General features: G+C 38.7%; 3 protein-coding genes across 3 annotated transcripts; 1 reads left to right on the forward strand and 2 right to left on the reverse strand.

The window, feature by feature from the left end:
- Positions 1–385: 385 nt before the first annotated feature.
- Positions 386–37,152, reverse strand: LOC131796637 (lysosomal-trafficking regulator). The gene is made up of 57 exons (XM_059114229.2): positions 36,814–37,152; positions 36,142–36,239; positions 35,570–35,723; positions 34,561–34,654; positions 32,670–34,133; positions 31,852–32,011; positions 29,981–31,223; positions 29,293–29,511; positions 28,547–28,848; positions 28,251–28,335; positions 27,969–28,035; positions 27,190–27,299; positions 26,350–26,534; positions 25,510–26,088; positions 25,055–25,232; positions 24,481–24,670; positions 23,896–24,064; positions 23,205–23,343; positions 22,397–22,654; positions 21,799–21,972; positions 21,053–21,337; positions 20,141–20,348; positions 18,276–19,089; positions 17,603–17,810; positions 17,288–17,374; positions 16,956–17,041; positions 16,415–16,657; positions 15,798–15,890; positions 15,324–15,409; positions 15,108–15,243; positions 14,326–14,704; positions 13,977–14,039; positions 13,742–13,876; positions 13,370–13,534; positions 13,180–13,244; positions 12,649–12,837; positions 12,128–12,270; positions 11,112–11,214; positions 10,668–10,729; positions 10,462–10,523; positions 10,197–10,283; positions 9,557–9,622; positions 9,091–9,182; positions 8,720–8,878; positions 8,408–8,474; positions 7,840–7,987; positions 7,443–7,583; positions 7,047–7,150; positions 6,283–6,396; positions 5,569–5,872; positions 4,910–5,235; positions 4,709–4,807; positions 3,617–3,759; positions 2,837–2,931; positions 2,268–2,451; positions 2,020–2,091; positions 386–1,527 (listed from the first exon to the last, which is right to left on the reverse strand). The coding sequence occupies exons 1-57, from the start codon at positions 36,895–36,897 to the stop codon at positions 1,401–1,403; spliced, it is 11,892 nt and encodes a 3,963-aa protein (XP_058970212.2). The 5' UTR covers positions 36,898–37,152; the 3' UTR covers positions 386–1,400.
- Positions 37,153–46,889: 9,737 nt separating this feature from the next.
- On the forward strand, positions 46,890–48,366 carry LOC131796635 (uncharacterized). The gene is made up of 2 exons (XM_059114227.2): positions 46,890–47,249; positions 47,533–48,366. Exons 1-2 carry the CDS (start codon positions 46,890–46,892, stop codon positions 48,364–48,366), a joined length of 1,194 nt encoding a protein of 397 aa, XP_058970210.2.
- A 3,293-nt stretch (positions 48,367–51,659) lies between these two features.
- On the reverse strand, positions 51,660–68,369 carry LOC136282232 (uncharacterized). The gene is made up of 22 exons (XM_066169560.1): positions 68,320–68,369; positions 67,936–68,007; positions 67,493–67,564; positions 67,076–67,147; positions 66,854–66,925; positions 66,632–66,703; positions 65,993–66,064; positions 64,955–65,026; positions 64,538–64,609; positions 63,475–63,546; positions 62,417–62,488; positions 60,856–60,927; positions 59,399–59,473; positions 58,815–58,886; positions 57,544–57,615; positions 57,191–57,265; positions 56,762–56,830; positions 56,101–56,300; positions 55,445–55,570; positions 53,163–54,713; positions 52,453–52,849; positions 51,660–51,750 (listed from the first exon to the last, which is right to left on the reverse strand). Exons 1-22 carry the CDS (start codon positions 68,367–68,369, stop codon positions 51,660–51,662), a joined length of 3,570 nt encoding a protein of 1,189 aa, XP_066025657.1.
- Between the last annotated feature and the right edge of the window lie 3,720 nt (positions 68,370–72,089).

A 72,089-nucleotide genomic window follows, 5' to 3' on the forward strand; every position in this document is an offset into this window, starting at 1 on the left:
AGAAAAGTTTGAGTTATATCTAGTATTTGGTGTAAATCTTGATTCAGCTGGCCCCTGCGTTAAATCGGCGATTCCGATTGGCTCTCTTTTTCACCAACTTATAAACTTCAAGCATTCTAATAGCAGTGCGACAGTCTGATTGGTTGATAATCATTCTGCACTAAGAGCTATTATTGCATCGTTTGAAAAAAGTGTAGACGTCTTTTTTTTTAACCGAATAAGCATTCTACGAGGACAAGACTCGTTTAAATATATTGCACCTTTTTGACAAAGATCACCACCAAGACCACTTGTTATATGTTTATAAACTATCGAAACTAACACGTAAAATCATGGCTTGCATTGGCAAATGTAGGTGAATGAAAATGGTCAAATTTCTGCAAAATCTTGTCATAATTTCTTTATTTTGGGAATGAAAAATATTTCAATTCTGAAGTTAAATTACACATCTATGGTACACATACCTAACGTACAAAATACACAATTTCCATTCGCTTCAATTTAATTGGATGACTTTAAATTTATTATCAAAGAAATATTTTCTCGTCTCCTTTTTCAAGAACCACATTCAGTGAAGATTCTTTCCAAAAAACATTGTAAAAAACTTTAATTTCAAGGAGGACACATTACACCGACGTTTTGAGTGACATGCTTATTGCTATGAAAATCTACCTAAGTAATTTCAGTCCATTTTTTTATTCTTGCTTGCAGCTACCTCCCCGAGAAAAAGGTTACCATTTCCCAGTGGAATTATGATTAAAAAAGGTAGTAACCAAAATAATTTTGCTCTACATACTTATAAAGACATATATTTTATCAAGTATCTGTGCCATGATTCTCTCGTCATGGGGATTGACTACACGATATACAACTATGCCCGCTACAAAACGTTGCAATTTGAAGATATGTATCAAATATTTATACCCTTTCTTTTCTCATCAAATATAGACACTTCTTAATGAGAAAAGAAACGGTTTATATATTTAATTCATGTTTTCAAATTGCAATGTTTATATTTAAAGTGATATCTACAATGATAGATAATAGAAGTTAAAATGTACCAGTTAAAAAAAAAATTCGCTCCCGATCGCAAAGATTCCTTACGAATAAACGGCAAAATTTCTAGGTCTCGGCGGGCTGTGTATTTTGTCGTGTAACATCATATGACCCAAGAGTTGAACACGTTGGTTATTGCATATAAGAAATAAATTGTAGCTCAATGACAATAATTACTATTTGAGGGAAAATTTCTTGAATCCTGTCACTGACAAAATCAAGTTTTGTATCGTACTTCATCTTTAGCTCTTTAACTTAAGGCATAGGAAATCAAACTCTATCTTTCGAATATTATTTTGTAAAGACTGTATTTTAAGACTGAGCTGGGGAAATAAAGATGGCGTCTAAGTTCGAGGGAATACGGTTATCGTCGGATGCTTGGTATAAATTTTATCGCTCCGTTGCCATGCGATGAGTTTCCCGTCGGTGTTCAAAGCAAAAAGTTGTTGACTGTCTTCTGAAAAAGTCAGGCTGAAAGAAGATGAAAAAATAACATAATATAACACTTGAAAGAATTCACCTCGTCTTACCAATCTTGATAAATTAGGCATAACTCCATCAATAGATTTCTTTTCCCTATTCAGAGGAGTTCTCTAACATTGTCAAAATGGCATAAGATATCATGATGTATCCATGCACTAATCATTCTAATACAACTACAAAAACAAATCAACGATTAGATATTATGAAAATTGACATGCAAGATTACTAGCCAATCAGAGAGCGACATGCAGGTCACGTGGTCAATTCAATTCGATTCAATTCTCGAGACATCTTATTCTTTATTGTTGCTGACAGTTAAACACGCTTCATTCTGGTTGACAACTCTATGTGGATCTGAAATCTCCGTTGTAATCATGTGACCTGAATACTGCTCTTTGACCGGTTAGAAATCTTAATCAACAACCACTGAAACGGACAGATGTAAATCAAGAAATCTCAAAACAATAAAAACTACGCAACCTCGCCACTTGGTTGAGATACTGATCAAGTACAATGTCCTGTACGTGGCTTAGGTCCCAAGTGCTCCATAACCTGCCAGAGGCCAGATGAAGAACATTATTTTGAAAGCATAAAGTTAATTTTTGCCCAACTTTACATGGATGAGTTAACATCATGAAGCGGAAGGGGGGGGGGGGGAAATGGGGGAGGGGGGGGTTTTGAGGCTATGAAGAAAGGAAGGGACGGTATCCTCAGGGCAGCATGCTCACCTTATGGCTCCATTGCTTAGTCCAGTGGCGATGACATTAACAGATATTCCCTCAGGCGCAGCGGAAAATTCCAAGCAGTTGATCAAGTACTCACAAAAGGCTTGGCCAATGAACCTACCATTGACTGTCCATAGTTTAATTACGCTTCCTTCCTCTATAGTGCTCTCTTCAGACACGTACTTCACTATAATATAAACGAAAAAGCTGTATATTCTTTGCTCAATATTCTGCAAGAGTCTGTTCAACTATCTTTGAGCTATGGATGAGTTGTGAGGCAGGTTATATTGCGACATTTTGACTGCTACCATGTTTCTCCGTCACGCAATCCGCCCATATATAGGTTGCGTTACAACCGAGGTAACATTTGTCAGGGCACCTGATTACACGAACAGTTACAAAATATTTTCCACGTTAGGGAAACCTACCACAGTTAAGACACTCAGTTAAGGTTAGAACATTAGGGAAGGTCATCCTTTGATTACAAAAATGTAGTTCTCACTGATAATCTTAGAGAAACCGGGAAGAATTCTCATTTCAATTCTTGACAACGATCTATTTAAAAACCGTACTTGTATGTGAAACTGTTACTACATCTCCTGTAGTTTTACTGATAGCTACGGCTTCCACGGTGTTGGGGTGTTCCAAACATCTCACGTAACTTAACCTACAGAGAAGGACAAAAGAAACAATTACCAGTAGCTGATGAATTAATGCCTCGAAATATTAAAAAGTGACCTAAAGAAGAAAGCGAGGTTGTTGTATGCCTCTGCACGCCAGTAAGGTATCGATAGCTCGGTTGTCAGAGCATCCGAACACAAAATTAGAACTAGCTAGGATTAGTGTAACTTGCATAAAGGGCTAATAATGAAATTCTATTTTTTTTCTTGGTCATCAATACATCACACAAGCAGGTTAAGAAAAAGGAGATGAATGAATGGGGGAACAAAAAAAAAACAAAACAAAACAAAAACATACAGACACAAAACAACAACAGGAAAGAAAGAACAAATGATAAAAACATTAACTACACATGTACTGTTTCAACTTTAAATTCTAAAAAAATTGCCAAAAAAAACTACTACATCATCTACTTCTACATATGGTTTGTTGAAAGTGTCTCGTAGGTTTGTTTGACCAAACATAGAGCAAGTAAAGCAACACCAGACGAATCTTAGATTGCATTCGATACTCATTTAAAAATTTCCCTTGTCGTCCCGATCGCTTGAGTATTATTTGGGACAATTAGTGCCTTCCCTAAAAATTTGGAAAACAGGCTTTCGCATTATTTAAATTAATATCAATTCCGCCACTGGGACTTGAAAACTGTTACGTCCTAAGAAAAATCTTACCTATTCAAATCCCAAATGATGGCCGTCGTATCCCAACTACCACTGACAACAATACTGAAGGCTTGACACAACTTCATACATGTGATGTAATCCTTATGTCCGTGAAGACGAACTCTCGAACACAGTACTTCCATACCGGTTTCCTGCAATATTGGGTGACAACATTTGTATCTCGATTCGCAAACAAGAGATACCTTATAATAGGGCAGCAATTCGAGATTAAACTTTCAATTAATGACTCGCCCATCAACAGTAATTTCTTTCCTAAATACAGGAAGTATTTAAGGTAAGTATTTAAGGCTTAAATTTTTAAATTGGAGAAAAAGTGTTGGCAAAAAGGAAAAACTATCCATTTTAGGCGTCAACTCATCATTAACAAAAGCTACTGTCGTGCCGATATTATGCTGTTCACACTGACCTTAATCCTATTTCTACAAGTTGAACTCAGTTTTTACATGTACCAATGTAATTTGAAAGCATCAGTTACTGTTCTGAAACTGTTATGCGACGTATGCAACCTGCAGATAAAGGGGGCGAGTGTCTCTGAAGAAACTGTAGTGCTGCGTCGCTGAGAGGTATCACAAAAGAATTTGGTTTGAGGTGATTATGTACAAATTTGACAACGTAAAGACATTCCTTAATAGAAGTCTTTCCAGAGTTTCAGAAGGTAAAACGAGTTGCGATAGTAAACAGCGCTGAAGTGGTGGAAGAATAAAAAAAAAAAAAAAGAGAGAGGTTTCGATCGGGTAATAAACAGATCCGACCCAAACCTCTCCCTTGTTTACTCCCCAAGCTACCTTACTATTACATTACGCTACATACCTTTCGCTCTGACGAAGGGCTAACGCTCGAAACGTCAGCTTCAGAAACTCTTAACATTGCCCGATTTACATTATTTCCTAACACACCCCCCCTCCCCCAAGGACGCAGCACCTCAGTCTCCATATCAACGTTCCTCTTTATACCTTAGTGGTAGCTGCATATGTCGCGCAGATTCATATGGAGCGATGCAATAATACAACCCCCCCCTCCCCCCACCCCCCCCCCAAAAAAAAATTCAGTGTCAAGATAAATCTTAATGCAGTGACCTACCACAGCTGGGTTGTACTTGACAGGCAGCACTGATAACGTGCCAGTCGATGTAGCGATGAACAACAACTTACATCCGTCAGTCACAACGCAACACGTGATCTACACGAAAATAAAACCCGAATAAAATTCGGTATCAAGCGTTCAGTCGATCAATACATGCAGAATTCCATATAATTAAAACTCTTCTACCACAGGTTCTACCTTGTCTGGTGTGTGGTGTTCCATGAGACAGACAGGAGCGCTTTCAGGGGATGGGCACACGCGTACACCTCCATCCATGTACCCCCAACTCAAAACCGCGGACCAAATCAATCTTTCTTCACTCTCCCCTGGCTTTGCTTGGTGCACGGTCAACAAGGTTGAGTTGTGACCCAGGACAAAGACAGAGTCATTCTTGAGACAGACCAGAGATTGAACGGAGGTGTTCAACGGTTGCGTAAATCTCATTGCTGGGGCACCCATAGCCGGAGAACCCACATATTGTCCCCATTTTAGGCCCTCGACTGTGTCTACTGGCTGTCGAATTTCTGTAGAAATTACAAACGTGAAAAATATAGTCCGATTCTGTTTGTGGAATAACCAGAAGATAATTTTAGTGAAAAAAGACTAATCAGTTGTTTACGTTACTAAACACAATTTTAAGTTCAAGTTCAAAATATGTAAACAGAGAATCAACAAAATAACCGCCAAATAAAACATGATGGTAAAAATAAAGCAAAAAATATCAAACACAAAGTACGTTAGAGAAACTGCAAAAAGAGGATTCTTGTTTTTTGGTAGTATGGAACCAATCGATTGATTATTAATACAAGGAGGACCAGAGCAAGAAACAGTGGATAATGTAAGACCTGTAAACTTACCTGTTAGAGTGTCAACAGCGCTGCCCACAAGAGTGCCAGTATCAGATGACAGTGACGTGCTCAGCCGGTTTAACAAAAAAGCACCGTATAGTTCACCGTCCACAAACTTAAAAGTGTGACTTGAATGACTAACCAAAGAACTTCCCTCCCCGGATGACGAAGGCTGCGGTTGGCACTGCGGTCGTGGGCTGTGAGGAAATGTGAACAGTTGCTGGGGAGTCTGGCCGTATGTTTCTATCATAGTCTTGAGAGCTTTCTGACGAACAGGGTCTGTAATTGCATTCACATCTACACCATAGTATGTCTGAAAGGTTAAAAATGACACATGAGCCTAATAAGAGACCTGGCTTGTCAGAAAAGTTATTGAAAGTCGTGTAAAGCACTCTTACAGACAAAGTTCTATATTTTTGGTGCGACGAGATTTTAGAACAGTCTACCTAACAAATGAATAACTTGCTATTCTTTTACTTTTTTCCAACCGTCATAACTGGCTGGCCAAATCGAACCACTCGTAAAGCTAACTAATTTGATGGTTTAAAGTATCTGGCCAGATTAGCATCTTCTTGAGTGGTATCCGTTATTAAGGAGTGTGTTGTGCACCTGTTTTTAAATTGACTGGTTCTCTCGGACAGCCACATTATCGTCGAACGCCCTTAAAAATTCTAAAAGTTGTTACTATCGACAAATGTGATGGCACTGATTACTTCAACTTACAGCTGGGTGAAATACGTTGATGGCTTCTATAGCTTCTCGTCCTGTTTGTTTGTAACCAAGCACAAGGTCGATCCAGTGGTTGAGGTTTTGCGAAACATACTCCGATTCCAAGGCCTGTGGAACAATTCAATAATCAAATAAACATTATCACTCAGATATGAATTCTATAACAATTTATTTCATTGTAATTAGACTTTCAAAATTCTGCTTCATTTATTTACTTATTTATTTATTATATTACTTATGCGACATGTAGACAGGCTGGACCAGTTCAGCTTTAAAGCTGGTTCAAATGGGGGCCTATACGAACAAAAACTCTTTGCGAGAAGTGCGTGGGTTCTTGAACGTCCCCCGCTGATCAGTACAAAGAAGACACAGGAGACGGTTTATCTAAGGTTTATCACCCTAATCCAAGAAGAATGGAATTTCTAGCCATTTTCGGATGTCTTAACAAAGGAAGCACTTTCTCCTCAGTTATTGTAAAACCCTGAGTGTTGATCTGGTCTGGGGAACGAACCAACAGTTTTTGGACTGGTCCACCGTCTGGGGTCTGGGATCGATGTCTCGCAACTCCTTCAGCTTTTATCGTGTTGAAATAAGAACTAAACTGAAGCCATTTAACAAAGAAAATTGCCAAGAACGGCAAGTAGATTTCGACAAAACACAAAAAGAAGAGCAGATAAATTCTTTATATTTTGTTTTCTATATTTAATCATCAGGAGTAATAAGTTGTTAAAGGCTGCTATGAAACAAGATGGTCGTACCTGTCTGTGAATCAAAGTAAAGAGCCTGGTACTACCTTTAGCCCATAGGGGAACCTCTACATTCATAACCCGCTGACCATTTTGACGAAGGCCAAAGTCAAAACCTGAGAGAATCAATTCACCAAATTAACTTGGCTAATTCGTCCTTACTTCTCTTTAACTTAGTGGTAGAGATTCTGGCTGTTGATGGAAAGAAGGTTTTCGGAAGGAGGCTTGAACTCAAATCACGTGGCTAATTTGCTCAAAGAAAATAGTGTCTTTTCTCTGTTTTTTACTTTGTCTCAAATAAACTTCACTTATCTTCCAACACGGTTCTAGTCTAAATGAAGATTCTTCAAAAATTACAGTAGCAACGATTTCATTTTCAGACCTCAATCATTGACCCTAACGCCATACCTTCGCGGTTCTCAAGGAACTCTGGGAGGAAAAAGAACTCTGGAATGAGCTCTTTGACATCAGTTGCAGATTCAAATGACGATAAACGCCACGTTGTTGCCATAGAGTGAAACGTACGATCAGGAATATCAAAATTTCGATCTGCCACAGAATAAAGAATCTCCATTAAAGGAATAAACATATAAACACAAACAAAACAGTGAAAACGCCAAAACATCGAGTAATTTTGCAAACTACTAGACAAAAAGGGGACAAAAAGGAATCAAAATGGAAAGGGAGTGGGAACGGGAATGAGAATGGGAAATGAAATGGAATGGCGATGACGGAATTGATGAATAAAGAGAAAGAACGAGACGATTTCATTCAAGAGTACGGTTACCATTTTTGTTTGACTTACCTTGATATTGTAGAAACATTTTAGTAAACGGAGGCATTCGAACAAGAAAGTGCAAAACAGTGCCACTGTTAGAATAATGGCATCCATAATGATATGGGGCAGACATTGGATCTTCTTCCTCCATCCGTTCATACTCCTCTTGTAGCCACTAAGACACAAACAGTCAAACGTCACGCATTCCACGTCAAGCGTTCCGCATTGCGAATTCCACACGTAAAGACTAACAAACACTTTATCAGAAATATCTCATTCAGTCTTAACTCAAAGACTCTACTTTGTTCTTAACTACAACAGCATGAATTTAATAACTTTTTCCATGAGCGGCTGCCAATGATGTTATGGGTGATTGTGTCCGAAAATGGGGCCGTAAGGCGAAAACCAAACACGAGAGCCTGCGAAACAGACAGCGGTAACTGGCTTTGAACAAAACCCCTGCAACAGCTACGTGAAAATTAAACGTGTTAGCTTTACGTGCTTATGGAATATTTTCCTTGCACCTCTTTCGGTATTGCTGCCTCGACATCGATACAGTCTGACCGTGAAGTAAAAGAAAAAAAAAAACACTTACTCTAAAGTTTTCTCGATACTTCCGTTCCTTTGACTGATTTTGAACGGCAATTGGACGAGAGAGGTCACTAAAAATACAAATACCTTAGTTATATTGTTAGCACATATCCAGTATGCATCTTTTGCCAAATAGGTCCCTTGTAGAGGAATTTAGTTTTTTCAAATGAACAGGCAATCAAATCCACCCATTTGATATAGTGTTTTCACTGCTCAGCGTTAAAGTCGCCCAACATTTATCTGCATAACTCACTGTAATCGAAATATATAAATAAATATATATAGTTTAAGTAATAAGAAAACAACTTATCAATACCGGAAACTCGTGACGTCGTTCAGATCCAGGACCTTGCTTCCAAAGTTAGCCAGCACGAAAGGGAACACAGGATACTGCATGAGGTCATTGAACGAGCGACCTGCCATCTTGTTCAGCTCTGTAAGGTACTGAAAGTTGGTCATCTGTCCAATCCGCCACCTGGTTAGAACAAGTGCAACACTTTCAGACGATGGATTTTGACAAATCAAGAAGTCTTGACTGTACTCTGTTCTGCTATGAAGCATGCTCATGCAAGAAGCGGCTAGAGCACGAAAGAAGTGTAGGGGAAACACGAGAAGTAGTCACTGCTTCTTGAGAATCATGGAAAGCGTTCTGTTAGGTAAGGATAACATTCCTACTAACAGACGTACCTGTTTGTTAGAGCCATTAAATGCTCGTATTGCGGCGCTTCGTAACATGGCAGATGTCTCTGTTTAAACTGTTCCAGTACTATTTCGCGGTCCTAATAAAAACAGACTTTAATCAAAAGGTTTCCTTTCAGAAGAAAATATATTAAACGGGGATGAAAATGAAAGATCTTAAAGTCTTTAGCTCCAATAAAAAAAAGTTAATTCAGTTAACAATTTTAATTAAGCAGAACACATATATTTGCGCCAAACACGGTGTTAAAAAGTTATAAATGAAACCAAAAACGAAAAATAGGTTTTTGGTGAAAGTAAAAGGTGAAAGAAATTCGACATCCACTCAAAAGGTCTCTGGTCTGAACGAAACTAATGTTTCTGGTTTACATAAATTTTTTGTGTTCGCTTCACTGGCGTTTTCATGTCTGAGGATCATCAATGAAAAGCCAGTTAAAATGAAATTAACTCAAAGTACCTCTTTCGTGTCAAATGCCAATAAATACGTCCGGCCAGTGGTAAGGAAAATCTCCAAGCCATTGTCCTGTCATAAGTAAGAAAGAGTAGATATTACGTACCTTAAGCATTCAGGAAGGCAACGCCGAAGAAGAGGTCAAGCAAAAAATTAGTTTATCTATTTAGTTACAATTTCGCCAATGACTGGAGGTGTTTGCTGTCTTTTACGGTAAACTTCAGCACAACGTATGTGAGCAGTATTAAATTCCGTATAAAAACTTGAATAACTTGCCGTCGGTTTCAATTCTCGGGATACACTAATTTTGGTGATTTCACGATGTTGTTTTGTAGAGGACGGCTCGAAAGTGTACAACGTGTTAAAACTCTCGTGCTGAGCTACTGCTCTACCGATTGGATCCTTTGTTTTACCATGTCTTCGTTGCTAACGCCATCGTGGTTTTCTTAAGGTCTCTATGTTGTTTCGTTAGCGTTAGTTCGTACATCAAGGTGTATCTCTCGACATCTTTGTAAACTGCATCTCATAAGTTGAGCCATTGTGTACATTATTTTGTTTTCATAGCCAAATCTAGCGGATGTTCCATGGCTACAGGATAAATCTTTCATTCAAATGACAAAACTATCTTTCACTAACACGTGCCCACCTGAAGGCAATATCTCCTAGTTCGTATTTCTTGAATTTCTTCGTAGAGCCAGGATATGGAAATGGCATCCTTATTGCCTAACAAAATCTTAAAGAACAAAGAGAGAAGTGCAATATTCAATATTACTCCTTCAATTTCTGAAAGCTTCAGGTCGCTGTGGAAAATTTTAAATGTTTCTGCAATTGTTTAAATTTAAGCTCACATGGGTAGATGATTGCTTTACTAGACGCGCAACATATGATATCAAGAGAGAAAATAATCCTACTTGTGTAATGTCTGTGTCTATCTGCGTAGCCTCCTCACCCACAAAATACATGTGACTTTCACCTGCAAACAAAACATTGAAAGAAAAACTGATAAACCAGTCCCAAAAAAGACTGTCCTTTCACATCAATATAGTGTCAACTTTTTTTTACATTCTTGTGTCAGAAAATGGCATGGGACAACATGGGAAAAATGTTGGTTACTTACCAATAAGAAGAACTCCTTTGATTTTACTGTCCAGTGTTATGTTCTTACAATGATGAAGAAAACTGGTGAAGCAATTAAAACCCATAGAAACAAACACATATCAAAAGAAACCCAAAACTAAAACAAACAAACAGGCCTTAGTATGTCTTTAACAGCTTGGGAACGATTGAAACAGTTTCACAATGGACATTTTCAGTTCAAAGCATACGAAAAACTGACAAAAATAATTCATTGATGTGAATCACTTCTACGATTTCTTTAAGTGTTTCACAAATCAATAACCTGAGATTTTAGTCGTTAACAGTCTACAAGTGTGATCCACCATCAATCTCTGGTCATTCGTGAGTTGTTTGAATCCGTAGCGTCTCACTGTTTTCCCTGCACTTAGGAAAAGTTCAAAATTCGATAAGATATCTTCAACTTCCAAAGGAAGCCTCCACTCACCGAATGGTATCAGGAGTGTCAAAGATATAGTATACGTTTTTCTTCATTGAGGTCGTGGTGTCTTCAAACAGATATGACAACGGAGTGCTACCGCCCTTTGTCTCTATAAAATAAAAAGGGCGTGGCTAAGATTTTGACTAAGAAAGTGTTTTAAGAACGGCTCCTAGAGGTGAAATGCACTTATTCAGAGAGCGCCTCTATTCCATTTCTTCATCATCCACAGACATTTTGTGCTGCGGAGCATTCGGTTTTCGGCTATTTCGAAAACAAAGAAAAAGGTTAAGGGTTAAGCATGACGCTTATAGTAAACAGCGGACGGCGGAAATCTAACTTCTCTCCATCCGCTTTCAGCCGTCGGCAGTCAGGGCGGCGACACCGAGGAAGACGCTGCCTTACCGTGAATTTAAAGCGGAGCTCGTAAAGCGCGCAGCAAAGCTCCAAACTTATTAAAACTGTAAAAATAACAACCTGTCAAGCCGAGAAGATTTAGTCAGTCACGTCAGCGAATGTCCAGGTACAGTTCGTCCTATATTTTTTTTCGTTAGAAGTCCACAAATAATTGAGTGTATTTTCCACAGGCTATTGTTCAATGATCGCAACGTTTCGACTGTTACATTAGTAGTCTTCGTCAGACGACGACGCAAAATATAAATCGGAAAAGACAGGTAGAGCGATGATCGAGAGAATTAAAGTACATGAAAGAGGCAGACGGCTTGCTTGCACTCTGTGGTTTCAGAATAGGTCAATAAAACAGGACACGTTCTTATTTGTAACTAAGGTTAAATTTAATGATTATGACCCTTACACATACACCCGTAACGTTCAAGAAGTCATTCGCGTGAGAATTAATCCTAATGAACACCGATGGAGACAGAGTGATGAAAATTCTCAAAACGGGGATTCCCACAATCAAAAAGCACATCAAACGATCAGTAACAGAGCGGACCGACTAGTCGGAATAATAATAAGGGCGGAAATGTACCAATGAAAAACACCGATGAAAAAAACTTTCTCACTTTTGCCACAGTATTCCTTCATAAGATACTTCTCTTCTACGTCCAAATGAAACCGCTGAAGGCGACATCGCACACGGTCTGGGCCCTCTGTCGGGTCCAGTTTCCAAGATGAAGGAAAGTGCTCGACATCGTACCACACAGATCTTAAAGAAAGTAAAACGCGCATAGCACGAGAACACTATTTAAGGTCTTTTATGAAAATCAATTAATTCCTCAAGCATGTTATTCCAAGCGTGGTTATAGCTATCCACTTCAAGTTACTTAAAGATATTCTTAGATTAGACTATCAAAACAAAAACAAAGAGCAGCAAGCACTGCAGATTACAAAGAACAAATTTATCAGAAGAAGGGGTTTCAGCTGATAGAACACCGTACTCTGTCAACTAGCTTACAGTGAAATGTTCGGGGAGAATGTCACTACAAATCAAATCTTCGGAGCTTACGCTACAAACCAAAATTTCCACCGAACGATTATTGGGTATCATTGTTTTGCCACAAGAAGAAGAGTGATTTCTGCTTACCGTTCATGGATAAGTCGTTCAATGAGTTGGCGCCATCTTTTACGAATCTGGACCTCAGCAGAAAGCGCATCCCTTGCATGTTTGAGCAGGGCTTGGCGCTTTGTGTCCTGAATCTCGACCACAACTCTAGTAACATCTTGAGCAACCGTTGATATGGCTTCACTAAGCTCCTCTGTTCTCTTATCAAGTCTAGAAATAAATTCAAAGGGATATTTGCTATAATTCACGAATTTAAGGGATACTGTATCTAAACTGCTGGTTTGTTCCGGGTGCTTTACTTTGCCATAACTCCTAGAGGCCCGCTACTTTGATAAAATGTTTCCACGAGTGGTGATTGTTTCCCAGTGCTTGAATCCTTAATTTTGACCTACCTGTTCTTATCAAAAAAAGTTAAATTACATTAGGAAACCCCGAAAAGTGGATGAAAGAAGTGTCGCTTTGAACACAGTATTAAATGGGAAAATGAAAAACTAGTTATAAAAAGAGAATATAAAGAGTAACCATGTTGAGATGAATAGTGAGTTCTATTACCTTTTATAACCATCACTTCTCTGTTTTTGCCATTGCATCATACCTGTGGAATCCCAAGTCTGGAACTGAGATATAAAGCAACTCTTAGATAAAAATAACTTTTAAATTGAGTAAAACGCGTGGAGAGCCGGGAGGATGATCATCAGTTGGAGCACAGGACAGGCATTATTCGAATATTTCGCACACTAACCTCCTCGTCATTTGAAAGTTTGCTGTCGCCAACGTTCAAGCGCATAGACTGCAGGTTCAAAGACAACATCAGGTCTTTAAAGTTCTCAGCGTTCTTTCTCTGTTCCTGAGTGAGACCAGGATCATCGAGAATCTTCAAAACATATACTGCTGTGCGTTCACGGAGCTAGAAAGAGAAGATGCGCAGAAAAAGGAGGTGAAACAATTTCCAACTGAGTATCGAAAATGATCCAGGATTGCTTTGGTTTTGCTTTACTTGGCATTGTGTTTAATTTGGAAACTTAGCACCACCATCTCAACGAACTAAAATCAATCTAAACTTGGTCATTCGCGTTATCTCCGCTCCACGAAAGTTGCCTGTTTTCATCTTTACCTTTGATCCTCCACTGGTTCTCAGCACAGTCTCTATAATCTTTTTAGCACGTCGATGACGGACGAGATTGAGCGCGAAACACGACAAGTCCAAATCTTGACTTGGATTCAACATGAACACTAGAAGTTTGCCCAGCTGAAAGAAACAGGACAACGACGCACATGAAACTTTGCCTGTTGTTGTCGAAAAAGTTATAGATCTGTAAGTAAGTGTTTTCAGAAAACAATGGATTTACCTGTGCTTTCAAATGATCTTTAGAAACGATGAAGAGTTTATAAATTTCTCGCTTTCTTCCATCCTTGAGATAAAACACAACAAAACTGACCATGATCCTGATAATTATTCACAATTTTCTATTAGCTAGGCAAAATTGTAAGCCAAATAAATTATCATTAAATCCTTGCCATGAAAACTTGGGCCTCCTACTATTATACGAGCTATGAAAGTTGCTGGACGATCGCAAACAACGTAAAGTTATGTTAGCAAAAATGTCATTAAGACCCAGAATTTAAATAGTTTATAATTCCAAATATCTCGAGTAAGTTAAACTACGCCTAGTGGGACTGTTTGAGGTGCCTACATACCAAACAAGCATCAAAAATTTCCAAAAGTAAACTAAACACGAACTGCGCAAACTCCTTCTCAATGGCTGCTCCGGCAACTCGCACCATTCCTGGACGCAAAGCCTCATGGACGTCCATCTCGACAGAATCGAAATGAAAGGCAATGAAGTCCTCTGGGAGAAAGAAAGTCTTGCAGTACACTATAGAGTTCACGGCCAACTGGCACGTGATCTGAAAACGCCGCGTCTGTTCATTAGAATTTGCACTAGTTGGGGACTCTTTGAGCTGGCTCGGATCAAGGCACAATCTGAACTGGTCTCGATCCAAGTTGATCCAAGACGAGACCGGAGTGAATGCGGGAACTGGGTCGACGTTATTATCTAGTCCACGAAATGGTAATCTGAGGGCACATAAACGTTGAAAACTTAAAAAATAGCACTCTCTTTATGATAAGCGTTTGTGACTGTAATTGCAATATGGTGTCTGCAGTTAATATTACCAAAACCAGAACAAATGTGAAGGTCCTCTTTCGATAGAATTAAGCTTTTAACAACGTTAAAAAAAGCGTCCGTGAGAGAGTCTATTCGCATGCACTACCACTGTGATAAATAATAATATTATCAATATTAACATGAACAATAATAGTAATAATGATAATAACAATAATACAAATTATACACTTAAGCGCCCAAGGTAGCACTAACTATCTCCAGGCCAGACTAACTGTAATTTTTGTTTTGAGAATTAAAACTGAATAAAAATAGCTGTTGTTATTGTTGCTGCTTTTGTTTCAGTGTCATTACCTCAAGCCAGATGGTTTTATCTTCTTTCCTCCCACAGGTCCTTCCCCTTTACTGACTTCTTGGAAGAAATGCAAGGCCACTTGAATAGCGAACAAACGAAAATATCGAGCACAGTATGATGTAGAAGGATCGTGATCTATGTAAAAGAGAAAAATAGCATTCAAACTTCTGCACGGAAATCAACTGAAACACAAACATTTTAAAGATGAGACTCACCTCTCTTTTTGTGATCCTGTTCTTCCAGGTTCTCTAATGCAATCAGCATATCTTCAAACATTTGAAAATAAAGGTTGCCGTTGGTGCTGAGTTTAGAAGAAATGAAACTGTTAGGATTTACTTAATAAACAAAACCTCTTAACTCTAATTTTCCCTTTAAACCTGGTTTAAGAATATTGATAAAAAATGAGAAATTGTACCGACGTCTTCATGGGTCTATTATGCTTCAAATAAAATCATACACGCTAATTTGACGGAGGTTTATCTTAGTAATTCTCTCATTTTCGTTGCATGAACACAGCTACAGTTATTCGAAGGGTGGATAACGCGATTCACTGGATCAATTCCTATCAAGTGGATAGCGCAGTACAATTCTCTGCTCAATAGCATTTTATCGGTTGGATCCGTCGCTTGAGAAATTAGCCAAGGATTACAAAGCAAAAAATTTAATGATAGGTCATAATTATCTGTTACCTGCATGCTTTCCTAACAATACACACAACAAATTGCTGAAAGTCTTCCATTACTGCATCTAGGTCTGGAAGGTTACTCGGATTCTTGACAAACCTGAAGAGGGGACCGAGCAAATTTGCAGTATCAAGGTAATAAACGGCCTCACATTCAATAAAGTTATGAAGACTCGGTAAAGCTACCGACTTCATAATTGGAACTGGAAAGAAGTCAAGTCCTAAATGGGCATTCAACCGGATTCAGTTTTATCGTCTCACTCTTGTGATAAAGCTTAGCATCTTTACTTGATAACACATCTTATCTACTTAATTCCCTTAATAAATCTGTGTTATAGCTTTAGCCCTCCAAGTATTTTGACTTCTAAAGTTAGCGTTCCTTCCAAACAGTTTGTTATCGGCGGTCCATCACTGCCTATAACAGCTCTTACCGCCGTCTGTTTGGCGTGCGAGCAGGCTCTCGTGTTTGACTTTCACCTAAAGGTTCCCTTTCGGGACACAACTGCCTATTACACAATCGGCAGCCGCCATGGAAAGAAATATTGAAACCCCTGTGTGGCAATAAAAACATAAGGCGAATAAATAATTATAATGATCAAAACAGACCAGGTTACAATCTTCTACCTCTGTTTGTGTCGTAATGTGCAAAGTCCATAAATCACATTACACACGGTTTCCAACAACCCGTGATCGACAGCCTGAAGGCACAGGTCATCCACTTTGATGAACAGCTGGCACAAATGTTGGATCAGAAGATGAAATAAAGATGGCTTTAACACACTGTTCTCTAACAGGGCCATAAGAGGGACCACGCCCATGGGGTGGACAGAGGAGGCCAGGTCTCTGTCCTCTGCCCCTGAGTAGTTACTGTGGATAAGCACAGGATATAACCAATAATCACAAATGATTAATAACAATATAATTTATAATCATCAATGATTAATACCAAAAAAGACAGACCAGACATTGGTTTAAAGAGTGTAACAAGCTCCTTAAGAAAAAAATTATTCCATTTTCTATCCGCAGAAAGAATTATTTGTTACTGCCTTACTCCCGTTACTAAGAGACACTTCTGAGTGGAGGTCTCCGCGGCAGTTTTGGTTCCATTTACATATCTGCCTGTGGGAAGAGGCAAAAGGTTTGTATATAGATAAGTTGAACTTACTAGTCTTTGTTCAAGTCAACAGGACGATCCACAAGAAGCGACAGACAGCCCTCTATTAACAGCTTTGTCACCGGATGATCATAAAGCTACAACACATAAATAAGAATTGTATATGGCTTGTTATATGCTAAAAAGAGATCACATTAACTAAATGAAAAGCGTTCGCTGATACCGTGGGAATTTAGAGTGCCGATTTGAAAGAAAAAGTTTTGTTGTAAAGATTTGCGGCTTTCCAAATTAACTAGATGTAGGGAAAGGCCACAGACCGTCACATGTAGTTTAGAACGTACAAATAAGAAAGTAACTATGCTTTTGGTAAAACACTGTCTCACCTGGTTCGCCAACAGGTGGAAACCGTGGATTCTTAAGAACTGCTCACAACGTTTAGGCTCTGCCTTCTGTAAATACTGGAAAAGAATCTGAACCAAAGTATAGTAGATTAATCCTCGGGTAGCTTCATAAGAGGAATGCTTCAAAATAACACTATCTAACTAAAGAAATACTTGCTAAAATCTTTAATCTTGATGGCCTATGACACTGGAGTACAAAATCCCAAATATAATAATGGAATGTTGGAAAATCCTCTGAAAAATTTACTAAGACAATCAAAAACGGTCCACAATAATCACACAAAAAAAGAAACCCACCCTGATGGCAAGTTCTCTGACATTATCTGAATCGTGATGAGCCCACACCAATATGTATTCAGCTTTGAGAACCTCGCCAATCACTGCCGGCACATGCTCAGATGGCAGATTGAACAGTTTCTTCTCCAGCAGTTTCATTAGACCCAATCTCAGTGTTATCATCACATCAACGCCTTGTACGCTGTCTGAACGAGTGGGGCAGTAAGTCCTGTGTGTGACACAACTAATGTCATGAAACTCAGCCTCTGGATTCAAACTTCCACCTACTTCTCTTCCCTTTCCCTCCTCTTTTCACTAAAAAGATTTCACCGTACTTTTGAGGAGTTTCCAATTGAGTGTCAAACGTAATTCAGATTTCTTTAGTTTAATTTAACTTAGCTCTATGATTGGTCCAGAAACTCGTGTCATCCTCTCAAAAAATCATATGCAAAACTAAGAATATTGATTAGAGAATATTAGTCACATGGAGTTCTCATTGGTTGATGATATATAATGATAATAGATCTTTGTTATGATTGATTGCGTTGATTAGTTTGGTTTTGGTTTTTGTTTTTCGACATTCATTTGGAAACTGAACATTCTATGAAAAGCTATGTGAAGATAAAATTGTGCAATTAAGGATATTTAAGACAGGTCTTGAAGATTAAGATGCCTTTCTCCCTTCAACACTTACCTTGTACTTGACTGTATCCCAGGGAATCCTTCCACCACCAGATAATCATCATTGGAACTTGGATTGACCACACTACTTTGTAAAGAGCTGAAATCAGATTCATTTATAAAATCATACTCCGTGGGATCAAAACTAGACTGTCCATCGTAACTTGGGACTGATTCATAGTTCCTAATCACCATTGGGTTGCTGCCGGGAATGGTGCGTACTCCTGGGTAAGACATACCCAAGGGTGTGCCTGGGCTCCTCAATGGAGAGGGGCTCATTCTGGGGTCGGGTTCTCTCAAGTGGCTCTCGTGCAGCACAAGAGCACTACTACTCAACCCTTCACCGGCCTCTTGCTTTGGAACGATGACACGACGGTTTCTGTCTCCTTTAGGCGCGGCAAGTCCTCCAGTAGGTACAGAAGCCTTGCCAGAGCTCCCAGGTACCATCTCCATGGGGACGCTAAACTGAAATACATCTTTGTCGTCTCTTGTCCCCTTTGACGCCTCATGAAAATTCCAGTGAAGTTGGCTATCAGGTTCTAAACCTGATGCAACAGATCTGCTGAGTTCAGTTACACTCCGGGATGACGTCTTCAAAAGCCTTCCCTTTTCTCGATCATTCTGTAGATTGGCACGTGACCTTTGCAAATCTTTGCTTTTAATAGACTCAAAACTAAGTGACCGGCTCATTGGGTTTCTTGAGGGATTCCTCCCTGGGCTGGTGAACTGAAACGGTCTTGGTGAGTGTATCGAGCGAACTGGAGCGGTAAGAGGAGAAGAAATCGAGCCACCACTGGCCGTGGGTAAAGAACGGTTTGAACCCAGAGCTGCCGACGCAAAAAGAGGGGGGCTATTTGAACATAATCTGAGGACAACAGGTAGTAATCCATCTGGAATATTCAGGAGAGGGACAAGTTTTCAGAAGAGTGATATTTAGCCGCTACATAGCGAATGCTATCATACCAGGAAACAATAAAACAGTGAATAAAAGGGATAAGTTTCTAAAGACACTGTGGTGCTGCGTCGGTGGGAGAGTATAGCAGGTAATTTAGCATTGACAACTGAATTAAAAACGTAAAACGGCCACCGTAAAGAGTTAAAAGGCTGATGTTTCGCGCGTTACCCCTAAGTAAGAGTGATTGGAGCAATCGCTCTAACGAAGGGCTAACGCTCGAAACGTCAGCCTTTTAATTCTTTACGGTGGCCAATTTACATTTTCAACTCAGTTATTAAATTCAAGCATAATTGTCTTTTCTCTTTCTTCTCTTAGCGTCTGAAGAGGAACGCTTGAGAGCTTCAGGCTTGTTTGTGAAAGGAAGATCGAACTACCAATAATAGTTGCGAACGAAAGCAATCTTTAACATCCCGTCTTAAGCTCTTAGGAGTCCAAGTGTCTTAGAATGGTGTATGGTGGCTCCACAATTAAGGTTGGGAACGAAACTTTCAGTAGACTATAAGGGGGGTAGTTAAGTCTGCATACGCTGCATACAGAACCCAGCCTGTAGATGTCACCGAGCCTAATCCTCGTCTCCATAGCATGAGGTGACTAAGAGTATCGTTACTTCCCCTGAGGGAATGCTGGTCCTTTAAAATTAACACCCCCCCCCCTCTCCCCTCCCCCTCTAACCCTTACCTTACCACTAATACCCATTCTTACCCTAGGTGAGCAGTGGAACTCAGAGTAAAGCGGTTTGACCAAAAAAAAAATGCTTTGTGAAGTTACGAGTTCTATCCGTTAGGGAAAAAAAGGCCGTTTTTCTATTAGTTAACTATGTCTTTTGCAATCATCTTTTTCAGGGATTAGTAGGAAGAAAGGAAGAGGAGGCAGAAAGTAGGCTGGCTTGACTATCTACAACGACATAAACATGTTTTACATACACGAGTCGAGAGAGTGTTCCCTAAGATAACATCTGCCTGGTGCATCCAGTCGAGTGGTGTCCTTCGTCGGGTGGACGGCAATAAGGAACTCACAAACAGACTTCAACACCGTTAAGTCAGGGGGATTACCCATGATATTCTGTATAATATTCACATAAGAGGAGCTAATTACTCGTGGAATTTCCTTGCACTCTTCACTCTGTCTCTCCTGTGAAACAACAATAAGATGATAGTCACACCACAATTCGAAACGCAGCAATACTCTGCATAACTAAAATTAGGTCATTGTGCGGAATATTTATACCATTAAAAAGTCTCTTGATTAAAACTTTGAACGTCAAGCAACGACAAATTCAAGTCAAGTGAAAAGCGAAAGTTTCTCAAGAAACTAACGAATGGAATACAAAATCAGAAAAAGTTTCCCTGCCCCTCAATCCATTTCATAAAATGGCGAGAAATTCTAAAAGTTTTCAATAAAAGCCACTTATCAGCGGTCTACCGCCGCCTAAAAGACCTTTCACGGCCAACTGGGCACAGCCGCTCTTGCACCATCGGTAGGCGCTTGTAAAAAAAGAGATTAACATCCCTGTAAATAACAGGACCGTGCCCTTTCATGTTGAGACTTTGTATCTTGTCACCTTATTTCGCTAGGTTAATTCACATTAGTTCATGTTATCAGCGTGTAGAAGGTGGGGTAGAGCTCTTTAAGGAAACATGCAGTTACCTACACAACACTATCGGAAACCTCCGCCAACTGAGTGAAGGCAATCAGTAAACTGCCTTCCCCAGAAAGAATAAAGGACGCGAGAGTTGTCAAAACGAATCATGCGTCTTACGGCCGAATAGTTTAAGACAAAAGAAGCTTTCAGTTTCAAACAAGAGTTCTTTACTGCACTCCTGAAATAATCTCACCTGACATCCAATCAGGATTTGCTGCACAAGCTTTGCCTTCTGGAACTGAATGATGTTAAAAGTGTAATAACTGTGGCTTCCGTGCACCAAAATTTCAATAGTGGCCAACAGCATTTCCAGTACGCCTTGTTTGGCCCTCTCCCATATTTTCCAGTTAAGCAGGAAATGCTGGAAAATGGCGACGTTCCGAACCACTGCAGTGGAGTCGATGTTCAGCATTATAGGATCATCGGCTAGATTTGTTGGTTTGAATACATCGCCATTACAAGCCGCTTCCATCAGCACCTAATGTGAAAAGAATGGAACTGGTTAAGATTTGCATGAGACGTGCGTATCTCGTTTTCATATACCCGGCCAAAGAAACAAAACGATCATCCAGTAAAACCACAAATTGCCGTGATACGGCCGCCGTCTTCACTTCAAGCGCACGAATCTGAACTTTCAACATATTATGATATAAAATGATAATAAGACATATATATTTATGATATTTTCTACTGAATTTTTGGAATCGACACGAGAACGAACGGTCTACCGGGCTTTCAAGCCAGAGATTACGTAGAATTCCTTCGAGTGGTTTTTAAACATAAAACGATTGCGTTTTACCTTTTGAACAGGTTGCACATGAAACGGCTGTTACCAATTGAAGGGTAGTGCTCATATACTGGTATCTTACTACCCAACAGGACAAGATCCGGCATAAAGATAAACGAGAGCGGTTCTGGGTCGTTTATCAAAGAACTCACCTTCAGCGTATGGTAACCAATCTTACACTCCGGAGACAGCAGAATCCTTTTTAGCAATGCAAACCCAGACTCTTCGGCCATGGCACGGGCGTGAAAGACGGAGAAACTCTGAAGCGACAAAACAACTGACAAAGCCTCCGCTTGTGTTTTTTCATTTTGTGTTTGTTCCACCACCTGTGTGGAGATATTTTTTGAGGCTTAGCCAGTAGGAACCTTTTAAAGCAGTCACAATGGCAGCACTAAGAAAAACATTGAATGGTTCCAAGAGTTTCCTGTTTTTAATAGCGCTGTGGTTTTCGTTAAGTCTAAAATAAGTTTTCAATGGAGAGGAGTTGGAAGAAGTAGTATTGTAGTAGATACCTTACAAGCTGGATAGATAGTGAACCGAAAATTAGTGCAAAGAAACTTCGTCGATTATGTTCGTTAAGTTTGATTCATAAATGGAAAGAACGATGATGGACAGAATAAAACAAACGTGTGTTCAGGCCATAACATCTCCTAGATGACCTTTATCCGTTTGAAGTCCTCTCTACCAATCTAGTCTGATATCTGAGTTATTTATGTTGTTTTGAAACGCTGGCTCTTAACGTGAACAAACCTTAGCAAAAAGAAAAATGAAGACACCAATTCCCCCGACATCATGAGCTGATTCCAAAATAGTCTGTTGCCGTTGAGATTCGACATCAGAAGTGACCCTGGCATCAACTTCCCAGGGTTCGTACTCGCTTTGTTTTAGTCTCTGGTCAGTGATATTCATAGACGCTAGTCTTTCTTGCCTTTCTTCGCTGGTCAACAGCTCAGAATACTGCTGGAATCGCAACGGACACATAGGCGAGTACACAACAGCGAGCCGCTTCTAAAATGTAAATAAAAATACCTCGTCTTTCAATAGAAACGGTTACAGAAGTAAAGAACGCTACGCCTTTAAGTCTAAGAGTAACTAACATCTTGTTTCACATTACAGTGTCACCACTGAATCAAACAAAACAGTTACGAGAATAAAAGGAAAATGATCACCATTTTAAGAAGCTCTTGATTGTCAAAAAAATCTCCCTAACGGTGCCATAAGAAATGTTTACATAAATTCATGGAGGATATGCATACTGATGTTTGAGGGTAAAGGGTGGGGTCGTGCGAGTCTTGTGCCTCAATATTGACAAAGAAGCTGGTACACTCTTCAAAGGGTAGGGACCCATTGTGAATGTGCGTGAAAATGTATTGTGAAAGTGTCTTGTCCAAGGAATCACCACAATTACGTTAAGGACTCGGTCGAGTGTAAAGCGCGTAAAGAATTTGGTCGGCCTTCCTTCGAAAAGACTATCACATTGCGTAGATTGATTTTTGCTTTATACTACAAAACGTAAAAACAGATTTTAATTTCATTTGCATTAAATCTTGTACCTTACCTTAAGTGACAACTCGAGATCAGGTACAACGACATGAGGACTCGTGAGAAAACCGGGAGGTAAGTTTGCCGCGACAGCTTGTTCAGTAATGGCTAGACGAGACCATAAGTTAGCTGCTTCCATGAACAATTGCGCTGAGCTAAAACAAGTATCATGATATTTAGAACAATTACAAGCTAGAAATTCCATCTTAGTTTGTTATTGGTCAGCACTATTTAACGAGGAATCATGTTTTTTTTTTTAATTTCGTGCGATACTGTCTTCTTTTTTAATCACTACTTGTAAAATTTAATAGTATTAAAGAAAGACTTTGGCGAGTTACAGTGAAACACTAAACCAAACAAATGTGGGTGGCATTATCAATAACGATATCATTCTAAAGGTTAAGTGAAGAGAGCAGGGTAAGTCGAAAGTGTAGGAAAACTTTGCTAACCACTAAGACAGTTCTGTTGAAAACTAAATAATTCCCTAATACACGTTACTTTGACACATTAAAAGACCTCTACTGTCCTCTATTCAGTCCGGTCCACTATCACTACAACAGTGTTTGTTTGTTTTGTTTTTTATTTCCCAGACGATTCCTTGTAGTCTGGGTTGCAGGGGATTAAGCACCTGTCTTTAGAAGCTGGCGGGATGGCCTCAAGACAAACGTTGTCTGTACGCCCTAAGCTACACTACGTTGCCAACTTACTCGTTTGAGGTATGACTCGGTAAAATGTTCAAGTCTTTACTAAGCTGCCCTATGCTCGCGCTGTTTGGTCCAAGGGAATACAAATAAAATGCTTCTTCTTTTTCTACCAGCCAATCACTTGATGATGAGGATTGCTGCTTTGCGGGCTTGGAGATTTTGAAAGGTTTCTCTGAAACGACATTACGTGCATAATCATTGTACTACTGTTGATTTCAGTTGTGAAGATGAGGGTCTGACCAATTCAGTCAGATCATTTGCAGCAACGTTGAAAACTACAATGAATCCCAGGATGTTTCATTGCTCTAGAGAAATGCTTAAAAAAGAAACCACCAAATTCAAGGAATTAAACTCCATCAAGTTCGGAATTCGAGGACAGACGTTCTACCAACCGAGCAAAAGAGAAACTCGTTGGAAAACCGGCTTATATAGCAGGTCCTAATGAGAAAATTGACCTGCACACTGCCAGGATCAGCAATGTAGTATTGTCTCTAAAACCCAACATACCCCGTTACTTTTATTTCTGAATCAGCTGTAAGTTTCATCTTCTGCTCTCTTTTCCGTTCTAACTCTCTAGACATAACCTACCTGCGAAAACAAACACATTGCCAATCTGATATCCCTCATGAAGAGTTGCCTTTGGAGATTTTTCGCCGTCGCCATAAGTCACATGACCAAGAAGCAACGTCGACAGGGTAAATTTGGCTTCCTCGTGGTATGGGAGGGGAGGGCCAAAGTCATGAACCACTGATTCCGTTCCATCCACCACTATTAGGAGCTGTGGGAAAGAAGTTTTAAATTTCATTTATATATGAAAGATGCATTAGTTGAATAAAAAAAAAGTTGTGTTATTCGTTTCATCAAAAGCGTTGAACAGGGAAAAAGTATTTAGTGAGTGTCTTTAGCTAGGGACTTCTAATCAGTAGAGACCACTATTCTACGAGAAAACACTTGGGTTCCTAACTGAAACGTTTCAAAAGGTGTTTCTTTAATCTTTGCTTTGGTCTACCCCATTAAACTTTATAAAGGGACACTTTTATTTAAGGTGCGATCTTAAAGTCGTGAGGGTGTCCCTCAATCATACAAGTAAAGACTCAGGGGTTCATTTTATCAAGGAACGTCCACCAATAACCTACTTCTTATACAACTTTTAAAGGCTTACTTCTGAGGAAGGTAAACTATCTGCCCCTGTATTCTTCTGCTCTTCAGCCAACACTTTTGGCTGGGTAAAGGATATGACCAGATGGTGCCATTGTCCTTTAGTCAGTGCTGGTAAGCTAATCATTCGTTGCTTTAGCACTTTCAGAGAGCCACTGCTGCTTTTGGGGTTCTTGGTCCATCTACATTGCCATCACCCAAAAACAAAAACAAAATTAAACAGACACACACACACAAAAAAAAACAGTGTTAAAGTAATTATACTGTCTGCACTCGAACCAGAGAGTCCTCGCCACCGTTCACAGCTGTCCAAACACATAAACTTCCGTGCAGTAGTCGCCTTTGTTCCCTCTTTTTTGCCGCCAAGAGTTATTGTGGTAATTGCGTGGTTGATTGATCGATTAATTTTTTTTTGGGTCTGTTTTCCCCCTCTGACATTCTCTGATAACCCATACATACCTTATGAGAACTGCTTTATCAGATGGAAATGTCCAAATTTCAAAAAGGCTTTTTCCAGAACCAACCGAACACAAATGGACGATTCTCTCCCTTCTAGAAAGCATCGTCCTTTCCATAGAATTTCCTAGCTGTCTCTGCGAATCTTCGCTTGTATGTTTGAAGACGTCGTCCACTCCATTTCCCAATATGGGGCTATTCAAGCAGATCCACATGGCAACGCTAAAGCCCCTCTCAGAGCGAGGAAGCCTGCCCTGAAAAGGTAGCTGGACAGCAAACAACTGAAATGGCGAGGGTAAATGAGGCCGCCCTTGAAAGTGAAGTACCTCTGTTACTTCATGGTCAGTAGAGTAGCACGATGCGGTGGGGGAACTTCCAAGTTGCTTTCTTGTACTTCGCTTGGAACTCAAACGGCGCTTTGATCCTTCCATCGAGGACTTTGCCTTTCTATGATCTCTTTTAAGGTATTTATCAAGAGTCTCAGAGACCTGAAATCTGCTGGAGCTTGCAGAGCTACCACTTCGTATACTGTCTGTCTCACTGGACTTGTCACCGTCGCTTGGTTGTGGAGAGAACGACGCGCTACAGTAGAGAAAAGAATCGTAACATTGAGAAAATTTTCAGTTGTTATTCAGTTATCCAGGTAGATAACATGATCAAGACTGTAGTAATTTCTCTCGATATCTTTTTTGTCAATAAATCACAATTTCAAATGGACTTCGTGTGTGAAACTTTGACATTTCTTTTGGAAATACGCACGATATTTATTCAAATGCTGACGTAACATGGAAAACAACATTTTGCATAGACTTAAGGCTCACAAATAGCGGCCTGGGTACTTACATTTTTAGAGACTTTTTCCCTCTTATTTCCTTGCCTCTTCCACTGGAAGCTTTACCACTCGTACCACCTGTTGTAGCTCTTTGTTCCGATTCCTTGGCTTTACATGGAAATGACATCAGGAAAGCAGGACCAGGATTGGCACTGGCTCTTGCAGCAACCTCCGATAAAGCTGAAGATAATAAGTGCTGAAAACCACAAAGACAATCGATATCATATATTTTCATTATGTACATTATAAATAGAATGCTCCAGTTGCAATGTAACTTGAATTGAACAAACCCACAGTTGGCTAACTATGCAGTCAAAGCAGTGTGGTAATGCAAAGGAAAGCATATACGGTGACGAGGTGCAATTCAAGCCTAATGACAGTATTAAGATCAATGGCACATAACGAGGTTTTTTCGCTATTTGTAAGTTTGTAACTATGTTTTACTAAGAGATTTTATACGACAGAACGTTGTCATTAGCCAAAGTAATGCGTGTCTGCCGAGAATGGACGAAAAGTACCACTAGTGGAACTAGTGAACATTTCTAAAAGGAGGACGTTTTATCCATATCTTGCCAGGCAAGCTATAAAACACGACTATTATCCTCGAATACAGAAACATGAAATGATAGGAGACAAAATCAGCCTAGAAAGATACCGAGGGATGTAGATCAGGTTTTTCAAACGATTATTGACAATCCTTTGAAATCATCTCTATCCGTAACTATTTTGACAACGTTTTGGTTTGGTTTTACTTCTTTCGAGTTGTTTATCTTAAAGTAATTGTTTTCTTTAACTTCGTAAAAAGATACAAGAAATTTCAAGTGATATGGCTCCCTATAAGACTTCCTTACCACAGGAGGATCTGTGGAATTAAACAATGCCAAGAAGTCCCACAGTTCAGCGGCTGTGATGTTGTGACAAGCAAGACAAACAAACACCTCCATCACAAGAGTCTGAAGACCTAAATTAAGTAAAAGTAAACAACAACATGAAGTTAAAAATCAAAAGAACATTGTTTTACCAACTGAATTATTGCACGGTAGAGTCGAACAGAATTCATTTTAAAAAACAAATAAACTTCCCGTTGCGCGGGTAAAACCGTGTGATCAAGTTACGATTGATTTTAGTTTTGCATTTGCTTGCTTTAAAGGATAGCGCGATATATTGGACCAATCCCAAAGTAAAGAGGAGTGAGCGAAAATACGCAATCCCAGATTTCTTTCAACACTCAACTGAAAATTGCTCTATCCAGCAACGGCAAAAACATTAAAATGGGAGAATTAAGAGGGCGAGTAGTGAGGCTTCGGAGGAAAAAAAGGATCCACCAGTAGTTCATTTCAAAAAGATTTTCCTCTATAATCGTTTGTAAAGAATCAGTTCCGACACTTAGTCGCATTACAGGCTGGCCTCTATCAATTGGTATTCACAGCCACATATTCTCATCCTCAATTCTTCTAAGCAAAAATAACTCACTTTGTACTGAACCCTTGTTCTGAACGGTAAAAGCGTCGTTCGACTACATTTTGTAAGTTTTGGTGCGTAAAGTCAAACTTGAACTTCCCAACAGATACCGGTAGAATAAAGTTACCAGTAACTTAAGTCACTGAAATAAAGAGTAAAAAAGCCTTGCCTTGTAGTGACTGCTCCTGTCTAGTCATTACATCACCGAAGCACTCAAGGAGAACCCCAACAAATCCCTGTATACGAAAAGAAGGTGGAGTGAAATATAGATCAGTAAGAGAGTGAAAGACAAAACAAAGATATGCTAAATTTAACTCTGAAAGAGCAAGTTCAAAGAATGTTAAAATATCTTATATGGTGTAAATATTGAAATTAATACGTAGGTGTCAGCGTTATCAAAGTTATCTATAGTTCAGAACTCTTCTTGTACAGATCGTATGAATTCACTTACATGTTGACAAAGACGCCGACAATTTTCTTCACAATCGTTGAGTAGAAGAAGAAGGTTTTCAACAGCATGGAGAACCACACCCACACTAAAATGAGGAAAAGAATAGGAGACATGAAGAAAAGGCGGGCTCCATTTTACCAACGATCTACATGTACAATGGCGAATGATCTGTTTAAAGCAATACCTTTCTTCGTACTTCAGCAAAGAGTTTGTGCTGGACACTTATTTAGATCCTCAACGACCAGCGATGATCGTGACTCTATAAAATCAATTACAAGTCAACTGCAAGTTCATACCTCTCAGATTCTCCGGCTTTAACTCTGCTGCCATAGCACACCTGCAATAATTGAAAAAGTATATTGCAAATCCGTGGGTAAATGACCAATCCCTTCAAAATATGTTCAAGCTGTTTAGGAAATTGGCTTCGTTTCTTTTGTTTAGGCTGCTTCTTGCTATCGGAAGATTTCCGTCCTGTTTCATCGCTCATGTCGGAGTCAGCTTCTTGATCTGCATCGTAACCTTCCTCGAACACTGATCCGCCGCCTTTTTGGTTCCCATCTGTTTCGTCGTCATCATCCTCCAATAGATTGGACCACTCCTACAGCAAAGAGCGATTGACGTATTATCATTTGTGCAAATAATGAGCGGAGTCCTGAAAAAAGTTATTTTAGCCACGCACCCCTTTACCACTATAGCACACGTAGAACTTTCCTATTCGAATCAATTTCTCCAAATTCCAAAATTAGATCACGAAAGGTGAAAAATGAAGTAAAGGAAAGGTTTCTACCACTTCCCAGACCTTTTTGCTCTCTAATACTCATTTAGCTGGGATCATTTAACCCTACAACAACTTAAAATTCCCTACATTGGCTGGCAGATTGCATTTTTTAACCAAAACTGTAATAATGCATTGGCTTATCAGTGGAAGGTAAAACTTATTACAAAAAAAGTCAAAACAAAATTAAGCAAGCACTTTGGATCAGTTGACATGCGCTTCAACAATTTTGTGCAGATACACATCGACAAAAAATCTCAGGCGAACCTCTTGACTATCCCCATGGCTTGTCTTCCTCAAAACGACATCCTTTTGTCGTCTAATTTCCGATCCGAGCAAAACAGAACCCTCTCTCCCCTCCAGCTGCCACGTCGATGCTTTGAGAAAACAATCAGTCAGTCCTTTGCTAAGATATCTCTGCAAAGTCTCCGAGTGTGAGGATAATTTCTTCACCTCTTCCACCAGCTGATCAAGATTTGGAAGTGCCTAGTAAACAAAAATATGGCATAGAATTTAACCCAATAAAGTACCGTCGTAGAAAAAATTACGTAGCACACAACAATTTCTATAACTGCCAACGTATCACTATCCAAAGCTGTTAACTTACATGTATACACGAACATGAACAAAGAGAGAATCAAGCAAAAGTTAAGTTACTCAAAGTTTGCCGGGTCTCCCAAAAAAAATGTTACAGGTACCTCCTGTGTCACCAGAATTCTTTGGTGGTAAGCGAATACACTATAGATGCTGGATGTTGGGGTGAGACTGATAAGTTCTTGATACTCCCGCAATCATCGAAAATGGGAGAGAATTTAAAAGAATCTAACAGGGATTACCTTAACCCTGTAACTCCCAAAAGAGAGTACGACGTTACTTATCGTTAAAAAAATTTAAATATTTCCAATAAACAGCAATAATTCAGCTTGATATTTCCTGATACTTGATGCAATTTTACCTCTTTATACCTCCATTGTTCAGTGTGTGCCATTCTGATACAAATAGCCGTAACTGACTCAAACAAGTACACAAGCTGTTTGGTGCACTGAATATCAATCGCTTGATTCTCCCTTGTGTGATGAGTCAAAGAATCACCGCGAAATATTTCAAGCAAAAGATGGAGTAATTCACAACTGGAAACTATTCCATCATCCTGGAGAAACAGTTCACTAAACAACTCGTTTGAAACCAGTAGGCGAAGACACGATCTCCAAACATACACCCTCAATGATGATTCCACAGGATGGCAAGAGGCTATAAGAGGCAGTTCAGGTGACTTCGTTTTGTCAAAAAGTGTTGTGGTGAATTGAAGTAACGAAAGGAAGCTGCGGCAACAGACTTTGCTGTCACTTTTATCTCCACTTGAGTCTAGAGATCCTGCACTGAGGTCGTCACTCTCTGTATAGGGTCGCTTCCCCGTTGCTTCTTGATTTTCAACATCAGCCAAGAACTCCAACACAAGCATAACTGGTTCTTGAAGCTGTGGTAATGCCAGAAAGCTCTGTAGTTCATTTAAGCCACCACAGTTTAGAAACAGTGCTCGAGACTCCGAGCCAGTGAGAAGTGAGGTTAACATCCCAATACAAAGTTCAAGAACCTCTGCACAAATTTCATCGTGTCCATGGACCTGTTCCGAAAGGTCTAAGCTGCCGAGCTCAGTTTTAAAGCCGGAAAAAGTACTCCCCCTGACTGATTTGGCTCGCTGCCCAAGCCACTCCGACGTAAATGTTCCTGTCCAAGTCCTTGCTCTGATCTTTCTTAGCGGCTCAGCAACTTCATCAGTGAAGATTCCATCGCAGCGCAACATGCACGGGAGAACCACCATGCGGAAAAGCTCAGCCTTCAGATGTTTCGATCCCAAAATAGCCAAAGGCTTCAGAGCCTTAGCAACTCTAACAGCAATATTTGTGTCTTTGCACGACATAAGAGCACAGTATTGTGAAAGAGCAGCCCAGTTAGGTTTCCCATCTTTTACCAGATCTTTCATTTGCACACTCAAATCATTGGCAGAGAAGCCACTGTCACTTTTGCAAGGGCTTTCTTTAGTAGACTTAGTGCGGAATCTTTGATCCCTTTTAAAGGGAGAAGTCGGTGACCGACGAACATCGTAGTTATCAGACATAACGTCAATTTCTGTGAGCACCATGTGGTTGATAATTCTGAGAATGACATCTTGTAGGTCCTTGGGCTGTTCTACAAATCTGCAAGCGAGAATAAATAGGTAAAGAATTATGCATACATTGTACTTTCGTTGTCAAACACACCTGCATGGGAGACTGGCTCGCACATATGACAGAGCCTATCCCACTGACGCTCCTGTTCCTGAACTAGATGATAGGATTTTGTAAGCAGCCAATATCCAATTTGTCCGGTTCCCTAATAATTTTATTGCTACCGTTTACAGAGTACTTCGGAGAGGCAAAGGCACTGTAAGGTGAGAGCAAAATGTGGTGCCCAAGAACACAAAACTATACCTCCAGTCTCAATGACTTTTACACCACCGAGCCTACCACGAGTGGCTTTTTCTGGAGGTCTCGCCCCTTATCAGCTTTGCGAGTTCGCCCCCTGATGTGAAACAAGTTCGTTCTCATTTTTATTAGTTCGCCCCCAAACATTCTAACTCAAACACATTAGGATATAGACAGAAGAGGAATATTTTCTGCTGTGTTGGGAAACGAATTCAAAGATTTGGGGGAAAAACTGGTAAAGGTGGGTGCAACCTTGTTCGTGGGTGCGAACTCTAGAAGAGACAAGAGTTTGATGCAATGGGGCGAGACCTCCATAAACCCCATCCGTGACCATTTTAGAGATTTTCTAAAATATCCTCACCTGTTGAGAAGAGTTGTCACCAATACATCTGGCGAGACGCAGTGGCAGATTCCAACTTTTTCCAAACAGTTCAGAATGCTAAATCTTAACTTTGGATTCCTGCTGTCCTTGAAGACTGTCAATAGCGTTATGGCAGGTCTCAAAACCGTGCAGAGGTTTTCTGATGGTGAAAGTAAAACGTAACGAGCAACATATACAAACTACATATACAAACTAGCCCCTAAAAGTAAGATAGCAACATAATCGCCTCCGTGCAATACCTGCACAACAGGGGTTTCAGTAAGTTATTTTTTCCATGAGCGGCTGCCAAAAGGTTGAGGTCGGAGGTTTCACAGGCGTAAGTAGACGCGCCAACCCCAAAGCAACGTACGACCTGTCAGGACGGCTCTTTTTATTTTCTGCCTCTGTTTATCATCTCTAGAGAGCGTTGAACAAGCCTGGGATAAGCAGATACCTCCTACAAGCAAACGATTCTGACAAAGGTATCGAACATGTCGCTAAGTTCAGGGGCAGATTCAGGTTTTTCCCATGAAGGGGGCGCGCCAGTAATGACGTAATTGACGTCTGCTCTGAATGAAGAATAGAAGGGTTACCGTCGAAACTTCAGTGCCAAGCTACTTTTCTTAGGCGTTCAAAATAAATTTGTCAACACCGTCTCATGTTTGACTTCAACGCCAATAAACCACATAGTTTTGTTTTGTTTTGCATAACACCAGCTATAACAGAAAGCGGTAGGTCCTTTGGGTTTGAGTGGGGGGGGGGGGGGGGGAAACACCCCCGCATCCCGGGATCTGCCCCCGTTAACTCTTATTTCATACCTGGCAATTGGTCTTGCCTCTCTTTTTCATGCTCCATATCTGCTGCAGACTCTGAACTCTCCTCTATCTCAGAAGTCGGAAGGTACACTCCACACATTTCATGAACATCATTCTGTGTGACAAGGTTCCCAGACGAGACCACTGAAGTCTTTCTACTGCCAGCTTCTCTTCTGCAGCAAGTCTTGCTTTTTTTCAACATCGAAATCATTTTTCCTAAATTCTTCACAACCCAATTTGAGAGACTTCTTGGGTACTGTTCAATTCTTTGAGAAAAAGATTTTAACCGAAAGTCCATGTCATTTCCCCTACTTTCGAAATCTATCTCGTGTGAGTAAACTTCATCCAGTTTCAGGAGCAAGGTAACAAGGAATTCAAATCCTCTACTGGACGAAAATTGCTCAAAAATATCATGGCACAGAACGTAAAGAGTGGAATTGACTAAGGTACCATAATGAATGCATGTCATTACAAAGAGTAGGAGACCATGCAAAGAGCAACCAAGCAGCAGCTCATTTTGAAAACCACTCCAAAGATCTGAAGCAAGAAGTTTGGGGTTAAGTTCATTTTCTTTGTCACTAATACCAGCAACAAGTTTAGCAAGTTCAAAGTGTTCAATGGCTGTTAGGAATTCTTTGTCCAGACAACCATCTTCAATCACCTCCAAAAGTTTCTGAACATATGAGGTCTTTGCCAGTTGTTTGGCTGCCTTTGGGTTTCGACATGTTGTGCAGAGAATTGAGAATACTGTTCTTAATGTAGCTAAGTGAACTGAAGTAGCTGCTCCAAGTTCCCACTCACAAAAAACCTCAGGACTCTTGTTTTTAGCATCACTGAGGGAGAGAACAATGTCTATGAGCTGACCACTGGTATGCATTAGAAGATTGCAATCGCTGAGCGATACACTGCCATGACAGGTTAGGTTTTCCAGCGTCGCAAGAAGAAGGATTGACAGTTCAAAGTTATTGATGCTACAATGACTTGATGAGATAGCAGACAGACAAGAATCTGTATGTACAGCATGTTCATCTACATCAGGAACCACGGTTGTGGAGCTTAAGATAGAAAGTTCTGTTTCATTTTTTGTTCCAGAGCATGTATAGGCAGTCACATCACTGCTGGGGATTTCAGGGTCAGAAGATTCACTGATATTGGTACTCAATGCACTGTCAAGGTCTGTTACACTTGTTACACTTGTGAACACATCACTGTCTTCAGTTGTATTGGGACTTTCTGTCCTGCTCTTGACTGAGAGTAATAATTCCACTTGATCACTTTGAGCTTTGCCAGCATTTACAAGTTCATCAGCTTCAGTTCCTTCGTGTTGAGGAAGGCTGGAATTTATCTTCAACTCAAGATGATCCTGAAAAGGCCTGAGGATTTTGTCTTTCACAAAGTTTGTGTGACAAGATGTGCTTTTGGTGTCCCACCAGTGATCATCAAAGTCAGCAAAAATTAGTTCTAATCCTGAGGCAAGAGGTAAGAGCAGATAACATTTTGTGAATTTCAATCACCAAACATTTTCATGTCCATTTTTGCTACCAGTTCAGCTAATTTCTGAAAGGTGGGCAAAGTCTGTACTTGGGCCAAGTGGCCCACCCAATCAGATACTACCCCTCAGCCCCCCCCCTCCCACTGGTATACCAGTCCATCAAAAAGGTTGCATCACATTTTGTCAGACATCTTCAACAATTAGCCCATACCCATTCATAGTCCTGGGTGTAGTAAGAATGAAAAGTGTTTTGGCACATAAAGACAACACAGTTTATTTGTAATGTGCATAGATGCACAGGTACCCAGGTACCCCTTCCTGACTTGCTTAGAATAGAATATTAATTCATTATTATTACCAAACATATAAAATAACCCTAGAACCTAAAATCTCCTACATTACCGTTAAGATGGTCATAATGTTGTAAAGGTACTCTAAGAACCACAGGCAGCAGAGAAACAAGGAGATTAGCCAATTCTAAACTGCATCCAGCAACCTGTTAAATTGAACAAAAACATATCAAAAGACAAAAAATACTAATTGATCAATGTTTTGTCAATCAATCAATTGATAATCCATAAAATTCACCCTTTAAGTCACATGACCCAATTAGTATTTCTCTCTACTGACTGTCATAAAGATCCTTGTAAATGTAAAAAGGAGATTTGCTGATTGTATTAACATAACATCCTCTAGCTGATAAGTTTGTTTCTTCTCTTAACCACAAGGAGAAGTTACAAGTAGATCAACTCTGGGAGTTAACCCTTTAACTCCCATGAGTGACCAAGAGAGAATTTCTCCTTACAATATCAACACAATGTCAACTAGATAAGTGTTGGGAATAAAGAAAAATATCAATTGGGGGATAATTAGTTGATCCCATACTAAATTCTCTGAACTAACATTGGAAGAACTGTATGGTTGACAGTAAGGAGAATTACAAAATTTTTATCTCGGAGTTAAAGGGTTAAAGGGTTAAGAAGTTGTGTATGCATTTAGTTTCCTATTTTGAATTTTGCTGGGATTATTGATTTATCATTCAATATGTGAACAACAATGATTTGAGATCAAAATCTTATCATTAACCCTTAAAATACTAAGAATAACCAGCATCAGATTTCTCCTTACAGAAATACTGCTGAATCATTCTTTAACATCATGAGAATAAACTAAATGATCAACAATCTATGAAGCTGTGACGGTTAAACAAATTCTCCTTGTTAGTACCAAAGAAAATGTAAAGAGAAAAGTATGGAGAATATACAGTAAATCAGATGACCTGGCCATGACTATTTGAAGGGTGGATAGTGCAGAGCATTTTGTTAACACTTATCCACTGGATAGTGATATATCCATTGGATAGTGCAATCAGCTCTTAGAACAACTGGATTCTAATAACTTTGTACCTTACCTTACTTGCCAGAATACACAACATCTGTAACAGAAGCAGACCCTGTCCATGACAAAGGAAGTCAACCAGTGGCTTTTCATTCTCATCCTCACATCTTAGAAGAATTGCAGACTGGAATTCACTTGTCAGAACATTGCTAATGCTATGGACATCACTAAAAAACGAACCCAAATAAATATTATTCAACATTTTTTAATCATTAAATTCCCTCAAGTATACAGACAAGTTATACTTTTCGAATTATGTACTATAAAATTAGCCAGTTGTCAAGGTTTGAAACCTGGGAATATCACATTACTGATAAATTTACAAACACATTGACTGAGTGGGAGGGCCAGACAGGAAAATATTTGGCTCAAGGTCATGATTTACAGACAGTCAGCACTGTGAGGTTCTTTAAGTTCCCTCTATATGCAAGGGTGCATTGGTTGTATGCAAAATATCTCCTAAGTAACAATAAGCAAAAAATATTTGTCACCTTTCGAGTTTAATGATGCAAACTGCCATAATGGTATGATTCAAATACCTTCAGAGTCAGTCTTAAAAAGACTTTTGATAGTTGTACAACTTACATAAAGCTGGAAATTTTCTTCAAGTCCCCTTTTTCAGCACAGTAGGCAGCCAAAAACTGCACCATGAAAAGCTCCAGAAATTTGCTCTTCTCCAGCAACTATCAACAAGGAATAAAATACATTTCACTTAATCTTGAAGCCACATAAAAAATTACACTTCAGTTATTCAAGACGGCAACATAAACCTGGTTTGTACAATTCATGAGATTCCATAGTTTTCAAAAACTTTTCTCAGGAACTTTATCTATGTTCTATGATTGAGAAAATAATCCAAGGATTCCAGGGTTTAAGATTCTGGCCTGCTGAGATGCTTCAGAAAATGATAAAAATAACTCGAAAGAAAAACATTTTTACAAATCTCTGAAATTCATGTGTGTGAGGCCAGGTTACTGAGTTTTCTATCAAAATGGCGGCGTCGATAATCACATTTCAGCACATTTGAAGACAATTTTGAGCCAGGTAATTAAGTGTTTGGGATCTCAAACCGGGACAAGCAGTGAATTTTCGCGTATACTTCTTTACTGTGGACATAAAATTTTTTTAGTTTTGAAACAAACCTTTCTTTCAATAGGGAAAGTGAAAATTATTAACTGTTGATCCGCCAGAGCTTTAAGGAGCGGAGATTGTTTTCCCAGTCAAGAACAAAAAAGTTACACTAATGGTTTGCATTACCTGTGATGAACTACACCGCACATACGAACTCCAGAGGTCTCGGAGTTGCTGATAAACCACTTCTTCCTCGTTCTTGTCCACCATCTTCAAACTCCGCTCAAGGTAGATGATTTTATCGATAGCTTTTAAAAATGAATAAGCCCATGAACAGATGACAGTGTATCAAACAGCTGAGATGTGACTCTCCCATCTCCACGAATAATGGAGTTTTACGAAGACCTGACTGCTTAAGGCATCACATCAATTCCTTCCTTCTTGCTAGCTTCAATTTAAGGGATCTGGCATTTCGTATTAGGTCACAACATTCCCAGAAACAGAAAAATCTATGATTACCTTCCGTAAAACGATACTAACATGTACTAAAATCTTCCAGGCGTTTCAATGAATAAACCGCTGACACATTACTGCAGGCGAGTGTTCATCTGGACATCCTAATTTTGGACGAAACTGGACAAATATTATGCTCGCAATGCGAGGTTTGAGAAGGTTAAACTGAGAAAAAAAAATTGAAAAAAGGCAGATGTTGGATGATATGTCTCAAAACAAATGGGGTACCGAATAAGTCTGAGGGTTTGACAATTGCGATTTGAAATTGTTATTCCCAGACTCTATTTTGTCTTTCGTCACTTCAGAGGGATTCAATTATTCATGATAAATGTAGTTTAGCGAATGCGATAGAAATGCAATTAAAATTTATGCCTTCTTGTAAGTCTGTTTTTGTTTTTACTATTATAATCATCATTATTATTATTATTGGTATCTTTAATCTAGAGGATAGTCAATCGCAAAAGAGTCGCGCAACGACGAGGGCAATCTCTACAATTGTCAAAAAACACTTGTAATACTCTTAATTTATTCGGCCCCATTCGATTACCTACACTTATCTTTCAACCAAGAAATCATTTACCATAATTGCCACTGGAAAGAGCTTAAAGCTTGACGGAATGGATTCCTAAGTATGGCAGATGTAGTAGATACTTGTAATCAACAACACACCACTTTATTTATTTATTACCAATATAAAACAACAGATTGATATAAGCTCCCCTATGTGTAACAGTCTACAACACTCTAAATTATTTATAAATGATCACGGGTGACCAAGCGCACGATCACGGAGCATCCTTGTAAATCGAAAACATCAATCTACAGCGAAGGTGCGCCGTGGAGTTTACTGGTACTGGATCCCCATCCAGCACTTAGTCGTGAACAAATCTATATCACTGTACCCCCCTTCTCCCTCGAACTTCTTGCAAAAGGCGATTTATTTGGTTGCAGTGAGATTGAAGGTAGTGCTGGAACTGAAGTTGGAGTTGAATATTATTTTCTTGGAATTTTATACACGCCCGGTCCGACGGCTTCGTGTACTTGTTGTACCGCGGGCTGAGGCCAAAACCGAAGCCGAGGCTGAGGCTGTGGTTGAGGTACTATTGATACGAGAATAGTCAAATTTAGAGTTTGGGAATTAATAAGGTTATGATAACTCCGAAGTATAGTCAGAGATAGGGCACTGGTGGAACTCGTGGACGCAAAAAGTGTCGATTCCATTCCCAAAAATTTATTTTCATGACCTCATATTGACTTCAGTTAACTATCGCAAATTCACAGCGGTCTTTGATGTTTACATTCAGCTATGCTCGTTGAAAGATTTGGAGGCCACTGGTTGAGGGATTCCTGAACTTCAGAGAAGGGAGGGGGGGTGAGAGAAGTGACATACTGATTTTCAGGATGGTTTAGGGTTAGGTGTAGGGTTAAAACTGGGATTGCTTACACGGTAAGAGTCAGTCAGAGGAGTTTCACGCGATTATAGGGCTTTTACACGTTACGCAATTGGGAATCCTTATGTGAAGGCCCACTTCTTTTTGATACTACCGTGACTTAAAAAAACTATGTTCGACGATTTAGCCCAAAGGTCTTTCATGAGTCCCTCAGAAGGAGTACGTAGGGTCAGGCTTCCCAAATGTTATGTTTTGATAGGTGTACGGCATTTCGTTTGAAAAAGGTGACGTCACCAGCTCGATCCAGCCGCAAAGAAGTGTATTGCACAACCGTTAAATTTCTATATCAATGTGAAACTTTCATTGTATTCCATCTATTTGCCTTTACGTGGATGAAAATGATTGAAACACAGCAAAGCCGTAAGAGGTGTATCTACCCTCCTTACATTATGGTGGAGGTGTCATTTAGTCTGTGCAATGCTAAGGTTGGGACAGTTTCCAAAAAGAGTCACGAATAACCGTAACCCTGTACACGCGGTATTCTTTAAAAAATGTTCCCGTAAAACTCGAAGCTTGGGGCCCGTTTCTCGGAAGACCCGGTAACTTAACGGGCTTGAAACCATATTTGAAAATCAAAATTTAAACAATATAGAAGAAGTTTCGATTCTGGCACACTATACAGTCCATTTTGATTCTGTAGCTGATAGTTTTTTGTATCGTTTTTAAAACATTACGGGCCCGTTAAGTCACCGGGTCCTTCGAGAAACGGAATCCAGGTTTACTCGGAAATATCCGTTTACCAGGAGTTTGGCACAAGTCTCCTGTGTAACCACTTCTGCAAACACAGCGGAATCTCTTTCCCTTGACATCACAAAGCTCTTCACAACGATCAGTGTATATAGCGAAACATGGCGCAGATTTACAACAACCATTTTGGCATTCTGAACAAGGGACACCCTGAAAAAGACACCCAAGCAAATAAAAAGAGAATGAAGCATGGGTGCACATGGATATGGAATTTCTCTTCGAGTCACCAAATCGATATCTAACTCGTTTGCTGCGCTCACTTGTGAGACGTCGCATTGAACAGAGAAGAGGAATTTCATATCTAAGAGCAACCATATATTTTTTATTATATAGAAACCATGGGTCTTTACCGACCAGAAAATAACTTCGACTTTTTAATTAATGACAGAGTAGCACGAAAGACGAGTGACGTGTCAGCAGCTGATTGGCGATATCAAAAACACGCATCAGTCAAGAATTCTCATAATTTTACACGTGTGCAGTTACAGCTTTTCTTAGTTTGGGCTGGAAATCCTTGCAAAACACTTAAGTTTATAATGTAAAGTCATTTCCCTCACAACATACCCCGACCGTTTTTACCTTTTTTTTTTTTTTTTTTTAATATACAATCATCTGAGAGAGACTGGAACTAAGCTGAGGTAACCTCTAGAAACCTTTTCTTATAAATGCTTGGTGAAGCAAATTCGATCACATAAGGTTAGGAGAACAAAGGTGTTTATGAGTCCCTAGGAATTTCCCTGAATGTTTGGCCAAGACCAGGGTGTGTGCCCCTAATCAAAGTATGTGTATTCGAGCGCTTTACTCTTCAGTTATGCAATTCTACTATTTATCGTCCTAGTAAAAGTGTCCTTGCAGACAGCTCAGCCTGAAATAGGGCGTGATCTTGGCGATGCATTTGTAACTGCGTACATTTGTAACTTAAACAATATACATTTAAATCTACTTCTGGAAGTTTTATATGAACATATGCTTCACTTGGTTTCCTAGATTCGAAAAACTGCGACTTTTGTTTTTTGAAGGTATCAAAATAAGTTGAATGAGTTTAGAGGTACTGAAGACCTACCCCTCCCGCTTAAAAGGTTTTAGGTCTCCTTTCAAACCTTTCCCGTATACCGCGATCAAATTTCCATCTTACCTTAACGCTGTAAATAACGTGCAGATCGTAATACTGAGCACCAAGATCCGGATGTAAGTCATATGGTTTCAAAAACTTGTTTTCCTTATTCAACTCACAATTCTTCTCGTTTTTAGTTGACCAGAAATTAAGAGAGTTGCACTGGCAATTCATTCGGCAGTTATTATAACATTCTACAGCTCCTGACACTGTTAATGTAGCAATAACGTGATTGTGAAGGGAGTGATCGGCCACCAAATTTTTGTCCACGGTGAAGACATGCTTCACATACGGGCAGTTTTGTTGCCGTGTGCAAGTTATCAAGCAACCGACGACAGCCAGGAATGTAGAAATGACCAGGTTAAACCTAAAATTGAATAAATCGCAATAGTTTACATGTGAACTACCTAGAGTCAACTAACTGAAAAAATATCTATATGTAGATTCCATTAAGATTAATATGTAAAAATTTTTCTTTTTAAAAAAAGAGCAAAACGGACCTCATAAACCAATAGTTTAGGAAAGTCGAAAAAATTTTAACGCTCAAAATCAGCACACCATAATAAAGCGTAATCCTGAAGTGACCCACATAGTACAGAATCAGTTTTCAGGGAAAGGTACTTTTTTTGTTTGGTTTCTCTTGGCTTGGGAGTCTAAATTACATTATTTATCGTAAGCTGATTACTCGGTGGTTTGTGGACAAGTCATGCATATAAATTTTTATGTGCACTTTAGACGCTTGGTGCACTCGGAATTCTGCATTGTCCGTAAGTTGTAACCTTGATAGCGCTAAGGCTTGCAAAGCACAATGAGAGGTTTTGAAATGTTCCCACGATATTTCAACCCTTAAATTTTGCAAAACTTACATTGTCTGCCTGTTATCTTGGGAATTGGTATTTCTGTGCGCAAAGAATGATATTTCACGAAACGAACCTAGGACACCCGACGTCAATTGACCGGACTGCCCGAGAAAGTAAAACACTTACTTTAGTAATCGTTCTGCCATACAAAATATTTGCAAATGAATTACTTTTGTTAATTTGCGAACACCTGCATTCAGGGAATTTGTCTTCCTGTCTGACACCTTTCATTGACACTTGCTTTAAATACCTTAAAACTTAAGTTAGAGCGTGTTCTTTCAACTTGTTTTTTTGCAGCCACCTCGATCATCGCAGAGTAACACTTGAGTGGGGAAACTGTCGCTCAAACTTAAATCAAAAATGATCTCTTGAACAACAAAATTACTCCTACAATCAGTTCCCTCATGGAAAACCAAGATAAAGACTTGTGAACGCAATTTAAACGTTTGTTGATCGGTTGTGCAGATTCGGGTAATGTATCCGAGTCGAATTGAAGAGGAAAATTTAAATCTCCAATAATTTACACCTTAAAGAAAAGAATCTCCCTTAAGGACTTCTCTTCACACCTTCTGATTCGTTTGTAGCCCTCCAATAGAAACACTTAGCCAATACAATTAAGCTTATTCAACTAAGTGCTGACTTAGACAATTGCTCTCTTCATTTTCACCCTCTCTATGACACAAAAATGACGCAAGGAAAAACAATCTAGGACTCTTATTTAGATAAAATTTATTTAGATCATTGAAACAGCGAAAATAAATTTATGTGGGTTCTGACGAAAACGTTAAACTTATTAACTTGCTAATCTGAAGCGAAATATTTGCAAAAAGCACAAGTGAACCTGGTCCAATAACCTCAATAAGTCACGATTTTGTTCATCTTGATTGATTAGTGACACATCAGATAACACAAAGAAAAACTTAAATTAGCATAATCCTGATACAATATTGTCTCTTCGAAATAAAAATAAGACAATGCTGTTTCTATAAGTAATTTTTGACTGGTAAAGTGGTAAAGTTCTACAAATAGCTCTCATGACAGGACGGAAAAACGCGTGGACTGTAAGTACCTACCGTTGTCCCATACAAAGCCTTAGAAAACTTTTCTAAGGCTTTGTATGGAACAACGGGAGGTACTTACAGTGCATGCATTATCCGTCCTGTCATGAGACGCTACAGCATAATTTGTATCCGTAGAAATCTCTCGATGGTGTACAAGAAGGAAAGGAATTCCTTACTTGTTTCTTCAAAAAAAGTAGAGACTAAAATCTTCTCTGCACTGGTTAAATAACCCATCCACTTCTAGCAAATAGTAGGGACTGTAACTCCCGGTGTTCAGTGTGGGTCTGGCCTTGCTTCCAAAATTTCTTAAATTGTAGGCACTTGAAATTTCTTTTAATATTGTATACTGCTCAATGCGATTAAACCAAGATTCCCCGCAAAGTGTCGTAAAGCGCATCAGAGCACAGTAGTACAAATATAACCATCAGCAGCACTAAGAACATGGAGAAGAAACAAGTATCAACGAGCGTTTTCACAGCGTTAACACCCTTAGGGCAATATTCTCGACTTCACGACGAAAAATTTTTTTATTATTATTTTCCATGAAAAGAATTAGGGACACGTGTTGCAAAATCAGATTGCATGTTTTCCTATTTTCCCTTTTCTTTTCGTGTTTTATTTCTTTTTTGGCTCGTCACAAGCCAAAGGTGATTGTTGGCCAAATCAACTGCAGTAAACGGACAACGATTCTAAGTAAAAATTAATAGATTTGGTGGAGGCCGCTGCGACTGAAATACAATTCAAGCTTCCAATAGCGCAAACGAAATTGGAAAAACTTTCCCCTGAATCTTGATTTTCTCAAAACAGTGGATGTTTCATGATCTGACCAAATTTACTTCATGGGCGCCTTTCAATGGCGCTTAGTTTGTAGATTCCTGCAAGCATGGAGATCTGCCTCGGCGATCACAACTATTTATGTGACGTTTCAAGTCACAATATAGGTTGTATAGTTATTGAAGGAAGTTAACAACCTTTGTGTGGAAGACAAAAAATGAGTCTGAACCGTTAGAAATATATTTTCTCAATTTTCAGAAAGATTCACAAGAGTTTAATTCAATTATCAAGCCGTGAAGTTGCATTCCCAAATTGGTATACGTTCATTTTAGACTGTAGGTGAGTAAGAGATACACCTGTGGATTCGGAGTTGCCAGAGAGTTTATTTCAGTACAAGCTTCACTCTAATATGCTCTTTCAGTTTGGCTTAACCTGACTTTAAGATTGATTTCCCTTAACTCGGTGAATTTTTGATGAACAAATCCAGGTTTAACTGGATCTCGGTGTTGTTAATCTGTACTAAAAATAATATAAGTTAAGATCAAGAGTCATACATATTAAACTTTTTTCCGCTTCGTAGTTATAAAGACAAATTGAGACATTCTTCACGACCTTGTTCGCCGATCGCGGTCCGTGTGCTTACTCCAAGTCTATTTTGTTTTTGTTTAGCGTGTTCTTGAAAAAAACCCCGTGAAAGAAGAAGGTGTTTTATGACATATTCTCCTGGGGAGATACACAATGAGTGAGGCTTAAGTGTCACCAGTAACTAATGTCGATATTTCTGATAACAAATTTTGACCATAAAAGTTAATGCATTTAACCGGAAAGGAAAGTTACCTCGAAGGTAAACATGCCAAATCATAGTCTTATTCTGAGGCGTTCTATTCCCTATTGTACAAGAACTACCGGTTGATTTAAGCCCAAAATACAGGGTCGCTTTGAACTCCATTGAGTGATAATGAAATTTCAAAAATTGATGGGACAGCTGTAAGGCGACATGTGTGAAGTGGTCGATTAAATTGCACAGCATTATTTAGTATCCAGTGCAAACACACGCAACATTTTGGGTGGCAAATTTACATTATCCACTTAGTTGATGAAAGCAAGTTTTCTTATAGTATAGTGGTAAACCTTACTTCAAAAATTAAACCAAAATCTATTTTACAACAAAAAGTGCTACTTTGGTCATTTATAATTCAAAATGTAAGTTATTTTGCAAAGAGAAAAGTTTTTGTTGTCAAAAAGGCTTATTTCATTGGTCTCCTTGTTTTAGTATCGATGTTTGCTTTACATGTTGCTATTTGTGATAAACTAAAAGCAAAGAAGTAGATATCGAGACCAAAAGTTTGTCTTGGTTATGGATATCATACGAATCCTTCATTTGGAACAGAGGCAATAATCACGATTTTAACCAAATGCGGTCGTTGTTTTCATTGATTATTTGCACCAGCTGCGCGATAATTTGACCCCAGTGGTTTTTTGTAGCTATGAGTGTAGTGCCAAAATAAATTGCTTTAAAGAATAAAACAAAAGCAAAAAAATAAAGCAATATGTCTTTGCTTTTTTTTCCCTGTCGTGACTGACACTTTTGCAAACACAACATGTACTGCCGTTTTAGCTTTTGTTGTTATTTTGCTCCTGAAGTTTGTTTAGCACGAGGAAGCCTTTCTCATATTTATTTTCTATAACGTTGACGTGAGAATTCTTAATGCAACTTAAAGGAAAATGCTGAACTGAAAAAAAAAAACAACCTTTGTTTCACTGATCATGTTTTTGTGGCGTGCTGTGGTAGTCTTAGTGAGTGGTTAATGAATTCAGAAAAACACACAATGTTACTATGAGCCGAAAGAAACCTAATTTTGTGAGGAGCTCTGTGTTTTGATTTCTAGAAAAATCGCAGATTGTTAACATTTAATCACGGCGTTAGGTCCAACTGATTTTATTTGTAACAATAAATTGTATCTGTAAAATACTCTCCGTTGGATTTGCTGCAAACGGGAACGCATGCACAGTATCTTATCCATTGCCTTATTTAGTGTTTTTGTTTGGTAATTAAGGAACTTACTTTATTTATGAGCGTGTTTTGTTGTTTTTCAAATATAAAAGTGTATCGATATTGCTGGACATACATATAGCTTCATCAACGTGTGTTTGCCTGCAAATCTGTCTCTCGAAGGATTTCAATCTAGCCGTTGAACTAATTGACATTTTCAAGGTAAGTACAGAAAGCTGATACTCATATTGATAAGTAAAACCAAAAGTTTGTAGCTGAACTACCATGAAGAGACATGATGTAATTTGCTACCACTCACTTAACAAAGCTTTGACTAATTTGATCAGTTTCAGATTGTTTCCTGCTATCATAGCGACAGCAGAATCGATCTGCTATATCTCATATTTTCAGTTAACTTTAAGCTCTTCTTTTTTTTCATATCATTTTTTCTTTCATCGAGATTGTCGATCCCAGAGAAATTTGGCGCTTTCTCAACTGACAAACATTACGTAATCACCTTCGCGCCGAAAGAAGATGAAACTGCCGAGCGCTGGGCAAGGTCTTATTTGCGGTCAGAGGTTGAACATTACGATCAGTATCCACGCCTTATTCCACCGCATGAAATTGATCTAACTTTTTATCATTCTCTTTCGGCTTTTCTCTTCGTCAACATATTCTTCTTCGTGGTAGTTATAAAGATCTAGTAATTTAATAAGAACCGTTTAAAAACTTAGGGTTAAAGGCAGTGAAGCAACCTATGTAGTCTGCGGTGATTTCAATCTGTCTTTCGAAGATTGTGTCATTTATTGGCGAATAATACAGCTGAGCTGATCTACTCTGCCATAAATTCTTTAGATTCTCAATCCACTATGGTACCTTCTCTTTTACATCAGGCATATCGCTGTCTTCGAGATAGTCGAGTCCCAGAGGACTTTGACCCCCCTCACAATAAGCATTACGTAGTCGCTTTCGCGTCAAAGGAACGGAAAATTGTAAAGTGCTGATCAAGGTCTTAATACTTATTACTTCTCTAAGAAAATGTTTTCCTTCCGAATCCAAAAATTACACATGCGGTAATATTTCAACACATTAAAAATCAATAAAAGCAAGAAACAACCAGATGGCTCTCTCGAAGCACGATTCGGCTCGCAACTTTACGAGAGGGTTCTTACGTGAATGAGGACTGCAATGCCTGTGAAAAGTTGCGAAAGAAAATATTTCATGAACAGATTAACGGCTCTCACGTGTGTTTCAACATTTGTACGTTTTATAGTTGTTCTATGCAAAACGATAACAGTTTGGGTGGTCTGAGAACAAAGACCTAAACGGTAGTTTTTGTTTCTTTTCGGTTTCTACCTAGAACTCAACAATGCCTTTCTCTATTACGCTGAAGAGTTGGTCGAATGCCGTTTAGAACTGTATGCCGTTTTGGACAGCAATCGCATCAAGTCACTTGCGAACTTTTTTTTACTTTTCTTTTTTTTAATGAGCCACCTGTCGCAATGTTGCAATTCTTAAAACGCATCGTGCACGAAACCAATCAGATTTCGAACCAAAAATCATACAATCATAAGAGATTCAAATTACAAACCCTACAGAAATGACTTGGAGCGAATAGGGACCGCAGCTAAAATTTTGAGCTTCTCAATCGTGCGGCTAGATTGTGATTTCTACTAATAAAATTTTTATGCCTTGGTCTAACTATGGAATTAAGTAATCAATCTTATCTGCACGTTTTTAAGGAGAACCATGGGCTTTGCTCGCTGTCTACAAGCTCTGTTGTTGGTATCACAACTCATTCCCTTCCACGCCTCTCTTATGACGCAGAAAACAGTAAATTGTCAAAACTTCAAGTTTGTTATAGATGAGGATGTCATCTACAACCACATTCTTGAGAGTCACGTGTTTAAAAGATCAACAGTTCACAGCGCCGCCCAGTGTCACGTGAAGTGCAAAGATGACTGCTTGTGTGTATCCATGAATTATTTTCCACAGTCTAAAGAAAATAACTGCGAGCTTAACGATGTTAACAGAGACATGGAGCCCGCGGCAATAAAATGGAAGCAAGGAGGAAATTATTATGATCTGGTGAGGAGCTACACGCTAAAGGTGAGAGATGGAATTCTTAGTTGCTAGACTAGAGTATTGTTTGTGTTTTATTTTTTCAGCTATTTTTTCAGCTGTATGTTTCCCGCTCCTGATCATCTAGACTTTTGGAACTGCGTTTCTTTTTTGTTCCTTGACTTCCTCTTCGCTAAATTATATGAATTCAAATATCTTTTTGCAATTGATCCTCAAAAGCCTTTCCTCTAAATCTTTAGTGTCTTTGTTTTTGTGCGTCAAAATTGCCAAAAAATACTTGTAGAAAAACTGTTCGTTTAAATTCAAATAGGGCGGAGAAAACTACGTATCAGGAAAACATCGTTGTGTTAATAATTGCTGCAGCCTTGATCCCTGCCTCAACGGAGGGGTATGTCAGGAAATTTGTGACACTCGCAGCACCAGGTTTAACTGTACCTGTCCTGAGATATACACTGGTCAGCGGTGTGGTAAGATAAGTCAGATTACTTATCCAAGAAGCTGCAAAGACATTGCTAAGAACGGCGCCTCAGCAGCAGGAAACTACAATATATTCAACTCAGCCGATGAACCGTTTTCTGTTTACTGTGACTTGCAATCAGAACCTGGCTTTGTATGGGCGTTGATACAGTCTTTCTCCATTGCCAATAAGGCGACATTTAAGGACAAAGGGTTTGGCACCGATTTTCCCGTGAATGACAATAACAACAATAAGGATTGGAACTCTTATCGGCTTTCATTGGCAAGAATGCAATCTCTTTTTCAATACTCAACACATCTGAGAGTAACATGCAACTTTCCAACAGATGGCCTGCGGTACACGGACTACGCACGCGCCGTTCTTCGGGCAGGTCATGATATATTTGGAAACTGGAATCAAGATTGCAAATTGTTCGAGTATATTAACATCCGCGGAATTCACTGTTCTAATTGCACCGCCGACACAAGAATGGAATCTGATAAAGCTTGGTTCGTAAACAGTTTTAAAAGCAAGGACAAAGGTTGCGATTTTGATGGATCATCAGGAGCAGTTGACGGCGAAAATAATTTTGGAATGTACCATTCCGGGGCGATAAATACGAATCACCGCTGCTCTTCTTCATCTTCCTCTACAACACAATACTGGTTTGGAGTTAAACACGAATAGGCTCAGATTCTGAGTACTACAACCCTCGCGACTAAAAGAGGAACCGGGCATTATTCATCGCCTGAGAGGGGTGAGGGGAGGAGGATTTGGAGGATTTTAGACGTATTTCGATGAAATTAACCTGATTCCGTCCCCAAGACTGTCTGTAATGAGTAGAATTTGAATCTTGTCTTGTAGTATGAAGTATTGTCGAATGAAGTAGACTTGTCGACCAGTTTTATAATCCTCCAATATATTTTAATTCTAATTATGGTACTTTAAGGATCGAGGGCCATTAGCTCATCACTTTAATTACTGTTGTGTATTACCATCCTTTAATGAAGTTATTTTTTCATTGAAAAACAACAAGTTAATTTAACAAGTTGGTTGTTTAGGTAGTCATTTATTTGCCTTGTTATATAGCCGATTGACTCTTTATTACAATTATTTATTAATGTAGTTTGCACGGAGATGTTAGCATTTTGGTGCTGCTCTGTCCAAACATATACACAACAAAGTCGTGTGGGCGCAAAGCTGGACGGCTTTTTCACGACCGGCTCATGTCAACCCATTCGGTCCTACACACAGCAGCTTTCACTATTGTGTGCGCGAGGCCGTAAGGGTCATAAGATAATATGTTTTACTTCAAACATACTGAGACTTACACATGAAAAAAGCCCGCTTAAAATTCTTGCGAGACACACAACGAACCAGGCAATAAGAAAAGCGAGCGACTGTGAAAATTCATCGTTCGTCCAGTCAGAGACACAAACGATAGTTCTTTACAGTGGTGAACAACGAGCACGTGACTTTCTGTCAAAAACAAAATGGAAGAAGTGCCAAAATTTGCTCGCCTTGAAATAGCAATTGATGACTTCATAAATGAGCAAGAAGACAAAAACAAGAGAGCAAAGACCGACAGAGACATATGCCTGCTGAAAAACCTTTCTTCTCAGTATGTATGAAATAAAAAACATCATACCATGGAAAGTGCTTGAACGATTTTTATTTACGAGTTAGGATGTATCAAAAACTTACTCCTTCGTCGCCTTCACTCGTTCGATGGATCCGACTCCTGAGTAAAATCGTCCGTGTGTAGTTTCCATGGGGTAATCTGTAATTGTCATTTCATTACCGGACATGGCGTAATCTGAAACAAAAAAATTAAAAATAATTAGGCCTCCTGCCTAAAAGCAAACGTTATTGATAAAACTTCACGAGGTCAAACACTTATCCATTGGAGAAAAAATAATTTTTTTTTTCAAGTTAAGAAATTTTTTTCTGTAAAACAATGTTCTGAAGGATTGTAAATAGTGGATTTATCTATCTGTGAAGTCGGTCTCCACCACAGATGCACTTACTTGCAGAATTTCGAAAAGAACATTTAAGCGCAAAACGAACGCTCTAGCAAATAGCTGTGAACGGTCACATCAGTTTAGCAGACGAAGCTATCACCAAAGAGTCCAAAATATATCTTTGTACGCGTGAAGTGTAAATAAAAGTCAGTTTCCGAGGAAATGATTGCTATTCAGATATTAAACTGGTTTCTCTTCATTGCCCAGGTTGCAGGACGGGTGGGAAATTCAAGACTTGTTTTTGGCTTTATTTTGAAACCGATAAATAGAAAAACGCAAGACTCAAGGAATCAGCAATCATCTAAACCAGAGAGTATGTTTTATCGCATGTTTCATGTTATACATAGAATCAATTTTGAGGAGTGTTTCTACAAACGTAAATCTATCACGCCTTTCAGGTGTGTCCTTGATATTCTCACTCGGCAAAACGGTGTGGCTTCATAAGAAAAGCACGCTTTGGAATTAAAAAGAGATCTCAGAACCTTTTTTCATCACAAAACTACAGTAAGAGAAACCCTTCCCTCCATGAATTGTTCAATTTCAGCCGTGCCGTTGTGTTTCTAGCCTTAACGAAATCTTCTCTAAAAATGATTGGTAATCTATTTGTTAGGCTTTATTATTTAATCTTCATTTGAGGGGTCGCAAGTCATTGTTTACCGTAAGAGTACTGTCTACGTTTGGCTGAAAATGTTTCTATTTTTGGCAAAACCTGAATTAAATGCTCAAACTTAAGGCTGATTTCTTTTCCAAGACTAAACTATTTGGCTATGTATCAAAAAAATTTACCAAACTCTTATGGTATCCGTATTTAAAAAGCAAAAAAAAAGCATAAACCCGATTTCCGTTAAAGAGAAAATTCTGTCTGTAGGGGTAGTTGATAATAGCCAATCAAAAATACTGTGTTGTTTAATAATTGACAACTAATCACCGAGGTGAAGAGAAAAGTGGTGGACATTTACCGAGCTGCGAAAAGGCAAGGCAAATATCCATCCAAATATGGTCAGAAATTATATTCTTGACTTGCGAATTTGTCTCTTCCGCTGCTTGAGGATAAATAGCACTGGCTAATCACTTTCAAATTAGCCAATCAGAGCGCGCGAAAAGAACTACTCCCTTGGTATAAACTAAAATTAATTATTTACGTTCATATTTACGCGAAAGAATTTTAGTTGTGTCATGACGAAATATGTCTCATCCTCTGTAAGGCTCTATAATCACCCTCCCTCCCCCCACCCCCCATCGGAAGTTAACTGGCAGTCAGTTTTCTATAGTCCTTCCTTTAGACTCTGTTGGCGACGACTGATCCCCCCCCCCCCTTCCCCTCCCTCCTTTACCCCTGAAAAACCGTGTGATCCCCTCAAAATTCTTCCTCCTCTAAAGATAATTTCAGGTCCCCTAGTTATTTTTTTCCATCCTAAAAGAATTTACATTTGAGATAACTGATTTAAATATCATGTGTCTTTTCGAAAGGGGTTAGGGATCGCATACGTAGCAACAAAGCAAATGACAATATTTGTGCTAAGACTTTATTAAAATCACGTATGAACTGAGGTACTTAATTTTACATGTCTCGCCGCTGTCTTCCTGGACAAGCATTTCTACAAACTGAAGAATACCCGTTTAGTAATAAATTCAACTGAAACTTTATCAGTTATTAGCTTATAACAATATTTATGAATATCGCCACTACGTGTACCACCTCTACTTACATGATACTGCTAATAAAGACAACGTACATTTGTTCAAAACCGGTGCAGCCCGTTTTCAAACGGGAATATCACATGCATATCGGATTATTCTATAGAGTATAGGTTTGTGAAAATCGGAACGCTACCTTCATCTTGGAAACATCCAATGTTACAATTAATGCAAGTATTATATGTCTTAAGGTATAAATAATACCCTAAAAAACGTTACTATAGCTAATCGTTAAAAGCCATGTTTCGCCTAAACATATCTTCATTCCTCATTATTACTGTCTCTCTTTTCTTCTTTTGAGGTGGCTTCCTCTGGTTCAGAAAGTGCTATGTGATGGCCAGAGAGCCGACTCCTGAAAATAGGAGCAATTTTTCAAAGGGTAATTTAGAGTTATCAACTGAGTTGAAAACGTAAATTGGCCACTGTAAACAGTTTAAAGGCTGACGTTTCGAGCGTTAGCCCTTTGTCAGAGCGATTGGATCCTTGTGTCTCTTTTACATACTCTTACTTTACTCTAAGAAAATACCACAGTAACTGACCAGCGTACGTAGGAGCTCATTCTCAACGCCTCCCAAAAGAAAGACAATCCTTGAAAATGTGCAACAATTAAATCTATATCACAAATTAGAGAGTCCATTATATTTTCTCTTCAAATGAAGGATCACTAACATAGCGTATGTCTACGACTAACCAAGAATACAGGTCGGCAGATCCTATAGATGTACAAGAGTGAAAAAATTTCACTCTTCTACATCTCTTTCACAAACGAAATTAAGAGGTCAGTCGTCCTATAGTCTGGAAGAAGATGCATACCTTATTATTATAATATGTAGGTCAATTCTAAGAGTAAGGAAGACGACTTTGTAGTAGGATGACACTTTTTGTAGAGCCATGTTGCTTGGAATCTTATTCAACTGTCAATAAGCAGGGACGCTTCTTAAGAGATTTATTAGACCGTTTAAGTGGACGATATCTCTGAAACAACATAGCCATCCTCCAAAACACAAAATGAAACAAACAAATTAAAACAGGAACTTACTAACCATGTACTCACATGGTTATCTGCTGGCAGGCTTTCCATGATGCTTGTGCATGTTCAGCGGTAGCGGTAGATACCGGTGCCAGTATTTCTGTTTGTGTCCCACGGTCACATTTAGTGTTGCTGCATCTGGTCACCCTGGATTTTACTGAACTTCTTTCTTGTCTTTCATTGTCTTCATGGGTTGGAGAAAAACTTAATGCTCCACCATCTTTTGCACTGGCCGCAATGGAGGGCTTCCCAATGATCCCTGACTGAAGTTGTGTTTTAAGCAGGTTCTTGCCAACCATTCCACGAATCTCGCCTTGAAGGTCATTAAGTGGAAGAAGCAAGGCTAGGCAGCAAGACAAGGACCATTTTGGATTTTTGCGCCACTCTTTGAAGAACTGATGTAAGAATGCCAGGTACTGAACTGAGAAGAAAATAAAGGATCAAAGAATTGAACTTTCCCTGTTTAACGATAAACCTTAACCAATTACGTAGTTTCAATTGTTAACCAAATCAATTGAGCTCCTATAGAGAGACTAAATCCCTATTGAGCGTTTCATTAAGTTTAATGTTTAGTTGCTGTTCAGATAAATTCAAGATACGATAAGGTTATCTTTAATGTGAGTGATATGACACTTGTGTGGTTAATATTTCATAAAATGGAATTACAGCAATACAAAGTAACAGATAAAACTTGCAGTTAAGTTTTTTTCCCATCAAACTCATATTTATCTTACCAGCAAGAAGGCCAATCACCAACGTATTTGCCCCAATAATCAGTATTTTCATTGCCAAAGCGTCCTTCTGATGGTCCGCCATGTTTAATATGTTCTCTGCCGGAATTCTGCTCACAGCGCCAATAGCCAAGTTTACAATTGTAACGGCAAGGGAAGTGGACATCAGTCTGTTCTCAAAAGTGTCTTGCATGGGCTTGATCCAGCAGAAAAGCACTGCATACATACCGGCAACAACCCAGGCCAATCCAGTGAAGGATCTGCTTTCTTGACCCACGAGAATGAGGCCGCATGTAAGAATGAACTTGCGGGACATTTCAACCAGTTCCCAATACCAGGAACGAGGTTTGTAATTTTCGAAGAGAAATCGCAATCCGTTGACAACTTCTGGACCAGAGCAATTATCACGGTCCTTCTTGGTTATGATTGTTCGCCGATGCCTCCAAAGGGCGACGAGAGAAAGAGCAGGTAAAGCAATGATGTATGCAGCTGAAACATAAGCTACGATCACAAGATGATTGTAATTTGCTCCTTGGCATTTTATGCTGTAATCTACTTTCAGGTACTCGTCACATAACTCTTCTCTTTTATCTTTGCAGAGTTTCTGGCAGGCGAACGGCATAACACTGGCTGTCCTTGAACAAGTGCTTAGGTATGTCACGTACAGGAAGAAAAAAACGTTTCTGTAAATAAGAACTTTCCCCTGTGAAATTTTGCTTGCCTTTTCGTCCTCCTCCAGGCCCTGTTTTCTTGAGATCATCATATACATAAAACCATAGATCACACACGAACCAACGATAACAATGGCGTTCATTGACAAGAGCACAAACAAATCTCCAAAGGCATCCACGTGTAAATTGTGATTAAGGCAGTGAATCGGTGCTACCTGAAGCAGATTCATCTGTAAAATTCCGGAATACTTGGACACAACCTGCAATGAATCTGGCCATTCAATGAAGGAGAACACGTCTAGCAAGCCATGGGTGACTTGATAAAAACCAATCAAGATCTTAAGCTTTGACAACAAACTGTCAAAACGAGAGAGTCCCCGGTCCTTTGAAATATTATTTTTCTTTCTCCATACTAAAAGGGCCAATAATATCGCTATAATAGCAGCAATGAGAGATAACTGTCCTGCGATCCAGGCCCGTGAAGGACATTTTTCACAAGAATGAAATTGTTTGTGGTACCCTGGATTGCATACAGCGCAAAGTGGACCTTGATACCCTTCTCCACATGGTGAGTCCAAACCACCTTTGCAAGACTCCTCTACTTGACATCTGTATGGTGTTGGTATTGCATAAGGATATTGCACTGAGAAATCATCCAATGCAGGTAACTGTCGGGCGAGATTTTTCATGAAATATTCATAGCGATGTTTATAGGACTCGTTCCGCCATTGCCACCAAAAGCCAGGTTTTAGTGAGGCATACTCATCTTGGCATTGCAGCCCGCTTCGGCCACATGTAAAACACTTTTCGAAGAGATGAGTTCTGTAATGTCCTTCCAAGCAGGGACAAGCACGATGTCCAGCGAAAAAATCTGTTTCTGTTCCTGTAAAAATTCAAGATTGTATTATAAATTAATCAAATCTTACTCACTCCTACCTTCAGTTAGATGACACTTGAGTCTAAAAAACCAGCTAGACTCATTATGGCTCCTTTTGTCATATTTAATTGTCATTTAAAAAAAGTAGGCTCAAAGTCGTTTTCGTTCTCGCTCCAAATGTTTGGTTGAAGAAGATCCAACTCGCAAAAAATGCGGAATCATTGGTGTTATTTATCAGCGCAGGGTGGAACGAATTCTCTCCCGGACTTTGAGACCCGATGTTCTGGCCAAGGTTGATTGAGGGGAAGATCAACTAATAGGTTCACCTATAAACCTTGGGGCGTCAAATAGTACCCTTGAAGTCACTTGACAGGTTGTCGAAACGTCAGTTACCACTACCGACAACAGTCCTCCTCAGGACTACACTGACCTGAACGATTCAACTATACTATTACATGTTACCCCCTGGTTCAAATCATTTACTGTAGTACCCTTGAAGTAAAAAAAAAAATCTTCAAACCAACCATACACAATAAAGCGAACACAGGGACGGGTTCCGGACATTCGACTCTTGCCTACGTGCTGGGTTTGTTTCTTAAGATAAACACGACTGTTCGAATTCTATCTTCTATTTTACGTCATTCTTTCCAGGCCTCTGGACAGCATTTGGTTACGTTTGTACACACTGACAGCTCAAACCCTTTTGTGACGTTGGAAAGCACATGTTTGGATATTACCGTCAGGACATGTCTTGCAGTCCAATACAGACTTTCCAGGTTTTTTGTCATATGCCACGTAAGAACCATTTGGACATTTCTTACAGCCGTCTGCAACATAACCAAGTGTGTCGGAGTAGAAACCACCTGAAAGAGGAACGTATCAAAGTGCCAGTTGTGGTTATGAGTGGTTTCAAGTACATTTTGATTATATGTGAAAATAAAAATATAAACCGTCAACATACCTGAAACTTGGTGGAATAAGAAGTTTCCGCCAGCTTTACTTACTTTGGTTCAAAGTGAAATTTTTATCAATTTCAGTTTAATTGATTAAGGTAAAATTTCCTTTGTAAGTTTTTTTTCCTAAATTGATACAGTTGATGCTTTGGACAAACAGAGACTATTTTTTATTTTTATACTGAAACCTGAAATCCTCTCTCATGCCAAAATATTTTGGTGTGGTTACTCACTCTTAAGATAAAACGACCCCAGCGGACTTTGAACATTCAAGCTTCCCCAGAATAAGTGCTTTGGCAATATTGTACATGTACAAGCATGAAAAGGTCTATAAAAGGGTTATTCCTAGACACAGGTCTCCGCAAATTAATCGCCTCTACCGTTTCTTATTGTGGCCCAAGCGACATCGGGTCCTTACAAACGTCCAAGCTATAACATACCAGGAGAGCAATCAACGCATTTCCAGCTTCTTGTTCCCAAAGACTTCGAAAATGATCCCAAAGGACATGGGAGAAATACAACATGTGATTGGTTTTCATTTTTGGTGAAACCCATACTGAGTAGTGCTTGCTGAAGGTTGTCGTATTCAATGCCGTTACGTTCAACGACAATAGATTCATCGTAGGAATAAAGAGAGTTCCTAAGAGTGAAAATGATAATGGAAGTATTTTTGGAAATATTATAGTATATTTACATATGTATATATATATATATATATATATATATTTTTGCTTAAGCTTGCGTGACTATATCAGTCTTGACTTTATCAGACTACACCAGACATTAATGCCGATGACGCTGGTAATTGATTCATATATAATTTCTACTACTTTGATTTTAAACACTCTGCTTTTTCCCTCACATCGGTATAGTAGTGTTCCAAAAATCCTACATTTGAATGTGAAGTTTTTTTAAATGTTTCTACTCTCCCCGGGTTGTTATTATTCCGTGTTTAAATGCCTCAAAGTTTATCACAATTAAATGCTTATTTAAATAAACATTGGTTAGCTGCTTCTCCTCAATTAAAGTTACATATCAAAACTAATGTGTATGTCATATGATGTTATGCGTGTATCATTCAAACATTCATCTTATACTGACAAGTAAATTGTGACTTTCCCTCTTGGCATGGAATAATACATGGTTCTTGCTGTTCTATTCCTTGCAACACTGCAACAGAATTAGACAATGTCTCTACAGGCTGAATCATTCTAAGGTAACTGAAATAAATCAACGTTAGCTATCACAAGTTCGAAAGGTTACTTATTTTATGTTGTTGTGTTTTGTTTTGTTTTGTTTTGTATTTTTTTCCCGAAAGCATCAACTTATATTGCGATTAGACAGTGAGAACACGCATGAGCTCGGCATCATATATCAGGGAGGAGGAGAGATCGGTTAAGGAATGGACTCAAAGTAGACGAAAATCGGACATTGCAACCGCAGGATAAATTTCATCAAAGATAGAACAAATTGTTATTCTTCCAGCTACTTGGTGCAGATACTGAACGTTTGATCATGTTAGATACGCACAGTTTGAAATTCATAGAGTGGAGGCCTGCGAATAAGGCAGAGGTTAACGTCTTTAAAGTCGTCCGGAGAAGAAAGCTGTAAAATGAGAGAAGAGTAGCAAGAGCTGAGATCATCTCATTTAGAGAGAGAGGCTCGCTTACTACAAATTTGGCGCAGGTTCATTGCACTCTAGTCCTTAACTTGGCGATATATTTGATCTGATTTTGTTTTACAAGTTCTCAAAGGTTTCAGTCGTCCTTCAAAACCTGGTCGGAAAATATTGAACTTGGAGAAGTCCTTAAATGAGTAATACCTGGGTGGAATATCATTCTAAAAGAATTAAAAACCTACTGACGAATTTTAAGTAAACTTACATCTTCACGCTTAGGGACTCAAGGCGAAAGGCCTCCGGTTCGATAACTTCAAGAGGATTATCAGATAATGTTCTACAGGAATAAAACCTGTGGCATTTAAAATCACGGTGGAATATTTCTATAAAAATATAGTCAAAATATGATCAATTTAATTAGCATTGGAGCAATTGTAACGAATCCGATATAATCAAACACCCTCTATAAAATGAAAGCTGTTAAGGTCCTGATTTCGTCTTGTCATATTTACTATCAAATTAATCTGTATCCTGGACACCAAGATTATCCCTTTTCGACCCAATTTTGGGTATTTTGACATCTCATAGTATAATTTCACAATTCCAATAGATTAGTTGATTCTTTGATAAAGTTTTAAAGAAAATTTCACAGAAAGTTTTTAAAAAATTTCTGCATGACTGCCGACCATGCCCGACTGCTGGCCTTGTAGCTATACATAAATCAGTTTGTTTTATAAGATATTTTTCCAGCGTACTTTGCTGTCGGCTAAGTACAGTGCCTGCTAAGAAGGATCGGATTTTATTGTGCCAGTAAAGAGGATCTTATAAACAGTTCAAAAAAAAAATTCAGGAAGAAAATCGGAAGAAGTCACGAGTAAATTTAATGATTAATAGCATATGTGTTTTTAGAAATTGCCCGATTCGGTCAGTGACAAGGCAAATTTCTGCAACACAGTTAATATTAATTCAGAATTTACTTTGGTACTGGTGCTGTAAGATATGTATTTAAATAGCAACCATTTGCTAGAATGGAAACAAGTTCCTGCAAATCAGAATTGTGAGCCGATTATATGAAGCAAAGAAAAAAAATACATCCATTCCTATGCTAGATCGATCGCACTTTACTATTCCATGATTACTCGCTTGTGATAAAAGAACAAAATTATATTTTATCAAGATGATAATAAACGCAATCTATTGCATCAATGAACTGTAAAAAGTGCGAATAAACTAAAGCATGTTAAGCTTACTGGCCCACTAAGCTGTACGTCAAAACAGGCAATGAACGAACTCCTTGATTCCATAATAGTGAAGACATTTGTGAAAGCCCTCTCAAATTTGGGCATCAAACTCAACAACTTTGAGTAGAAAAGTGGATTTGATCAGGGTTCATCTTGACATCCGTTGCCGTAAAATATTACCGGCAGCTTTTTTATGTCGCTGCCTTTGTGATCGTCTTTCCAATTTTACGTGCATCTATACCCTTTTTTTTTCTTCCGTAGTTGGGCTTATGGAATGACAGTTAAAAATACTCACAGTAGGTCTAAGTGGGTCACATTATAAAAAGCTCTGTAAGGAATTCTCCTCAGTTGGTTCCTGTTGAGGAAGCTAATCGAAACGGCAAAGCAGTCACTGAAGGAAACAAACTTCAAGACTATTTTTATCAGAGACGAGAACGTGTCAGATATTGTGTTAAAAACGAGGTTGTTTGTTTTCCTTGCCCAAAAGACATGATTTGCATTTCTTTCAAGGGCATTAAAATGTAATTTCAAGACCAATAGGAAACTTGACTACCATGAAGGACAACAGTACATAGCTTTGTTACATCTGAGTTTTCAACCGTTTTTTTTTCTGAACAACATTGTATTATTATTTGAGTATTTTTGACGAAAATTGTCTTTCGTTGGTATTATCTTGTGATAATAGGCTTATGTGGATACTATGTGGATACTTATGTGGATTTTAAAGCCTTCAAAGTAAAGCTCTTCAAAGACATACTACATCTTAATCTGTAACGTAACTTACTTTGAAGTAGGAATTGTATTGATATCAAATCGAACAAAACAATAAAAAGAATTAAAAAATTAATTAAAAGAAAAACAATAAATTGAGTCACCAACATCCTACGCAGTGAATTGAAAGGCACACTGAACGCGTTGCCGGGGAAAAAGGAAAGTTTATTCCAAGAGAAATCCCTGTGGAAACGATTACATAGGACAATCGAGGTTATGACAGTCAAAATATATGACCAATATACACCCAGAGGCCTACTATGGGATCTCAAGTCGCCCTAACCAAAAGAAAACTTAGGTATCTTCTCCCTAAAAAAACAGGCGATGCAGGCGATCCAGCGTGAGTCAAGGAGACTTAACTTCCACAAGCAGTGATACAACTTTTGCAAATTCACGAGCGCCATGTACCCAATAGACTTTTGAAACCGTTTATGACTCGCGTATTTTAAACACAACGCGGTGCAGCTGTGATAAAAAACTCCACAAACTTCCCAACACACAACAAGACTAAAGCTCAAGAAATTAAAAAGGTGGGGAAAGATGTTGGTCAGAATCACAACTTTCAAAAACCGTCTGATTAGGGCTAGATTTATTGTTGCTCAAACTTTGCTGGAGAAATAGTTTCTTTGACCGAAGTACCACAATGTTCAAGTTGGCAAGTGCCCAAGTTAACAGAAGTCGACTGTAGATGTTTTAAAATCATGAACCAATGGGTCGGTCAATAAGTAAATAGTAAGTTCGAAGAAATGAATCCTAGAGAATATTCACTCGTGACTCGATAGTCGACATTCTACCACGGAAGGAAAATTGCACATGATTGGTACTAGTGCGTATAGGATTTCCAGCTTCCCAGAACTCGGTAAGCCAGGTAGAGAGGTAATAGAGTTGAAAGATAGATCCCTGTTAAAATGTTCAGAATTTGATGCAAATAAAATAATTTAAATGAACCTTCGAACAATTTGCAATATTTAATTGGTTCATGATAAGTACAATTTTTCCTCTTGAATTCAAGTTCTTAAGAAAGCTGAAAACAGTTTTTTTAAGCTCTCACCAGCTACACTTACATTCAAAACCCTCAAACCCAACTTTCTCCCTTCGCAGTCCAACGATTCTCACTCAAGCTTTGATCAAAAGATTGAAATTTGAAATAGTGAATGTGGCATGACAATCGCTATGAACATGCGAATGAAATCGAGAAATCCAGTCTGACATTTTTTCGCGAGGGTGGGGGGGAAAGGGTAAGGGAGGGAAATTTGTTTAGTGTGATGCGAAATTAGTCGGCCAGAGTATGGAAAACTATTTCCAACCACCTTTAGTGTAAACTGCTTTCTACAATAAAAATAAATGATTCAATGAAATAAATATTTTCAGATACAAAGTGAAAAAAGGCAAAAAATGGAGAAAGAGAAAGAAGTAGAACTATTGTCTTAAATGTTTCAATCCAAGCGTCTTTCTTCTTCGAGGCTACAGTCTTCCTGTCCCCCACGAAAAAAGAAAGGCCTGACAGTTATTACTGAAAAAACCTCCCAAGTTAACTTCCTAAGCTAGATAACCTTTTAACGCACAGGGTTCTCAAGTTGGTCAAGTTGACAAACAATCCCTCAGGTAGATTTTCAATATGGTTTGATGATAGAAACCTGTGGAAACATCAAAATGCAGCAGTATTTTGTAGATACCCTATATTCTCCCTTTGATAGCTGTAAGGACAATGATGTTAACGATATCTTGCTGAATCTATTTAGAGTTTTAGCTCCACCCAGGCCTGTCACTGACAAAAAAAATAGAATTTGACAGATTTCAAGTGGCATCCGATCCAACCATTTTCACAAACAACCAAGGATTCCTGCGACCGTTTTTTCACTGCTATAAATCTTCAATCAAACTGAAGACGAGAGACACTATTTCCTCTTAGAGGCTATACTGGCACTTGGATATGTGTTCTTTGTTTGTTTGTTGCTTTTTTGAAGCTAAATTTTCACACACGCGTTGTTTCATCGGAAAATTCCCCTGCACCAAATAAAAAACCGCCAGCTTAGTTAAAAACTGTTTTCCTATCCTCCTCGTAAAAACTCAGGCCTATCAGTCAGTACTTAGAAAACCTCGCAAGTGAATCAGTTTCTTATGTGGTTTGATAATAATTATCCATGGAAACATCAACATATTAATTATATTTTTTTGTTGTTGTTGTCATTTCCTGTGGTAAATAGGCTTATAAGTTATTTGTGAAGCAGCTCAAAAACTGCACCAGAAAAAAAAACAGATAGAGCGACTCCATTGTATTGATTATCGTCATAATCAAGTTTGAGGAAAATTGATTCCTTTCAATAAAAAGCCAAATTTGGCGTCAGTTAATAAATTGCGAGTCACTACCTAAGGTTTGAGTCCAAATGACTGAAAAAAGCAAAAAAAAAACCAAATGAGAGCATCACAATATCAATTTCCTCTACAGAGGAATTGGTAAACTTTTAAATTAATAAATTTTTTAGCAGAAAACAAAGCTGGCACTGACAAACCAATAGAAATTGAGAGATTTTAAGTAAAATTTACATAAATACAAGAGGCGATTGATGCAACCTTCAACTACTTAAGTTTATCAGAACTCGTCTGTATCAATCATATCCCTTGTTTGGTTGGAATCAAATTAAGGGAAAATTGATGTGAGCAAACTAAATAATCATCACAATAGTTAAGTTTGCGTTCCTGAATTCTCACAATGATTCCAGGTTCATCTGCTGGTTCTTAAGAAGAGAGCCTCGCACTCGTCTTTGAACTAGTACTAGACAAACTCGTGGTAAATCAGAACCATTCCATGTTGATCAAGTTTTCAAACAATCCTTCAGGTAGAAAGGCTATATTATTATATGGTAGTACCCCGTGAAAACATCGACTCATCAGAATAAGCCTTTTTATTAATTGATTCATTCATTCTGTGAGTACTAAGGTTCGACTAAAAATGACTGCTTTAAACAAAACATGTAGCGAAATTTGACAGCACTAAATGAACTTGACCTCACTATAACTTTAAGCCCTTGCGTTCTCCCAATAACTTCAGGTTGATCTCTTGGTTCTTCCGGAGAAAGCCTCTTAAGTTTATTAGACAAGCGAAACAAACCCGTGTTCACTCACAGCCAGTGCAGGTTGATCAAGTTGTCAAACAACCCCTCAGGTAAAAGGGTTATATCATCAGCCTCTAGGCTCCTGTAAAAACATCAAATCATTAAGGTTATTTGATTGGTTTGAGCCCCAGAGGTGTCCTTATAATCTCAGTTATACTGATCCTTGGCTCTTGCAGAGAAAGCCTTTCGAATTAATAGAAAACCTATACAAACTCATGTTCACTCACAGCCCTTTCAGGTTGATCAAGTTGCCAAACAATCGGCCTCTTGAGGAGCAGCAACTCTTTGTATATAGCCATATAATTCTTATAATTTTTTTTCAAAACTCATCATTTTCTCTCAAAAATGAGTGCTTTAAATAAAACAGAAAGCGAAATTTGACGTCAATATATAATCTTATCCTTACACTTGTTAAGCTAGGGCCCGAATTGTCACTATGATCATGTTTTATTTTTCAGACCGAGCCTATGGGTTTTAATGAGATACAGTTTTGATACATGAAAGGGGAGTTTTAGAGCTTGTTAAGAAGCAGCAGTTCTTTATAGATAGACATATAATTCTAGTAGTACAATAATATTTAAGTACTTGCTAAAAACGCCTTTCCAAAATAATACTCATTTTTCCCTTCCTCGAGGATGGTTTTGTATTTTTTAATTGAAGAAAGGGTATTTCCTTAATTTCAAGAGAAAAAAACAGGTATTTACGGTTACTGCAGCTGTTTGCCAGTTAAAGGGACGTTTTACCTTTCTTGAGAGGCCAGACTATACAGGACAATTCTCCAATTTTTAAATGTGCACGATACATGCACAGTAAGTGTCTGCTATGAAAAATTGCGAAATGACCTTATAAAGGGTACAGATGACACCCCAGATTACTTGGGTTCCATAAAAAATGACGGCTTTCAACAAAACATATAGCAAAATTTGACAGCAGTAAATGAACTAGTCCTCACTATTGCTAGTTTTGAGCCCTTGCGTTCTCCCAATAACTTCAGGCTGATCTCTCGGTTCTTTCGGAGAAAGCCTCTTCAGTTAATTAGATAAGCTAAACAAACTCGTGTTAACTCACAGCCCCAACAAGTTGATCAAGTTGTCAAACAATCCCTCAGGTAATAAGGTTATATCATCAGCCCTCAGGATCCTGTAAAAACATCGACTCGTTAAGGTTATTTTATTGCACAAGTTTGAGTCCCAGAGGTGTCACTATAATCTCAGCTAGACTGATCCTTAGCTCTTGCAGAGTAAGCCTTTCGATTTGATAGAAAACCTACACAAACTCATGTTCACTTACAGCCCTTTCAGGTTGATCAAGTTGCCAAACAGTCGGCTTCTTGAGGAACAGCAGTTCTTTGTATATAGCCATATAATTCTAAAAATTTTTTCTCAAAACTCTTATCATTTTCTCTCAAAAATCAGTGCTTTAAATAAAACAGAAAGCGAAATTTGACGTCAATATATGATCTAATCCTTACACGTGTTAAGCTTGAGCCCGAATTGCCACTATGATCATGTTTCATTTTTCAGACCGAGCCTATGGGTTTTGATGAGATACAGTTTTGATACATGAAAAGAGAGTTTTAGAGTTTGTTAAGGAGCAGCAGTTCTTTATAGATAGACATATAATTCTAGTAATACAATGATACTTTAGTACTTGCTAAAAACGCATTTCCAAAATATACTCTTTTTCCCCTTCCTCGAGAATGGGTTTGTAGTATTTTATTGAAGAAGGGGTATTTCTTAATTACAAGAGGAAAAAACAGGTATCTACGGTTATTGCAGCTGTTTGCCAGTTAATGGGACATTTTACCTTTCTTGAGAGGTCAGACTATACAGGAAAATTCTCCATTTTTAAAATCAGCACGATACTTGCACAGTAAATGTGTGCAATAAAAAATTGCGAAATGACCTTATTAAGGGCACAGATGACACCCCAGATTACTTGGGTTCGATTACAAATGACGGCTTTCAACAAAACATATAGCAACATTTGACAGCAGCAAATGAACTAGTTCTGACTATTGCTAGTTTTGAGCCCTTGCGTTCTCCCAATAACCTCAGGCTGATCTCTAGGTTCTTTTGAAGACAGCCTCTTCAGTTTATTAGATAAGCTAAAAAAATTCGAGTTATCTCACAGCCCCAACAAGTTGATCAAGTTGTCAAACAATCCCTCAGGTAAAAAGGTTATATTATTAGCCTCCAGCTCCCTGTAAAAACATCGACTCATTAAGGTTATTTTTTTATTGCACAAGTTTGAGCCCTCCTTTTTTTAAATGTGCACGATACTTGCACAGTAAGTGTGTGCAATGAAAAATTGCGAAATGACCTTATAAAGGGCACAGATGACACCCCAGATTACTTGGGTTCCATAAAAAATTACGGCTTTCAACAAAACATATAGCAAAATTTGACAGCAGTAAATGAACTAGTTCTGACTATTGCTAGTTTTGAGCCCTTGCGTTCTCCCAATAACCTCAGGCTGATCTCTCGGTTCTTTCGGAGAAAGCCTCTTCAGTTTATTAGATAAGCTAAACAAACTCGTGTTAACTCACAGCCGGTAAAGGTTGATCAAGTTGTCAAACAATCCCTCAGGTAAAAAGGTTATATCATCAGCCCTCAGGATCCTGTAAAAACATCGACTCGTTAAGGTTATTTTATTGCACAAGTTTGAGTCCCAGAGGTGTCACTATAATCTCAGCTAGACGGATCCTTAGCTCTTGCAGAGAAAGCCTTTCGATGTGTTAGAAAACCTACACAAACTCATGTTCACTCACAGCCCTTTCAGGTTTATCAAGTTGCCAAACAGTCGGCTTCTTGAGGAACAGCAGTTCTTTGTATATAGCCATATAATTGTTATAATTTTCTCTCAAAACTCTTATCATTTTCTCTCAAAAATGAGTGCTTTAAATAAAACAGAAAGCGAAATTTGACGTCAATATATGATCTAATCCTTACACGTGTTAAGCTTGAGCCCGAATTGTCACTATGATCATGTTTTTTTTTTTCAGACCGAGCCTATGGGTTTTGAGAGATACAGTTTTGATACATGAAAAGGGAGTTTTAGAGTTTGTTAAGGAGCAGCAGTTCTTTATAGATAGACATATAATTCTAGTAATACAATAATATTTTAGTACTTACTAAAAACACATTTCCAAAATATACTCTTTTTTCCCTTCCTCGAGAATGGGTTTGTAGTTTTTTTATTGAAGAAGGGGTATTTCTTAATTCCAAGAGAAAAAACAGGTATCTACGGTTACTGCAGCTGTTTGCCAGATAATGGGACGTTTTACCTTTCATGAGAGGTCAGACTATACAGGAAAATTCTCCATTTTTAAAATCAGCACGATAAAAAATTGCGAAATTACCTTATAGAGGGCACAGATGACACCTCTGATTACTTGGGTTCGATGAAAAATGGCGGCTTTCAACAAAATATGCAGCGAGATTTGACAGCAGCAAATGAACTAGTCCTGACTATTGCTAGTTTTGAGCCCTTGCGTTCTCCCAATAACTTTAGGCTGATCTCTCGGTTTTTGCCAAGAAAGCCCTTCCATGTAATAGAAGACCTAAAAAAACTCGTGTTCACTCACAGCCACTCCAGGTTCATCAAGTTGTCAAACAATCCCTCAGGTAAAAAGGTTATATCATTAGCCTCCAGCGCCCTGTAAAAACATCGACTCGTTAAGGTTATTTTATTGCACAAGTTTGAGCCCTAAAGTTGTCACTATAATCTCAACTACACTGATCCTTAACTCTTGCCGAGAAAGCCTTTCCATTTAATAGAAGACCTAAACAAACTCGTGTTCATTTACAGCTTCCACAAGTTGATCAAGTTGTCAAACAATCCCTCAGGTAAAAATGTTATATTATTAGCCTCCAGCTCCCTGTAAAAACATCGACTCATTAAGGTTATTTTTTTATTGCACAAGTTTGAGCCCTCCATTTTTTAAATGTGCACGATACTTGCACAGTAAGTGTGTGCAATGAAAAATTGCGAAATGACCTTATAAAGGGCACAGATGACACCTCTGATTACTTGGGTTCGATTAAAAATGACGGCTTTCAACAAAAAATATAGCAACATTTCACAGCAGTAAATGAACTAGTTCTGACTATTGCTAGTTTTAAGCCCTTGCGTTCTCCCAATAACCTCAGGCTGATCTCTCGGTTCTTTCGGAGAAAGCCTCTTCAGTTTATTAGATAAGCTAAACAAACTCGTGTTAACTCACAGCAGTTCCAGGTTGACCAAGTTGTCAAACAATCCCTCAGGTAAAAAGGTTATATCATTAGCCTCCAGCGCCCTGTAAAAACATCGACTCGTTAAGGTTATTTTATTGCACAAGTTTGAGCCCTAGAGTTGTCACCATAATCTCAAATAGACGGATCCTTAACTCTTGCCGAGAAAGCCTTTCCATTTAATAGAAGACCTAAACAAACTCGTGTTAACTCACAGCTTCCTCAAGTTGATCAAGTTGTCAAACAATCCCTCAGGTAAAAAGGTTACATTATTAGCCTCCAGCTCCCTGTAAAAACATCGACTCAGTAAGGTTATTTTATTGCACAAGTTTGAGCCGTAGAGTTGTCACTATTATCTCAACCACACTGATCCTTAACTCTTTCCGAGAAAGACTTTCCATTTAATAGAAGACCTAAACAAACTCGTGTTCACTCACAGCTTCCTCAAGTTGATCAAGTTGTCAAACAATCCCTCAGTTAAAAAGGTTATGTTATTAGCCTCCAGCTCCCTGTAAAAACATCGACTCATTAAGGTTATTTTTTTATTGCACAAGTTTGAGCCCTCCATTTTTTAAATGTGCACGATACTTGCACAGTAAGCGTGTGCAATGAAAAATTGCGAAATGACCTTATTAAGGGCACAGATGACACCCCAGATTACTTGGGTTCGATTAGAAATGACGGCTTTCAACAAAATATATAGCAACATTTGACACCAGTAAATGAACTAGTTCTGACTATTGCTAGTTTTAAGCCCTTGCGTTCTCCCAATAACCGCAGGCTGATCTCTCGGTTCTTTCGGAGAAAGCCTCTTCAGTTTATTAGATAAGCTAAACAAACTCGTGTTAACTCACAGCAGTTCCAGGTTGATCAAGTTGTCAAACAATCCCTCAGGTAAAAAGGTTATATCATTAGCCTCCAGCGCCCTGTAAAAACATCGACTCGTTAAGGTTATTTTATTGCACAAGTTTGAGCCCTAGAGTTGTCACCATAATCTCAAATAGACGGATCCTTAACTCTTGCCGAGAAAGCCTTTCCATTTAATAGAAGACCTAAACAAACTCGTGTTCACTCACTGCCAGTGCAGGTTGATCAAGTTGTCAAACAATCCCTCACGTAAAAAGGTTATATTATTAGCCTCCATCTCCCTGTAAGAACATCGACTCATTAAGGTTATTTTATTGCACAAGTTTGAGCCCTAGAGTTGTCACTATAATCTCAACTCTACTGATCCTTAACTCTTGCCGAGAAAGCCTTTCCATTTAATAGAAGACCTAAACAAACTGTGTTCACTCACAGCCAGTGCAGGTTGATCAAGTTGTCAAACAATCCCTCACGTAAAAAGGTTATATTATTAGCCTCCATCTCCCTGTAAAAACATGGACTCATTAAGGTTATTTTATTGCACAAGTTTGAGCCCTAGAGTTGTCACTATAATCTCAACTACACTGATCCTTAACTCTTGCCGAGAAAGCATTTCCATTTAATAGAAGACCTAAACAAACTCGTGTTCACTCACAGCCAGTGCAGGTTGATCAAGTTGTCAAACAATCCCTCACGTAAAAAGGTTATATTATTAGCCTCCATCTCCCTGTAAAAACATGGACTCATTAAGGTTATTTTATTGCACAAGTTTGAGCCCTAGAGTTGTCACTATAATCTCAGCTAGACTGATCCTTACCTTTTGCAGAGAAAGCCTTTTGATTTGATAGAAAACCTAGACAAACTCATGTTCACTCACAGCCCTTTCAGGTTGATCAAGTTGCCAAACAGTCGGCTTCTTGAGGAACAGCAGTTCTTTATATATAGCCATATAATTCTTATAACTTTCTCTCAAAACTCTTATCATTTTCTCTCAAAAATGAGTGCTTTAAATAAAACAGAAAGCGAAATTTGACGTCAATATATGATCTAATCCTTACACTTGTTAAGCTTGAGCCCGAATTGCCACTATGATCATGTTTTATTTTTCAGACTGAGCCTATGGGTTTTGATGAGATACAGTTTTGATACATGAAAAGGGAGTTTTAGAGTTTGTTAAGGAGCAGCAGTTCTTTATAGATAGACATATCATTCTAGTAGTACAATAATATTTTAGTACTTGCTAAAAACGCCTCTCCAAAATATACTCATTTTTCCCTTTCTCGAGAATGGGTTTTTAGTTTTTGATTGAAGAAGGGGTATTTCTTAAATCCAAGAGAAATACAGGTATATACGGTTACTGCGGCTGTTTGCCAGTTAATGGGACGTTTTACCTTTCTTTAGAGATCAGACTATACAGGACAATTCTCCATTTTTTAAATGTGCAAGATAGTTTCACAGTAAGTAAGTGCAATGAAAAATTGCGAAATGACCTTATAAAGGGCACAGATGTCACCTCAGATTACTTGGGTTCGATTACAAATGACGGCTTTCAACAAAACATATAGCAACATTTGACAGCAATAAATGAACTAGTTCTGACTTTTGCTAGTTTTAAGCCCTTGCGTTCTCCCAATAACCTCAGGCTGATTTCTCGGTTCTTTCGGAGAAAGCCTCTTCAGTTTATTAGATAAGCTAAACAAACTCGTGTTAACTCACAGCCGGTAAAGGTTGATCAATTTGTCAAACAATCCCTCAGGTAAAAAGGTTATATTATTAGCCTCCAGCTCCCTGTAAAAACATCGACTCATTAAGGTTATTTTTTTATTGCACAAGTTTGAGCCCTCCATTTTTTAAATGTGCACGATACTTGCACAGTAAGTGTGTGCAATGAAAAATTGCGAAATGACCTTATAAAGGGCACAGATGACACCCCAGATTACTTGGGTTCGATTAAAAATGATGGCTTTCAACAAAACATATAGCAAAATTTGACAGCAGTAAATGAACTAGTTCTGACTATTGCTAGTTTTTAGCCTTTGCGTTCTCCCAATAACCTCAGGCTGATCTCTCGGTTCTTTCGGAGAAAGCCTCTTCAGTTTATTAGATAAGCTAAACAAACTCGTGTTAACTCACAGCAGTTCCAGGTTGATCAAGTGGTCAAACAATCCCTCAGGTAAAAAGGTTATATCATCAGCCCTCAGGATCCTGTAAAAACATCGACTCGTTAAGGTTATTTTATTGCACAAGTTTGAGCCCTAGAGTTGTCACTATAATCTCAACTACACTGATCCTTAACTCTTGCCGAGAAAGCCTTTCCATTTAATAGAAGACCTAAACAAACTCGTGTTCACTCACAGCCAGTCTAGGTTGATCAAGTTGTCAAACAATCCCTCACGCAAAAAGGTTATATTATTAGCCTTCATCTCCCTGTAAAAACATCGACTCATTAAGTTTATTTTATTGCACAAGTTTGAGCGCTAGAGTTGTCACTATAATCTCAGCAAGACTGATCTTTAGCTCTTGCAGAGAAAGCCTTTCGATTTAATAGAAAACCTAGACAAACTCATGTTCAATCACAGCCCTTTCAGGTTGATCAAGTTGCCAAACAATCCGCTTGTTAAGGAGCAGCAGTTCTTTACATATAACTATATAATTGTTATAATTTTCTCTCAAAACTCTTATCATTTCCTCTCAAAAATGAGTGCTTAAAATAAAGTAGAAAGCGAAATTTGACGTCGATATATGAAGTTATCCTCACTATTGTTAAGCTTGAGCCCAAAGTTGTTACTATGATCATGTTTTGTTTTTCAGACCGAGCCTATGGGTTTTAATGAGATACAGTTTTGATACATGAAAAGGGGGTTTTAGAGTTTGTTAATGAGCAGCGCTTCTTTATCGATAGCCATATAATTCTAGTAGTAAAATAATATTTAACTACTTGCTAAAAGCACCTTTCTAAAATATCGTTCATTTTTCCTACATCGAGGATGGGTTTGTATTTTTTAACTGAAGAAGGGGTATTTCCTTAATTGCAAGGAAAAAAAACATTTACGGTTACTGCACCTGTTTTCCTGTTAAAGTTACGTTTTAATCTTCTTGAAAAGTCAGACTATACAGGAAAAGCTTCTTCTTTTCAAATGTGCACGATTGTTTCACAGCAAGTCTGTGCAATGAAAACTTGCGAAATGACCTTATAAGGGGCACAGATTACACCACAAAAGGAATCACCATTAAAAGAAAAAGCCATCAAGAATCACAAGAATTTCACCTAGGCTGATCTTTTGGGTTACAGAGGCAGCCTCTCAAATTTAGAATATTCACTAGACGTACGTTCTCTCAATAATTTCATGCTTATCTCTTGGCTCTCACAGAGAACCCCAAGTTCATCAGATCCCAGAACCTAAAACCTAGTCGTCAAACAGTCCGTCGGATAAAAGGTCCATGTAACTATTCCTCATACTCCTGTGAAAACATCATCTTATCAATTCAAAGTTCTTGTTGTTGTTTACTCAACCTTCCTATGAGTTATTTTTTACGGTTATTCCTTTGGAAAAGAACTCATGCAGATTTTTATTTTCAAACTGTACCCTCGGGTGTTTATCTTAAACAACCTAAAGTTTTGAAATGAAAAAGGACGGCTCTCGAGCTCAAGCATGTTATCAATACAAAGCAACGATGATCATTAGTCTAGTCCTAAATGAATCTAATTTTAAAAAATGCAGTCTACTGTAGGTTCATATGCCAGTGTACAAGTGCCCTGAGCATTAGCTTGTTGTCAACCAGAGCTCAACATAGCACTAAAAAGCTTGTTTGTGCCTTATTTTCACAGCCTCTTACAGTGTTTCCGTCAACGGCGAAAGACACATCTTAAGTTGTGTTGCTGTCACCTCCTCGCATAAGAGTTTATTTCCAATGCGACTGTTGAACCTCGGAGAACAGGCATGTCCACAATCTGAAAGAAAGGAAAGTAAGGGAAAGGAAAACCAGCAAAACTGATTAAAAAAGTCCCCAGATCAATAAACTCCAGTCAATAACACCATTGACATTAAGTTGAGAACAAAGTGTTATGAAGTTGAATCCAGGTGTAGAGGAAAATAAGTAGCAGTAGTAGCAATGGTGGTAGCAATAATAGTTAGGACTGTGAATATATGAAATCATGTGAGCTGCAATGAAAAAATGAATATAGGAGCGCCATCTTCCCGACCTTATTTTCACCGAGTTGGCGGAGCGCTGCATCGGTATCACAGAGGTCATGGGATCAAACCCCATACGGGCCTGAATCTTTTTTCAGACCTTATTTTTACAACAGTTTAAGTAGTTCAGTTTTGATTAATGCCAAGATCGCTTTATCTACAATAATAGTAGTAACCGTAGCTACCGAAATCTCCCAAAATCAAAGTAAGTAGTATTTATGAGCGAGATTCTGTACATTAAGTGGTCAATTATGGTAAAAGTTGCATCGTTTATCTTTATTTTAATACCCCTTATCTGAGGATCCTGTATTATGCAGCCAACCTGTATTTAGCGGTCATCACGCCATTCCATATGGGTTTAATTATTTGCAATTTGATCGTTTGTTCAACTTCC

The sequence above is a fragment of the Pocillopora verrucosa genome, chromosome 7 (genome assembly GCF_036669915.1).
Source record: "Pocillopora verrucosa isolate sample1 chromosome 7, ASM3666991v2, whole genome shotgun sequence".
NCBI classification, from domain to species: domain Eukaryota; kingdom Metazoa; phylum Cnidaria; class Anthozoa; order Scleractinia; family Pocilloporidae; genus Pocillopora; species Pocillopora verrucosa.

Excerpts from the sequence above, each read along its gene's own strand:
- LOC131796637 (XM_059114229.2), bottom strand. The coding sequence starts at position 36,897 with ATGGTGGACAAGAACGAGGAAGAAGTGGTTTATCAGCAACTCCGAGAC. Across the intron at positions 35,724-36,141 it reads AAGAAAATTTCCAGCTTTAT|TGATGTCCATAGCATTAGCA; the intron begins GTAAGTTGTACA and ends TTCGTTTTTTAG. Across the intron at positions 23,344-23,895 it reads CCGAGTCATACCTCAAACGA|CTCAGCGCAATTGTTCATGG; the intron begins GTAAGTTGGCAA and ends TACTTGTTTTAG.
- LOC131796635 (XM_059114227.2), top strand. The coding sequence starts at position 46,890 with ATGGGCTTTGCTCGCTGTCTACAAGCTCTGTTGTTGGTATCACAACTC. Across the intron at positions 47,250-47,532 it reads TGAGGAGCTACACGCTAAAG|GGCGGAGAAAACTACGTATC; the intron begins GTGAGAGATGGA and ends AAATTCAAATAG.
- LOC136282232 (XM_066169560.1), bottom strand. The coding sequence starts at position 68,369 with ATGAGTTTGTCTAGGTTTTCTATCAAATCAAAAGGCTTTCTCTGCAAA. Across the intron at positions 66,926-67,075 it reads TTGATCAACTTGAGGAAGCT|GGAGCTGGAGGCTAATAATG; the intron begins GTGAGTGAACAC and ends ATGTTTTTACAG. Across the intron at positions 58,887-59,398 it reads TTCAATTCACTGCGTAGGAT|CTTCCTCAACAGGAACCAAC; the intron begins GTTGGTGACTCA and ends CGTTTCGATTAG.